General features: G+C 40.0%; 4 protein-coding genes across 4 annotated transcripts; 3 read left to right on the plus strand and 1 right to left on the minus strand.

Annotated features, from left to right (window-relative positions):
- Window positions 1–7141: 7141 nt before the first annotated feature.
- Window positions 7142–11579, plus strand: ciao2b (cytosolic iron-sulfur assembly component 2B). The gene is made up of 5 exons (XM_079249169.1): window positions 7142–7370; window positions 8043–8122; window positions 10857–10982; window positions 11067–11112; window positions 11191–11579. The coding sequence occupies exons 1-5, from the start codon at window positions 7232–7234 to the stop codon at window positions 11289–11291; spliced, it is 492 nt and encodes a 163-aa protein (XP_079105295.1). The 5' UTR covers window positions 7142–7231; the 3' UTR covers window positions 11292–11579.
- Window positions 11580–14154: 2575 nt separating this feature from the next.
- wipf1b (WAS/WASL interacting protein family, member 1b) lies at window positions 14155–38380 on the plus strand. The gene is made up of 9 exons (XM_079248553.1): window positions 14155–14238; window positions 30694–30796; window positions 31046–31175; window positions 33247–33414; window positions 33497–34217; window positions 34308–34408; window positions 34915–35136; window positions 35651–35764; window positions 37389–38380. Exons 2-9 carry the CDS (start codon window positions 30737–30739, stop codon window positions 37439–37441), a joined length of 1569 nt encoding a protein of 522 aa, XP_079104679.1. The 5' UTR covers window positions 14155–14238; window positions 30694–30736; the 3' UTR covers window positions 37442–38380.
- A 2051-nt stretch (window positions 38381–40431) lies between these two features.
- On the plus strand, window positions 40432–49767 carry gpr155b (G protein-coupled receptor 155b). The gene is made up of 20 exons (XM_079249082.1): window positions 40432–40520; window positions 40943–41145; window positions 41237–41384; window positions 41476–41605; window positions 41685–41863; window positions 41943–42095; window positions 42211–42278; window positions 42579–42750; window positions 43348–43503; window positions 43724–43807; window positions 43891–44014; window positions 44124–44208; window positions 44365–44452; window positions 45440–45647; window positions 45774–45851; window positions 46103–46260; window positions 46469–46564; window positions 47419–47483; window positions 47575–47712; window positions 48394–49767. Exons 2-20 carry the CDS (start codon window positions 40991–40993, stop codon window positions 48623–48625), a joined length of 2517 nt encoding a protein of 838 aa, XP_079105208.1. The 5' UTR covers window positions 40432–40520; window positions 40943–40990; the 3' UTR covers window positions 48626–49767.
- Window positions 49768–52853: 3086 nt separating this feature from the next.
- On the minus strand, window positions 52854–58292 carry LOC306762599 (transmembrane protein 41A-B-like). Its single transcript, XM_079249141.1, has 5 exons — window positions 58013–58292; window positions 54607–54757; window positions 54043–54204; window positions 53629–53767; window positions 52854–53541 (listed from the first exon to the last, which is right to left on the minus strand). The coding sequence occupies exons 1-5, from the start codon at window positions 58150–58152 to the stop codon at window positions 53306–53308; spliced, it is 828 nt and encodes a 275-aa protein (XP_079105267.1). The 5' UTR covers window positions 58153–58292; the 3' UTR covers window positions 52854–53305.
- Window positions 58293–71250: the final 12958 nt, after the last annotated feature.

Below are 71250 nucleotides of genomic sequence, written 5' to 3' on the forward strand. Positions count from 1 at the left end.
GAGCTCAGGAAATGGTTTAGGCTAAATCAAATCAGGTGTGTGTCTAATGGGGTATATAGGTAGTCAGTTTTGGGAGCTTGTGAGGAGAGAGGGTGAGGGAAAATTATGTGAAACTGGTGACTGATTGCCTGCTGATCTTTGAAACTGTACAATGGACAACTTCTGGAAAATGAAATGTTCATCTTTAAGGAAATCCCAGGACTGCTGATTCTGTCTATACCTAATATTCTTCAACCTTGGACACACTATCTCACACTGCCCATGAGCCATTTCTCCCAAATATCCTCCTACATGTACATGCTTGTTTTTAGATCTTAATGTCACAGTGAATTATGTTTTAAATAAACAGGGCGGACTACAAACTGGCAAACCAAGTAGAATAAACACTCGCATAACAACAACACACAGGTGGATTGGATGAACGAAATGAAACCAGGTGACCTGATGAACAGGAAAGGGAAGTTAAACCAAACACACAGAGGAGGAAAACTACAAAATAAACCAAGAAAGCAGGCAAAACACTGCATATCCCCCCAACAGAACTATAAAACCAGAGCAGTTAAGCCACAATGACCTTTGTATTGTTCTCTGCTTCCTGTTTGTGCTTCACTTGAAGTGAAATGAGAGCTGCGTTCGCAGACCAACCCGAATTTGCTGCTTTTATTTGCATAATTTTCTTTACACATCGCCGCCTCCCCAAACAAACCGAAGCTGAAGTGCTTTTACTCGTTAGCTTTAATGTAGATTTCACACTCAGCCATTGTGTCCGTTATGTCTGCACCACAAACTGTCTGGATTAGAAATGCATATTGATTAGAAATGGTCCATGTCCACGCTGCAACATATCTACATAACTGCTTGCTGTTCATCCGTTTGAATGTTTCCAGGGACATGGACAGTTTTCCACACCTGCGAGTATTACAGTGCAGCCTAGCAGCTTAAAAACTGAGAAATATTATTTAAAACCCATAAAGAAAACATTAAAAAGTCAGTAAATGAACTGCTTGCTCGTGTAGATTTTGACCTCTTTAAAGGGTTCCTATGATGGTATTTGGAGTTTTCTGAGCTTTCTACAGTGTTACAGTGTTGAATCCTCATCAGACATGTGAACGACACTGTTTTTTATCACCTAAACACATGTTTGAGTTTGAGTTTGAGTTCCAGCTCTCTCTCCATCCAGTTTCCATGGCGACGAAAAACGTGTCGTTTTAGAGAGTTTTTTCTACGTGGAAATCCTTGTGACGTCCCGGGGGATAAGGTTCAGTGATTGGTTACCTTCTACTGGTTAACAAGGGCATGTACAAATACATCAGGCGGGTGGAAAACGTGGGATAAAGTTATTTCCAACGATGGCTGGTGAGTTTACCAAAGAGAGACATCCTGCTGCATTCGTTGCTGTGGGTTGCTGTTTTCCACTTCGTTTTCAGGCTCTGATTCAGGTTCCAACATGTAGGGCTGGATGCTATGTGTTGACATTGTAGTTTGTTTTTTTATTGAGTTCATATTAGCCTAATCCTTCTGTTTATGAGATGTTACAATGACGGCGAAAGCAGGTGCGGTGCGCGCTCCCGATGTAGTGCAGTGGCGGGAGGCGGGGCTTAATGCGGAAGAGTCTCAATCCACTCGTTTTGGCAGCAGGCTGATCTGACAGCCTACGGAGAGGGTCTGTCTGAAGTAAAGAAAGCCATTTGTGACAATAACTCAATCAATCCCAGCCCTTCTGGGCTCAGAAATAAAAATAAATTAGCCTGAAATGCACATAATAGTTCCACTTTAAGATGTTGTTTGTGATGTTTGTCCATGTAGCCAAAAACAGTTCCAGTGGAAGCGAAGCGTCTACATAGCTGTTCTGTCCTCAACTTTTATTTGTGCTTTTAATGCATGCAATAATTCAAACTATTAAACCAGTACCACTGATGTAACAGTAAACATGCATATTATTAACCTCATCTCAGGTAGCAAATGTTGAGCTGACAGGTGTAAAAATGTATTTTAATCACGTAGTTTTTAAATGTATATTTGTAGTTTATTCTGTTTAAACATCAGAAGTGTTGTAGTACACAAGATTTCCACTAGGAGGCATCTGACTGTTTACAACAGTTTTTATCAAAGTTTTCACAATAAAATAATGTAAAAGTACGGAAGCCGAGAGCGGCCGCGGTCGTGTGTGTTTTTATTTTAAAACACCATTATCTAGTTATGACGGGATAACCAACTTTGTTTTGTCGTGATAACGAAATAATTATCTCATTATTTTGAGAAAACAAACTTGTGTTGTGATAACGAGATAATCATCCCATGATCAGGAGAAAACGCTCTTCGTCATCTCAAGGTGGCCACTGAAAAATTAAACAATAAGGGATATTTCAGATACATTCATGTTTGTTCAAGTTGGCGCTTTTTCTATTTTTATTGATTTTACTCTATCATTGTCATGTCTCCTTTTGTGTATTATTGTGTTAGTGCTGTGGTTCCCAGAGTTTTTCTGCAGGCCCCCCTTTTCATCAGCGACAATAATGTCGACCCCCCCCACCCGTCACATGGACCACAGAAACATACTTAGAAATGCGTCTTTAGTTTTAGTGGCTGTATTGTAGGTATCTATAATTAAAACCGTATCAGTACTTTTATCCATTCTTCTGCGGAAGTATAAAACATTTTAAACCAGGAAACTCTGCAAACAACTTTAGGTGAGTAAAGTTTACTGAGACAATGCTGCTTTAGTAAAACAACTTTTCTATATATGATAGTTTATTTCTAAAGTAACCTGCAGGCTTTTCTTTGTGTTCAGGATGAAATGTACTCAAGTGGTGTTGGAACTTGTTTGGCTTCATACTTCATTATATTAGATGATAATATTTTGGTAAAAGGAAAAGAATGGTCTCATTACCCACCACTGATTATTATTATTTGTCAAGCAGGGACAGATATGCTCCATCATAGTCTGTTCTGTTTTTTACTACTTGAAGTCTCTCTTGTTGATTTATCATAATTTCCTATGAGTACTTTTACAAATTCATCCAGTGTAAAAACTCCCAAGTTTTATTTAGCCTTGCCGCGCCCCCCCTGTGATAACTCTGGGACCTCCAGTTTGGGAACCTGTGTTAGTGTATGTTGGTCTGCAGCTTAACTTGCACTATGTGCCCATAACAAATTTCCCCTTGTGGGACAATAAAGTTTAATTCAAATTCATTTTTAGTGAACAGCCTCAATAAATGGCAAATGTTTCCTTTTTTTAAAAATTTTTCTTATTTTATACTTACACAACCTTCTAAATGTTCACCACAACCCCCTTTTTTAGGATTATTTTCAGAAACAATTTGGCACACTAACTTCCGAAATCTTCATTAGTCGATTTGCATCTTAAAACCTCTTTAAGAGAATAAACAACACATCTACAATGTCACCTTTTCCTTGCTGCTAATTTGCGTCGTATCTCTGTCGCTGTTAGTCTCGCTTTCATTGAGAAGAGGATGTGAGTGCATCTCTGATGAGGAAAACATTATCCCTGCACAATCTAATCTGCAGCATTTCATTAGCTGACTGTCATTCATCAGCTCTCCCCCCTTCTTCTTCTTCTTCTTTTCTTCTTTTCTGCTTTGGAGACTCTTGAGCCTCTGAAAAGACCTCCTCTTTACTCCAAACGGTTTCTCATAACAGGAAGTCTCTGGAGGGCTACAGTTTGTTAAACTTTCATCTTTACCAGGATCTATTCTTAACTTAAAAGAAAGCTTCTCAGAAAACTAAACAATCCCTGGAATTTTGTCAGATTTCCACTCAGGGAAGAAACTCTTTGTACTCAGATGCTTTTTATAGAAGGTTTGGGACACTTCTACTACTTAAATAACAAATGTACCTTAGTCAAACTTCAGAACCATAAAGCCTGAAACAAATGTCTAGTCGTAGAATAATGTAGACACAAACTGGGCGATGAGATGACTCTGCCAGATGCCACAAATATCATAACTCCCCGACTGTTAAAAGGTGCAGCATGAGCAGTTTTCTGATGCAGTGTAGTAAATAAACATAACTCCATGTCGCTTTCAAGTCGGGTGTTTGTGAATAGATGTAAAATGTCAAGCATTAGTTGGGAAAATAATATGCCCATAAGTCTGTATATTGCTGACCATTGCTGCTATTTATATTGCAGGTTGTCGGCTGGCTGTCAGCAGCTTTGCGGTCTTATTAAAAGCACATCAGGTGTGCTGTTCTGGACTCAGCATCGGCTTAAGCTGATGACAGGGATCAGGTTCCGTGTGAATATAGGACCCAGCATGCAGAAGAAAAGCAAACCAGAGTTAATCATCTAATATTCACATTGCAGAACAGCTGCAGGCCGCCGCACACACACACACACACACACACACACACACACACACACGAATCCCATTGAGTTGTCAGAACTATTTCAGAATAAATAAAGTGTTTGACAGCAGAAGCTGAAGGAACAGCTGTTGTTAAAGGGGGAAAAACTTGATACAAACATCACTTTTTTTCCCAAATGTTTTGAAGTCAAGCTGGATATTATGTCTTTATGAGATGCAGTGACCTTGTCAAGATATGTCATCCAGGTCATTCACGGCTTGAATGTGCAGAAAAATATTTGATCTAAAAATAGTCATTGGTGTAGAATAAATGTTTTCATGTTTTTATATATTATATCCAAAGATGTATCTGGTTTTCCAAGGAATTTTCCCCCTTTAACATCAGCGACATAAATTGCATCACTTGATGGAGGATAATCTATATAGAACAACATGAAGATATATATACATATTTCTGTTTTTTCATGTGGTAACTGGTGTTTCTATTGATGCTTATTGCGATCTAAGTGCAAATGTCTAGGTTGGATATTCACATTGTGATAATTAGCGAAATATTTCAAACTTCACCTCTGCTGCTGCCTTTATTCGTGACATTTTTATCACAAAGTGTCAGACTTGTGTTTGCAGCCTCATTACACACTCTTTTTCCAAAAGGTGAACATATCATGTTGAAGTGAAGCGTTTCATATCGACCCATCTCCCACATTTCCACTGACTTCAGCAGCTCATTAGGATTTCTGCCTGATGAAATCAGCAACCTTTCCAGATAAGAAACTAATTGGAGCCCAGATTTGGGCCAGTTCTGGTTAATTTCTTCCATTCCCTGTCGAAGATTGCACAAAGTTCACACAAATTCACTCAAGTGGAAGCCCTTCTGATTAAAGAAACATATTTCCATAAAGCAGAAATAGTGATTTTTAACTCATTTAAGTCAAAGCAAACTAGACTCATATGATTAAAAACATATTTCTTCATGTGAAACATAAAGAGAAATCACTAAGAATTGTTCCCGGAGCCAAAACCTTAAAAAAGCTGAGTTATTTTAAATAAAACCTAAATGAAAAATGACTTGCTGCATAGCATCTGATTATATTTTCTGTATTTTCATCTTCACGTTCATTCATGCCTGTTATCTGATGCATGTTCATACAGAAGTTCATACTTCTGTTGTGCCACTGAATAAACCAGTAGATCATTATTTCTGAGTGTACTTTTTCATCAATGTAAATCTGACGATATGAAGAAGAGATATTCGGAAGTGAAAAACATAAATATGCATAATAATTCTCCTCAAACACATTAACACTGTATTGTCAAACTGGTGCATCTGGGACATTCTTAACCAGCGGGGTTTGTTATGGAACCAAATCATCGCAACCCAAACGCCTTCATCTGTTTTGGGAAAGCTTTTCCTCGAGGTTTAGGTGGATGTTCACGGTTTGATCATCCTTCTGTCAGGTCAGGCAGTGATGTTGGATGAGAAGCAAAGTCTCTGCTCTGATACATCACAAAGGTTTTCTATTAAACTGAGGTCAGAGCTCTGTGCGGGTCACGTTCCTTCACACACGTGTCTTCATGGATCTGAGAACCTGAACTTAATTATCCACATTTTTATAATAGATTCATCTATTATGTATTTACGTGTACAGGCAAATATTTAGATTTAAAGTTTGCCATTACTGTTGATACTTGGTCTAAAATAAATTAGAAAAAATACAAAATTGAGCTTGGAATTTAATTTTTTAATTTATTTTTACATAATTGATTTATTTTCTTTGAGTTAACATGACATTCATGTTATCATATAGTGCCCAAGCTAAAGCTAAATGTTTACGAGCTTTGTGCAGCTGGGTGTAAACATACCTTCTTTACACAGCTATAGATTTTCTCATGCAGTTTTCTTTTGGCTTTCTTGCAGAAATAGTGTTCATTATTGCCATAAAAATATTTTGCACAACCTGCTGTTTATGCACTGATCCTGAGTGCAGATTTAGATTTAGTGTAGCAAGCTAGAAGGAAGTTAAACCTGTTTCTGGCAAACAGGAGCAGTGAGATCATTCCACATGACAAGTGGGCTGGATAAATGTGACAGGTGTGGGCCGAATAAACCACAATAGTTCACCCATCCAATAAGCATCTACCTGAAGGATGATTATGACACTACAGTGGTGCAAAAGTAAAATATAAATAGCATGTGATGTTTTTCTTGCCACAAAACTTTTTTTCACATCAGAAAAATGTAACTTTTGTAAGGTCTGCAAGAAATATATAGAATGCTTGTACATAATGGTAAAATGAACTAATAAAATGTGCAGATAACATCTTTAAAAGTAACTCAAAGGATGTAGTAACATGAGCTTCTGTGGAGCTTATTTACCATAACTAATCCCCACTGTGCTAATTAAATTATGAAGAACATTTATCTGTTTCTGCAAATAATTTATGGAGAAAACTCCCCAATAACGTGTTCAAAAGAGTTTAACTGAAGCTGATGTGCATAAAATAAAAGTAAGGAGAGTTTTTCTGGTGACTGTGGACGTTCATAACATTGACTGGTTTGTACAATGAGAAGAATCTGCCATCTAGTGGATAAATGAGGAGTTACAACCAGCCAGTAATTGACGTTTTTGCCTGAAGTCAAAGTAATTAGTTATATTTCAATAATACTAAACTGAAATAAAAAGTTGTATTTTTAAAATCTTAAATTGTTATGGACTGGGAGAGAAACGAGTTCATAAAAAAATATCTTGAGTGAGATAAGACTTTCCCTTTCGACTTTTGTCCTGTCTCGCTTTCCGTAAATCAGTTAGCATGCTGGATGCTAAGGTGTTAATTGTAGAGAAGCGCCTTTGCTAACCTTGTTAACCTGTCGTTAACCTGTTAACCGGTGTTTAACTGGGACTGAAATGTCATCGAAAATGTCTGCAGGCTCTCAGCTGGAGAACGCGAACCCAGTTATCTTCCAGCGGTCCGTGGAGAGGCTCCTCACGGCGTCCGAGGAGGACGAAGACGTGCACGACGCCATCGATGACAGAGAAATCTTCGATATCCTCTTTTAAATTCCAGATTTTCTCTGGTTTAGACTGGTTTTACAGTCTTCAACTGATGTTACATCTGATAATAGTTTGTCTTTTTTTTTTTTTTTTTTTTATAATGGGGGGTTCAGACTGGTTTTTACCTCCCAGATAGTTTGTTTTTTTATGATGGGGAAGTCTGACATTTAAAAAGAAAAATAAACCTATTTCTTTCTACCAGGATTTATTTAATCTTAGACGTTTAAATCTGTATTTTAACATAGATTTTGACCAACGACAGGTTTGAAAAGTTAAATTAGCTCATAATTAATCATTTAAAAGCGTAAAAAGCTCCAAATTTTTCATCTGGATCTGAACTGCAAGTTTTATTTGATGACTTTGACAGTTCAGATTATAGTTTTTAGTCATTTTACTGGATTATCATCAGATATTAATGAAAAGAAAAATAAAATAATTGAATTGAATTGGCAGTGGGACATTTTAATGTTTTAATGTCTGTTTGGTCACAATGTTGGTCAAATAGAAAGCAATCAAATATCTCTGGTTATTTCTCAGTAAATTGATGCATAAAGTCATGTTGTTTTTATTTGCAGTGGAGTTATTAAAGTAAATATTCTGTGTAAAAGATTAATCGATAATACTTCATTTCATTTGTTGTCTTACATTCTTTAACTGATGTTACATCTGATCAGATCCATCAATGACCCAGAACATCCTCTGTCTCTGGAGGAGCTCAACGTAGTGGAACAAGTTCGAGTCAAGGTAGGAAGGAAAATTCAGCCGGGCTTGAACTCGCTCTGTGATTCGTCACAGTGTTGAATTAAATCAAATTTTATTTCTTGAGCACTTTTCATGCCACGGGCAACACAAAGTGCTTTGCAAGATAAAAATCAAGTCATAAGGATTAAAACAAACAGTAGATAACAAGACATTTAAAAACAATAGACACAAGCTCTTTCCACACACTCATACACGCACAAGGACATAGAGCAAACACCCCCACATACCCCGAAATACATCATTCCCTGAATACTGTCTCTTTAACCGAATGCAGGTTAACAAAACAAATAAAACATTTATTAAGTGATAAAAATTCTGAGTTGGAGCAGAGGTGAGGAAACTATACCGAGGGATCCATCCACACCAGGAGCAAGTCCCCCACATGCTCGTAGGGGCCGATGCCAGAAGTTAAATAACCTTAAGAAACAGCAAGAAGAAATAAGAGCAACAATAATAAAAATACATAAAAGGACTTGACAATAATGTACTAAAAATAAGAAATCAAATTAAGTCATTTAGAAATAAATAAAATAATAAATGAAGTAAAATAAGATAAGTAAATAAAATAAAAGAAATCCACCTCAGCACACATGCAGAGGTCCGTTCAGATATTCTGTTCTTCAACTCTGCAACTTTTAAAATGACATTGATCATATTTCATGGTTAATATTTAGTTATTACTTTATATTCATTTGATTTGTGTAGATATGATGGCAGCAAGTGTAGGTGCAAAGGTTTCTGCCTGATCAAATATTTTTTAATTAGCTTTAATTTGCACTTTGACATGCTTTGATTGACACTTCAGAAAGCAGGACGTGATATATCTCCATGTGTTGGTCTCCTGAAGACGTGACCAGCCCAGCAGTATGACCCGTTTCCCCCCCCCCTCAAGGGGTCACCCGTCCTGCCACCCAGTTGTCTTTGCAGGAAACCATCTTGTGAGTCGTCCTGTTGTTTCCTTTTCATTTTCATTTTGTGTTTTTCTTCTGGGGAAAAAACAGAATGACAAGTTTACAAAAAGAAGCAGGACAGGTGAATCTACTATATCAGACCACCACAAAAGAAATATACAGATGGTGGATTGGGACGAGGCAAAGATCAAATGTTTAAAAAAGCAAAAAATTCATGGAAGCCATAAAAATCAGGTGGTGTGCCAAAATCGACTGTAATGAGCCCAGATGTGGCACTCTGTCCTGCAAAGACCGCCGATGGCGGGAGGCGTGACCAGCTAGAGAAAGAGCCGAGCTGGTCACGCTCAGGTCAGGATACAACCAGCCGATGAATACAATACAACTTTATTTATAAGGCACTTTAAAAACAACAATGTTGACCAAAGTGCCACATTGTGGGGGGTAAAAAAAAAAAAAAAACAGAATATCATACATCAGGTCAACTTAAAAAAAATTAAAACAATTGAAATAAAATCAGATGTAAAAAGTCAACTTATTGTGCAGAAAAAGCCAGCTTAAAGAAACGGGTCTTCAGTACAGATTTAAAAGCAGATACAGAGGAGGCCTGTCTAACGTATAAAGGAAGCTCATTCCACAGCTTGGGTGCTGAAACCACAGTCCCGGTCCGCTCTGAGCTTCCGTTTCGTCCTGTGTAGGGATGGAGGAGCTCAGAGAGGTACCGCGGGGCTCCACCATTCAGACATTTAAAAACCAATAAAAGCAGCTTAAAATGGATCCTGAAGTGCACAGGCAGCCAGTGGAGAGATGAAGACCTGACCCATGTCAGATGAAGGGTCAGTCGACGCATAAAAGCAAGTTTCTTTCACTTCTCTGCCTTTTTCTTTCCATTCATCTTAGATACGAATATTTAGGCTTTTATGAAACATTGTGATGCCGTTGAACATCTGTAGATTCAGTCCTGCAGATGTGGAAGTGTGGCCACGTCCTTCTCTTTTCCTTCTTACAGATTTCACCTCCTGTCTTTTCTTCACCTACAGAGAAAGACGAAGCGCTAAGATGACAGGAGCATATTTGTGCAAAACAGTGATTTTTTTTTTTTTTTTTTTATCCTGATTGAACAAAAATGCACATTTTAATCTAGTACAATTTTATCTAAATTTTTCCCACACGATAAATAAACATATTTGCATATTTATTTTGCTGACAGATCCGTCCTCATTAACCGTTTAGCTTCATGGAGCTCATCGATTCAGCTTTTTCTCACACATTTCTTCACCCCTTCAACTCTTAATGCACATTTTAACCAAGGATTCTTTATTGTCATATCAGCTCACATGTCGGAGATACGAAATTGGAACCAAGGTCTCGGTAGTGGCAGAGAGAAGGGAATACAAATATATACTAAAAGCTATACAGGAGTATAAATAGAAATAGGAGATAAGTAGAAATATAAGCTAAATTTAAAAATAATAAAAATAGAAATATAAGCTAAACACAATTTAAAAATATACACTGAATATAATGTAGGCTACATGTGCAAGGGGTAGATTACATGGGTTAAGAAGGTTATTGGATTTGATGAATTCCTCCTGAGAGTATCTGCTTTCCTTTCAAACACTTTCAGTAAAACATGAAGCTGTAAATCTGCTCATGTTAAGCGTGCCTTGCTTTCCACAGGCCACCAGATTGATCTGTTCATGTCGGAAATGTTTGGCTGCTCTGCATCGCGTGTTCAGGAAGCTCTCCTCATGCTGTCGCTCAGCTCTGACTCACGATGCAGGATGTTATTTTTACTCTGTCTTCAGGTTAATGATGCCGAGAGCACCGTGGGTGTTGAGTTCACACCGACAATCCCTCACTGCAGCATGGCCACGCTCATCGGCCTGTCAATCAAAGTCAAGCTCCTGCGCTCCCTGCCGGACAGATTCAAAGTAAGTGTGTGGATTTTCTCTCTGTTTTAACCTCCTGTTCTTGTAGACTGTTAGTTAATGAGATGGTTTTCTGTTCCTCCTCAGATTGATGTTCATATAACTCCTGGCACTCACGCCTCAGAGGAAGCAGGTAAAACACACCGTTAAAGGCGTCGGCTTTGTTTCTCAGTTGAGATTGCTTCATTTTTTTCCTGATGTTTTTGTGCAGTAAACAAGCAGCTTGCAGACAAAGAGAGGGTGGCTGCAGCTCTGGAGAACTCGTCTCTGCTGGAGGTGGTCAACCAGTGCCTTTCCACCAGGAGCATCTGAGCTTTTTTTGTTAACAGTGTATTTTTGCAGCAGAACTCTGAACAGCAAGACATTTTCTATTCATTTAACTCCGAGATGCTTCTTCTAAGCATCATATTCTTCCTTTTTTTGTGACTGAAGAGCTATAGCAGCTTTACAGTGAAGCGTAAGATGGTGAGGATTCTGCAAAGTCCTGAGAGAAAACCACAGCCTCATCAGCTCAGTGGAAAAATAGAGAAATCTGCAGCAACTTCTGTCTCTTGTACATAATAATGCTTTTGATATTTTAATAAAAATGTACAGATCAGATTTGATCTCCTCCGTTATTTTAACTGATGATAAAATATCATTTTATCCACCCAGCTAAAACAAAGCATGCCAGATATTTCACTTAAAAACTAAAATCTTCAGAGAAAATTGTTTGATGAGTTTAAAAGCAAGTTTCAATTCAGCAAATATCAAAGAGTAATTATTTAAATTTGGCAATTTTTTAAAACAAACAATTTTCAAATTTAAAATAAGAACTTGAGTTATTTTTAACTACAAGTCAGGTGGACAAATGAAAGCATTTATGTGTTTTGTCTGTTTTAGAAGCAATAAAAAACTAGAAGATTCCTGAAGAAGAGATGATGGGTGTTGATGCTGCTGCAGCCTTCCTAAATGCACATTTCTACTGGCTAAGATATGTAGGGGCTGTGATGGTGACAGAAAAGACCCAAATGAGAAAGAGGGGCTGCAGACCGACATAAACCTCATCACAAACTGCAGCGGCGTCATCGTGACGTTAGATAGGCTGCCATGACAGACAGAACATGCTGTTTTCACACTTTGCATGCTTTGTTTGCTTAAACTTCCAGAAGGAACAGCAAATGATATGTTTTATATCAGCAGAGTGGTGTCTCCACACTAAAAAAAAAGAACTATCGAATCTAATATTGTAACAAGCTGATATCAAATGACCTAATCAGGAGTATCGATGTATCCATCTTGATGCACCATGTGCTCAAAGCTTTGTCACACATAAAAATAATTTCCACTGGTGTCGTCTGTGCTGTAGCAGAAGCATTGAGACACTCATTATTTCTTAATATTTTTCTCTTAAGGAGCATTTCTAACAATCTTTCAGACTCTCTCTGAACTAATAAAATAATTCAGGAGAATCTGTTACTGAAAACTTGACACATCTTTGCATGTTTTGTCATTTTGTCCTTAACTGTTTAAAAGTTCACACAAAGAAAAAGGCCAAAGAATAATGTTTCTTTGCATTGTTCAATTTGTTTTGGACAAGAATAATCAGAATAAATGTTTGTTATAAAACTAATTTTCCATATTTTGACCGTTTTATCCTTGTTATGTTACTATTAACATTTATCTAAAAAAAAATTTGCTAAAAAAACCCCCACCTATTTTGGGTTTTACATACCCAAACTAACTGGTAGAAATGACTCATGCAGGGTTATTTTCACAAGTCATAGTCTACAAATTTACCTCTACCGAGACCTTAAAGGGTTAAGGAGAGGAAACAGGAGAGAAACCAGAGTTCCATCGATTGATAGAAGAACAGGACTAAAAATCAGAAGCAACAGATCTAATGGAGTTATGATTCATTCCCAAAGTCTGGAGCTCATCTTGACTGAAGCAGTGCAGAATCATCTTACAGGAAGCAAAAAGCAGCTATGTGGAAGCACTACTTGTGTCCACATTTCCCCACTAGGTGGCGCCATTCACCCATGTAACATGTAGAGCAACTGGAGGAAGGTTTGTGTCGATCAGATGAGGGGAGGCAGTCTGGCAGAACCAGAACACAGATGTCAAACATGTTGTCCACATGTTCACTGAAAAGTTTTCCATTGAAAATGACAAACTATAAATATAGGCCACAATATGACTCCAGCTCAGTAAGAGATCAAATTAATCATTGTTATTTGAAATAATTTGGCAGAAATGGAGGGTGTAATGCATGAGTACTTGCTTTTTATAAGTTCTCAGACTAAAATGCATTGGTATGCTGTCACATGCAAAAGTTGACACATAGTGTATTGCAGAATAACAAGATAACTGTTCGTCAGGCAAAGTTAACATGCCTTTTTCTTCTTCTCCTCTTCCACATCTGGAAACATTGCATCAGTGCTAAAAACCCCGGATAAAAGACACAGCGGCACAGCTGCATTGGGCGAAACCAGAGCGATATATAGTTACGGTTCAGTCAACGGAAATGGTCAAATAGATGCAAACTGGACAACTTTAAGATGGCATTTTGCCTGTTTGATTTCCTTTTTTTAACAGCACAAATATGTATTAAACAAAATAAATAAATAAATAAGAATAATATTCGCTTATTGTTATTAGAGAATTGATAGGTTAGCAATTGTTCTGCTTTCAAATTAGCCGTTAAGTAGCATCAGCATGCTGATGGTCTAAAGTGTTTTATTTAATATATATATATATATATATATATATATATATATATATATATATATATATATATATATATATATATATATATATATATATCCTTTATATTACTTGACCACACCTGCAAAACCTGGCTTTTTGACTAGCTAATCCATTTAAAGTTGGCTTAAGCTCATTAGCAGAGCATTATATTCTTATATAATAAAATAATGGGAAGCGACACTTAATATTGAATAAATTTCAGAGAACTTTCACTTTTGAAATCACAATCTGCAAATAAGCTGATTTAGTATAGTATAATTGCAATTATCGCCTCCGATAAGCTTTGTGGCGTCTAAAACATTTAGCTTCTCTGAAGGTTCTGAAGCGTTAACGCAACCCGGTGTATGCATGGCTCTGGGTTGAGCTAGTTAGCTGCCCAGTCTGCCTGCCTGCTGCCAGCCCTCCCCTTCGCACTTCAGGATTGGCTGTTCAGCTGTTCTCAACACAAGAACCGCAGTTTATTGACGGTCGATGGAAGATTAGCCGTGCAGAACATTTGACACTTCCAAAGGTAGGCTAAGCAAACATTACTTTGAATTTGGTCTAAGTCGTGTTTTTGTTTGCGGGAGTGGAAAATAACCTCTGAAGCAGAAACTGTGAGAGCCGAGTTGGGTTTACAAGCAAAAAGAAGTTGTCAACTTCCAGACAGGCAGCTGGGAATGATTCCAGCAGTGATGGTGAGAGAAGTGGATTGTTTATCTCACCGTCCACAGAGGAATTTAGTCTGTTACAGACGTTTTGCAGGCAAAGATGTGGCATGGAGTTTTTTTTTTTTTTGTTTGTTTTTTTTTGTTTTGTTTTTTTAAGCATCAGGCCTGTCTGTTCGCTGTCCCCCAGAAGTAACTTCCAATGTGAGGATTTTCTACTAAAACTTCTACTAACTCTGAGGATGTCATGTACGGCCAAGCGTGTGTTTTGAATTGCCAAGAGAGCTGCATGTTGGGGTTGCATGTTGCATGTTTTTCACATATTTGAGAGTCGGTGGGTGCACGCACACTTGCACGAACAACAAGAAATCCTTGGATTTGGCTGCACAGAATGCTTTGGAAATATTACAGACATAGATTCCAATGTTTGGAGAATGGAAAAGCATGTTTAATAGAATTCTATTTAGCTGTGAGGAGGCACTGCATGCACATAAGGAAGTTGCTTCTGCAAACATGCAGTTTTAGTCATGTATGCAGATATTTCTGAATGTTTTCTCTTATGTAAAACTGGTTTCTTTTAAATTGCATTTCTCTGTGAAGTTTCAGTCTCTGAAGCTGCAGTGGATTTTTCCGTCTTGTGCAACTTGTCATCTTATGCTTGTTGGGAATACTTCTCCTTTTGCTGAAGGGTCATGTGACACAGTGTGAATAAATATCCAGCATGTACCAAATATCAAACGTGTTTGTACTGATGTGTATTCATGTTTCCTAGTGATTATATATAGAAAGTATCTTTTTAGGTCTTTAACATTTAGTCATGTTTTTTTTTTAAAAAAAAAAAAGCTAGAATTGACTATATTTGGATAAAATGCCAGAATTTGTAAACATTTGGAAGGAAACTAACAGGACAAAATTAAAATGTCAATCCAGCTAGTGATGCCATAATTTATTGACTTGTTAGACAAGTTCCTCTTTTAGATCTGAGTATGTGTAAATCATAAACAACTAGTTCCCATTTCAGATAATTCTTTCCTACATGGCATCAACATATTTTGTCATAAGTTTGAACATATAAGACAGTGTTTTGTCTTATCAGCCTCTTGATAAGATGCATTGTGTTCGGCTTGCGTGTTTGGAAATACAATATTATGTAATATTACCTAAAATAATACACTGAATACATGTATATATTTATTTCTGTGTATGCAATTAATTATAAAATGAAAACCAGACTTAATTTACACTTGTAATATTTCACTACATTTACATTTACAGTTGGAAAAACTAATTGAATGAACAGTTACTGACGCCTAGTGGTCAAGTTGGAGAAGACAGCGCTGTCCACCCACAACTAGCAGTGAGTTCATCTGTTTCTGGGAGCAAATATGGCATAAATTTTAATTAATTTATAATTAATCAAATGTATTTCCACTTAGAAAAAGCCACAAATGAGTTTTAATAATTTTCTGCCAGCATTTACTCAAAATTCGTTCTCTTTTCATGCTTTAGCTCTTTCTTAAAAGGAAAAAAAAAAGTTTCATGTTTACAAGATTGCCAGTGAGCAAACATGTTTAACTCATTGACTGCCGCCGCTTTGGAGCATTTTGGCTCATCTTTCAGGACCTGCAGAATATTCAGTTCTAGAAATACAGATATGGAGGGTCAGTTAGGCTGGGTGTGTGCGTCGGGACGCCTCTGAGATCCACACTTAGTGTGTACACTGTGTTGGCATTTTGAGCACGTTTTGACGCATGTACCCGGCCTTTCATAAATTAAAACCACAAAAGACCACAAAAGACGACTTCTGCTGTCTTTTGGCAAGTATTAGGATAAATAAAAACATCTTTGGCAGCCCATGAGTTAAGATGAGTGTTATGTAGTGGTTAAGTTTCCCTTCATTTAAAAAATAAAAAACAAATTGAAGCTTCATCCATTAGATGCAATAACAATAAAACTATCTGCCTGTTGTGCATATTTAATTTCTGATTAATGTATTTTGGCTAACAGCTTCTACCCTAGCTTCTCTTGTGCCTGTCTGTTTATGATTTGGGCTTCATGAAAATATGTTCTGGTCATTACACAACAGAGAAGATCCTTGTGCACGTGCTCAGGCTGCCCCTGGTCATGTTCTCATTCATGTGCTTTGTCACTGAACTAGTTTTAGCGCATTGTAGCTCTGCGTTCTTGGCATTGTTCAGGAGCACAAGGGGGCAATCCCAGCGTGGCGCTGCAGGGCTTTCAGCTGCGTCCTCCCCGCTCTTCTTCTGATTGGAATGAATCTTCCTGATGAGATTTCAGAGACGGTCACAAACAGAATTCCAGCTCTGCTCCTGGTTTTGTGGTTGGAGAAGATGCTCACATTTGTTTATTGTGTGTGATTGTTACGTGGAATTCCGGCGCTCTTTTTGTGCTTCCTGTGTGGCTGTGTGTCCATCCAGCGCTGAAGCTCATAGCTGTGTGTCTGTAAGTGCAAACAGTTCAGTAATAATGACTGACACAGTGATTTGTATGGTCGGGAAGTGCCACAGTGTCGGACTGCTGCTTCTGATTAGTGTTCGTCTCGCAGCTCTGAGCCTTCTCTGTGTTCGCAGCACTATTAACGCTCTGTATTTCATGAGTCATATGTGGTCTGATGGCAGAGCATTCAAAGTGACCGAGTGGCCTGCAGGCAAGCTGAGCTAATGTTCATGTGACTGACATGTGCGCCGAGCCTTGGACTGTTCGGTCAGAGCACACTAAACTGCTGCAGTTCCTCCTGCTGTAAAAGCAATTTCATTCCCAATAAAAAGATAAAAGATAAACTTCACAGCGGAATCGAACTTTATTAAACCCTCACAGGAAAAATGAAAAGTTATTTTCCATCATGAGCTTGTGATTCAGTTGCTGTAAAGCCTGATGTTGTGCACGGCCGTTGCTTTGAGTCGAGGGATCTGTTAGTTGCTGCGATCCATCAGATTAATATTTTCTCACTTTTCCAGTCAGTCATAATTTGTATAACACCTCATGCTGCATAAAACCCCAGACGGAAACAACCAAAGGACGAGTTTTTGCTGCTTCTTGCTGCTGCTGCAGACTTTAAAGTGGAGACGAGAGTCAGAACGGCCGATGGTGGGTTTGCAAAGCAAATCACAAGCTTGAAACTTCAAACAGTCTGCAGAGAAGTGGCAACATTAACCTTTTAAATATCCAACACAATGCACAACTGGGCTTATGTTGCGTCGCGACTTTTTACTCATCTGAACCTGTCAATCAGGCCAGTTAAACTGATTAGACATGAAATGATCATTAAAGTAGCATTTCAGACCCTGCGATGGCGTGGCGAGCTGTCCAGGGTGTACCCTGCCTGTCGCCCGAAGCCAGCTGGGATAGGCTCCAGCTTCCCCGCGACCCTGAATTGGATTAAGCTGTTTGGAAAATGAATGAATGAATAGCATTTCATAACTTCCTGTGCCTCATGTCTTGTTTAACATCCATTTTTAGGCCTTCCTGGACTCTGATCTCTCTCCGGGGAGTAAAAGTCAGTCCAGTGTTGACTTTTGTCTCCTGTCTTTCTCTTCTCATCTCTTCCTCCAATGATGTTCTTCTTCAATAGATCAGCAACAATGCCGTTTGGAAACGCGGCTCTAAAGTGATGCTTCTTGCAGGAAAACAAGTTTTGAAGTGTGCTTTCTCAGCCTCGGGACGCCGCAGGGCAATGACAGCTCCAGGAATGTAAATAATAAATGTCAATGTGCCATCGAAGCAAGTCAGAAACATATATTAAGGTTAGAAAGTTGCGTAGAACTACTTTAACTAAAATATTCCAACTCTGGAATATAATGAGACTGATTTGAGTTTAATTCTCTGCCAGAATATGTAACTCTTCCCTTGAAATGTTTATAAAAGGGCTAAAAGATTGCTATTAACCTCAGCATATTCACATGATCTGGCTAAACAAGAGCTAGGGAACAACAAATTTAATTTCACGGTAGCTTTAGAGCTAACTTGTTGGTTGCTGTTCGGTTCAATATGGTTTAAAATAGATTTTTATTGCAGTTCAGTAGTTTAAGCCTGAATTCTGCTTTGGGACACACAGCATTTTGTAATGGGAAACATCAACCATCTTATTGGTTTAAAGTGGAAAGTGAAATAAATGGAAAACTGCATTTTAATAAAAGGGAAAAAGTGGTTTGAAAGCACCGAAAGACACTTGTCCTGACTGCAAGCTTTAACGTTAGGAACACTTTGACAACGTGCTAATATGTGTGTATTTCTAAGGACCCGACTTGCATTTTAACCTTCGTCGGGGGAATGGAAAGGGATGTTTGACTTTTTGACATTTGTGTAATCATCCCTCATTTCACATTAAGCAGGAACGACTGGAGGTTTCCATGGAGTCAGAAAGTTATTGTTGAACTTTGAGGCTGAGGTTCATTTTATTCTATGCTTGGTCTGTTACACTGGGCTTTTTATACAATTAGCCAAAGAAGCAGCTCATACGTTGTGTTTTTTCCCTCCTGCTGAAAGGAAAGTCTGGTAAGGAAAAACAGCTGAGCACACAGGAGCAAGTCAAGGTGGCTTTTTTTCCTGCTGAAGTTGGCTTTAAAGAGGAGACGAGGAGACTGAAGCGCAGCCGATGGTGGGCTGGCAAACTGCCTCTGACTGTGTTGTGAGGCAGGAAGTGTGACACAGAGTACAGGAAGCGACTGCTGCGGAGCGACGCTAGCCTTTTTGTCCCGCTGAGGAATAAATTGTATGAAAGTAATGTTCAGTCACACTGAAGCAGATTTTGGTTGCATGCTCTCTAGCTCCAGTTTGGCAGATTAGAGCTTTTATTTTTTTTGTGTTCATGTACAGTATCGGTCCTAATATCTGTTGTCCACATGCATAGCTTCCATGCCATGTGACCATTTTCCTTTCTGGCCCTCTTTCACTTGTTTTTGCACGATGAAGTTTGTTGGAGATAATGGCATCAGGTTCAGGTAAAACCTGCCCTGACTGGATTCACATGTTGCATATTAAAACATAGATGACTTCTGGATTTTTATATAAAAGCATCATGAAATTTTGCAGCCAGTTTCTGCTTTTTCTTTCATGCATCTATCAATTTAAAAGATCTTTCTTTAGTAGAACAATGTGAAATTAGCTAAACGTTCATCCTTTTAGCTACGTTTGAAGGTTGCAGGTCGTTGGATGTGCTCGATTGTTCCCTGCATGGCTGAAAGATATTTTGAATCCTTTTTAAAGTCCTTTTGCAGCCCTTTTTCTGAAAGTGTGGACTCCGCTACCCTCCCCCACCAGCAGGTGGGGAACTGAAAAAGAGGAAGTGTTGTATATTGTATATAAAGTGGTGTGTGTTGCAGCGGGACTTCTCTGAATGCATGTGCTGTGCATTTAGAGGAAGAGGAATCAAGAAGTTCTGGAGGCGCTCTGTGTTTTTTCGAGATCTTTAGATGCCGCTAACCTTCTGCTTTTTTCCATTTTCTGCTGCATGTGGCTCCTGTTCATGTTTTGCCTTTTTATGAGGAATGAACTAAGCTGCTTCTTCTGCTGTCTCTTAAACATATTGATAGTTCTTCTATGGACACAGATTGAGTGAGTATCCTCCTTTTGATTTACTTTCACCTAAAAATGTTCTCCACAGTTTGATCTTTAGTCTTGTAGGTTGCTGGTGCATAAGCATTGAGTCCAGTGCTACTTATCGATACGAGTTGCTTCCTGTGTGTTAGCTCTGACCTTATCAGAAAGCGCTGTAAGAAATAATTATCAGAATAAGATGTAATTGTGGATTAAGCAGAAATAGATTGTCTTTTACTTTGAGTGTACACTTCTAAGTTAATAGTCAGTTACACACAAATGTTTAGTAAAAATCATCAAATATTGAGGTTTGGATCTACAGGATGAGAGGAAACTGCCCTTTTAGCATTGTGCCAGAAGCATAGTGATGCTAAAGGAACTGAACAGGCAAAGTTTTCAGTGTTTGGTGGAGATATTTCCTGGACATACTCTCTCCACTCTTCAGCATGTCAGCACCTTTGCTTTTACTTATCGTGGGATCTGCTTGTCTTTACTCTGACCTTCCCAGCTCAGACTTACTGTAGATGCACAGCAGAATATGCCACATGTTTATTTCATAAGCTTTTCACTAGCTTTGGGTCGGGACTGGGTCAGGATTGTTGTCTTGTTAAACCCAGAGCTGTTATCTGGGGACTTTTGTACACCTGAGTGCACAAGAAGCTTGTGTTGCTTCTGTCAGCAGTGACAGAAAGTCGTGCCAAATTTTAGCGCTTTTGAACCTTAAGGACATTTTCATACTTCTCAGAACTGCTGGAGCCCCCCCCCACCACTGTTATGCATCCTCTCCACAGGAACTGCAGCTGAATGTAGTTCATGGAACTTGTTTTAACAGGGTCTTATGTGCTGAGAGAGCAGTAGTCTGTGCAAGTACCTGAAAGAAGATTTAAGCTGAACTTGTTGAACCAATACTACAACCATCAGTCAGAGAAAAATGAAAAAATCAGGCAAACATTGCAGATTGGATGCCAGTTTGAGAAACAGCTCTTCCCATATGTAGTCACGAGTTTAACCAGAGAAAAAGCTCCTTTGAGATGAGCCGTCTTTCAGGGACTGTAATCCTCTGAATGCCCCCGAACCTTGTGCTCCATGTCTGCGTTTCGGTACAAGCTCAGGCCATAAGAGAAACACCGCTGTGGTCTCCAAGATGTGTCTGAAGCTGTTTCCATTGTGTTTTTATCTCAAAATAAAAACGATATTTGTAAGTTTTGACAAACAATTGCGATTTGCGTGTGTTTCCACTGAACAGTGTTTAATGCGTTAGCCTCAAGTCTCGTAAAATCTCGTGAGAAGAACGATATTTTGCGTAAACTGCTGCTTATGCAAGGTAGCCATGTAGCGTTATTTTGGGGTTTTCTACTTGCGGTGGGGAATTTTCTACAGCTTTTCTAAGCTTTTCTCCCTCATTTTCTTTTCTAAAACCGAATTTTGCTGCACAGTGGCATAGTGGCTAGCACTGTGGCCTCACAGAAAGTCACTGGTTTGATGCTCGGCTGGGAGGAGGCTCGAACAGCGGTCTCTCTGTGTGGTGTTTGCATGTTCTCCCCATGTATGCGTGGATTCTCTCTGGATACTTTGGCTTCCTCCCACCATCCAAAGACATGCATGTTAGGTAATTGGTAACTCTAAATTGAGTGAGTGTGAGCATAAATGGTTTTTGTCCCTTTTTTGTTAGCCCTGTGATGGACTAGCGACCTGTCCAGGGTGTACCCTGACTCTCGCCCAAAGGCTGCTGGGATAGGCTCCAGCTCCACCACAACCCTTGATCAGATTAAGCGGTTTAGATAATGAATGAATGAAGTTTGCTGTTGTTTGTTCCACACTGCTCCATCTGTACCAGAAACGAACTGGTCAAATGACCCCTCACGTCACGTAAATGTGATAAAAAGTGTTTCCATTACACTTTTGCAATTTATTTCTCCATCAAAACGTCTGAAAAACTACGTCATTAGAGCATAAAAACTTTTTAGTGATCTTTTTAGAAACATTTTCAAACTGTAGGAGTTTCCATTTGTGGTTTTTTAATTGCGATATTTAGTTTTTGGGCAATTCTAGGTGTAATGGAAGCGCACCTTAAGAGATGTCTCCACTTCCTGTGCAGGAACAAAGTGCTTTTACCTCTTGATGCATATTAGACTATTTTCCTTGAGGAGGTTTTCCTCCTGTAGCGACTTCCACAGTTGCTACTGAGGCGACGACTGGGTTCGGTCTATTTGTTTGACACGCTGTTGGTCGTTCCCAAATGACGCACATGGGTCACAGACATGGAAGACTTGTTTATTGTAAACTGTTACATAAACTGCCTGATGATCGGATACGATTTATTTTCACCAGAACCATATCACAGTGTGCAACATCAAATGTGTATCTACTGGAGTGGTCAACAAAAATTACAGCTTCCCAGCCCTCCTCTCCAGCAAAACCCGAGTGACTGGCTGACAGTGCCCTTTTAACTCCTCAGCCCTACACCGATCCACATCCACGTGACCCCAATTCATATCACCATGACAACAATGTAACACCAACCATCCACCCAGCGATAATTCCCAACATAAACTACATTTATGGCTCCTACACCTTCATCTCCTCAGTTATCTGGTCCATACCTGCAGTCCCTTTTACAGTGTGATAGATTGGAATTTTTTTTCTCTTGTGGCTACCTAAGTTGAGCATGTCCACTCAGTCATCGCATTCTGCCTCATACTCAGAAAACTGTCAACCTTTTCATAACTCTGAGCTCTTTGCTGGATGAGCAACGTTTGTAACAACACATACTGGCTTTGGGGTCCTAAAAACTCTTGTTTTCACAGACAGTTTTGTTATTTTTGCCCAAACCTGTGTAGTTTCTGATCCTAAATCATTGTTTTTGACTTGGTTTGATGGTACAATGACATCTGTTATGCACATTACAGGTACTGTTGTTGCCATGTAGCATTCAGGGGTTGGAAAAAACACATTTGAGAGCTTTTCTTTTTCCAGCCCATGAAACAACTGTGTTTTGCTGTATGGCACAGTGTCACTCATGTCGACACACTGGCCTTTTTCAATGCACATCATGTCCGATTCAGCACTAATACACGAGAGCATTATCAGAGGGAGTGAAGAACATGAGGAAAAAAAGTGACAGAGGAAGAGATATGACAATATTAAACATCAGCCTGACTTGGATTAGCTGGAGAGGACATAGAGGAGACAGAGTGCAAGACATATACTGAATTAGCCTTCGTTATGTGTGTGGAACTGCTGGCCGTCGGAAAGTTGTTTCGCGTTGAGACAAACTGCAGGTGATGGTGATGTTCTGCTCTGTATATACCAGAAAGTGATAGAAAAGTTCTTTAAATGTGGCTGTGTTGCACTTTTCTTGGTACTTTAAAATACCAAGGCTTCCTGTCTTAAACTTTATGCTGAAACAGAGGATATTTGTAGGGATGTACATCACATTTCTCAAACTAAACAGACATTTATTCAGTTTCTTTTTAAAGGTGCAGCTGGCATGAAAATACCTGCTGAACGAAGGACTAATGGCAGAAATAGACCACATCTGTGAGCAAATACCACTGCTGTGTGTGTGTGTGTGTGTGTGTGTGCGCGTGCATGTGAGCAGACCTATGTGAATACACCACAGGATGTTAGCTTAGCCACTCAGCACTGTTTCTGCACAGCCTTAGACACATTCATTACTGCTCTATACTGTATTTAGTGGCTAAATTTACCTTTGCCACAAGCTCAAATTCGCCTTTTCTGTAAGAAATAATTCTGTACTTTTCTCTGATCTCCAGCAGAGACGTGAGTGTGTATAGGTACATATTAAAATGCTGATTGTCTTTTTAATTTGTCTCATGGTTTGTTACCTTTTAGAGTCCCTGTACAATGATGGAAGGTTTCCCTTCATGGTGTAGCCTGGTCAACCAAACATGGACCACATTTATTTCTAATCTTTTATTTATTGGTTAAATTAAAACGGTTTGACTTGGAGTCAGTGGTTTCCATATAAAACCATGTTTTTCAACCTGATAAAGGAAAGTCAACAGGGTGTAAAAAGTCTTTTAGCAGCTTTAGACATTTCTAAGCCAAGTTCAGACATTGGATTGTTGTATTTTTCACAGTCCACATGTGATCTTTGATGGCTTTTTGGCTTTCTTCCCTCTACTGATGCATCTACATCTGTTATGGAAAGAATTTCACGTAAACTACCAATGATTGGCATTACTGGTCTACACATGCTCAGTGTCCTCTGCAGGGTAAATTTTAAAGGCAGAGCCGAAGCACAGTAGAGAGGTAGCGATGAAATGCTCCAATGACCTTCTTCTGAGGGGTGTGAAGTTCAGCTTTAACAAGCCACCCAAAACGGATGCTCCTTCTTCAGATAATATGCACAGTGGTCTATAAAAACACACCAAAGCATCCTTCTATGTCAGCCTCAAAGCGTGGCAACATGGATGTATTTTTATATGCAGTAAAAATGAGAAAGAAAACCGCATCGTGCCATTTAGTGATTGTTATGAAAATCTGAGTCTTCTGCGTTTCAGAGAAAAGCATTTGAAAGTGTGTGCAGTTTTAGAGCAGAGGACGTTCATTGGCAGGATGAAGAAGACTTTTTTTATCGCCATGTGTAAACTGAAACATGTGGCAGCCACATTGAGTGTGTGTTTGTGTTTATCTCCTCATACCTCTTTTGCTTTTCTCTGTCAGAGGAACCATTGTGAATGCTTTACTAATAATAGATGGTGTGCAAGCAAGAGATAGAGAAGTTGTGTAGTCCATTTAAATTTCAACACAAGCCTGTTTCCTATGGCAGAAATAGCTGCTTAGTCATCTGTAAATATAACTCTTTATTTCTGAATCAGTTAGATTTTTTCAGTAGTGTGTTGTTAAACTCCTGAACCATGTCCCCCCCCTCCCTCACTTAAAGCCTTTAAGAAAATTGCTGGTCTTTTTATCTGCAGTTGTCGTGGTCTTATTTCATCGCTGCTACAGGAAATGAGTTGATGTGTTAGCCTGTGTGTCTTGTGCAAAACTGTGAAAGCAACTGAGTCATATTACAAGAAACTTGCCACAAATAAAAATAGGGCTCTGCAGACGTCAGTGTCAGCGTTCCCCTGGTGACCGTCCTTCTCTTTAAGGTCAGCATTATTTGCTAACATTTCATGCTTTCAGCTGATATCCTAAATATAGAGAGACATGAGCAGTTACAGAGCAGCAGAGGCCAGACGATGTTTGAAAAGTGGTTTTATATGCAAGATATGTCACGCTTCTTAATACAAAACCATATTTTCTGTCCTGTGAAGATTTCATGTTTGAGCTAAAGTCTGTTTCATTTAGCCAAAACCAACTGTTTATAAGCTAACTTAATCGAGTTTATTTAATCATATTAGGTCAAATAGCATTACCTTAATTAAGTAATTAGATATTAAATTGATTCAAACTTTAAATAGTTCCTCTCTTGTATCATTAGTAGGCAGCAGGAAGAGAAGGAGGTGAAATATGGTTTTCTCAGATAAATGTGATACAGAAAGCAGCGGTTTTCTGTCATTGAGCTAATTTACACTATTAAAACTCCCCAGTTGGCTTTACTACAAATTTTTTTTTTTTTAAAAAGTGAGATAATTTGTGCAGTTTCAGTTTGTAGAACTTAAATTAGGTCAGTGAATCTGGGAATGCTGTAAGTAATAAGGTTGCACAAGAAACTTGATCAAATTTGTGTAAATTAAGAATGATGCTTCACAAAAACTTTTTAAAATTCTAAATTCATGATGATTTTAAGTGAAAATTGTGTTTGACCCACTTTGGAGCAGGAACATGATGTAAATGTTGGTTTGTAAGTTAATTTGGCACTGCTGGCTTCTCTGGTTTGGTGCAGCAGCACTTTGAAGGTGGAGATTGACAGGGTTGAGATGCAGTTTTACATTTTATTCTTCATGCATAACTTCAGTGTTTCCCAATAAGTGTAAAACAATTAGAAGTGACGTCTATTTTGTATCATTAGAAAATGTGCACAACATTATAGCTCTTACTATTCTTTAGCTCTTACTGAACCTTTTAGTTATGTGAATTATTGATTAGTGAACATTACCTCAGATGCCAAGGAGAATGTGCTTTAAAGTGCAGGATCATTAACTATTGCTTATTGCTTGCTGCAAAGCTCCTTTAGATTCCCACTCAGGCATCTATATCTCTCAGTAACTTCCCACAACTCTTTATGGTAAGTTAAATTCACCTACCCATCACGGTGCTGGTGGTCCATTTTCTTTTAAGAATACACAAGGCCTCAAAAAGGCGAGTAGCATGTTACACTCTCTTGCGATAATATAGTCTCTGCTGGCTCCAGAAACACCAAAATACTGATGGTTAACGGCAAACTCAAGGCTCCAACAGGGCACTTTACAAACCAGTGAATCAAGATTGCTTTATCTGCTACCTCTTTTGTTATCCCGCCTGTCATTGGCTCAGAGGTTGGGTAGAAAAGAACAAAGGTCTGTGCTAACAGTCAAATCCTGCAACCAACAAATTACCAGACATGCATTTCTTTAAACTGTGGGAGGGAATTTGAGTGCTTGGGCAAAACCAGAGTAAAGGATCCAATTTTAATATCTTATTTTACTTTATAAATTTATTTGAGGAGATCTGTTTTTGACAAAGTAAGTGGTTTTATTTTAAAAGTAAAGTACCACCTGTGGTTGTTTCCTTATATCAGTATATTAATATCAGTAATATTAGTATCATATTTAGTATCTTCTGTTATTATTATGGCTGACAAATAATGAGTTTAACCACTTTATCATCATGTAGCCCTGAACGTGGCTTCAGGCTTTTACCATCAGACCTTCCTCCGGGTTTATATTAATGGTCAGAGATGTCTTTAATAAGCAGGTCAGCTACATTGTATGGGATTGTTAATATCTTGTGGCCGTTTGCTGTCTTAATGAGAGTGAATGGTGTAGAATTCCTAACTCAACATGTGAAGCTGAAGCCACCATGCACTGGCAGTAACTTTACTCTGATGTTGGATTTTATTGCGTTTGGGATTTGAAATCAGTCTTTTTATGCATGTTCCATGCAGTCAGAATGAAGCTACAGACATCAACCTGCTTCAGATCTGCTCTTCCTCTCTGCTTTGAATTCATCACTTATTTGAATTTGACCTCAGAATTTGTGAAGCAGGAATCACAACAATCCAGTTTCCATGTCCTCCAGTTTCCCCTTCCCAATGTCCGGGTTTTACTTTAGTGTTTACACTTTGAAATTCAGTCATTTCCATGACAATTATAACTCTGACACTGAGCATGTGCACTGTACATGACGTCCTGTTAAGCTTATATGCTGTAGTTCAGTGTTTTTCAACCACTGTGCCGTGGCACACTAGTGTGCCATGAGAGATTATCAGGTGTGCCCTAAGAAATTACCCAATTTCACCTAATCGGTCTAAAAAGCAGCTCTGTGTTCACCCAATCAGGTCCCAGTGAAGGACAATGAAATGCCTTCATGTGTTTATCTGACTTTATATTAATTCTATGGACTTTAAAAATCATTTTGGTTTGTGGTGTGCCTTGTGATTTTTCAGTGAAAAAAGTGTGCCTTAATGGTAATGTAGAATATGTAAGAAGCTTACGCTGAATATGGATGTTTCCCGGACGGGGGGGAAGTTGGCTTTATTGGAAGCTGGTGTGTTTAGATGTGAGTTATTAGAAAAAAGACCAGTTGTATGAAGACTTGTTGAAGCTTTAAAAGTGAAGATTAAGTTTGTGGAAAAAGATTAAAAGAACAAAATGAAGGTGGAATAAACTGGTGCAGCTGAGAGACAGAAAACAAGAATATGAAAATGATGTGTAGCTACATGCTGAGGTGTCATCATCATCATCATCATCATCATCATCATCATCTTCCTCCTGGCAAGCGGATAGCTGTGGCGCTGGAGGCGCGTGGTGACTTCCTGTTTGTTGCAGCATGCAGGAAATAAGAGGCCCCTCGAGGATGGTCTGAAGTGTGTGTGACTAAAAAAGAGGTGAGAAGCAGAGCAGAGTAAGTATTTTTCAAAGGCAGGTGAGTGGATTTCAGTAAGAACAGAAATACGTGATTGTGAGTGTGTAACATGTCGTTTTAAGTGACTTCCTGATTCGTGGCCGTTCACCCAACCTGGCGTCTGTAATCTTAGATCAGAGACCAGGAGATGTTAATGCTATTAAGCCAATATAATATGCACCGATACGTATTTATTCCCAATTATTGATTACATCCCCAGTAAGACATGGACTTTGCATGTTGGTGTCGTGTTTAAATGAGGACGTGGAGGATTTCCTGTAGCACTGTGAGCAGATCGTTGGACTGTCAACCTCATATGATGTGATATATCACCTTCAGCATGGCACAAATCTAAACTGGCTCCCTTACATTGACTGACAGATATGCTCTGCATCTATCCAGGTGACTGATGGATTGGAAAATAAATAATCCCACTCTCCAAATGATTCTTCTGTCAGGATTTTACTTTTTAATTCACTGTTTTTACAGATTCTGAGCCAAAAGAAAATAAGAAAAAAAAGCTTAAAAGCAGTTGTGGTGCAGCTTCTGCATCTAACATCCAAACATATTTCTATATAAATGAACTGAATGCTGATATACAGTAACTGTCGTGCAGTCAGATCATCTCAGATGGAGACGATTTGACTGCATACAGTTTATTCCACCTTCATTTTGTTCTTTTAATCTTTTTCCACAAACTTAATCTTCACTTTTAAAACTTCAACAAGTCTTCATACAGCTGGTCTTTTTTCTAATAACTCACATCTAAACACACCATCGTCTCCATTATCTCCATCGGTGATGATTTGACTGCATGACAGACAGGGAAGGGAGATTTTTGCTGCACAAATCAACCACATCACAAATATCACTCCATGGTTCTCGTTCTTTCGTTCATGTCAGAATTAAGCTGAGCAAAGTTGTGAAAACATGAGCAGTTTCTGAATCTCATCCTCTGATGGAGCGATAAAATCTCTCAGTTTGGCTTTCTAATGTCTGGAAAGGGGCTTTTGGTTGCTGAGAAGGCTTTGGCAGTAAATGTTCCCCCGTTCATTTCATTTGATTGGTTTTAATTTGATTCATAGAAGTTTGCAATCCAAAGACGTTTACTCAGATCTTGTGAACTGACGTGTGTGTGTGTGTGTGCGTGTGTGCGTGCGTGCGTGCGTGCGTGCGTGCGTGCGTGCGTGCGTGCGTGCGTGCGTGCGCGTATACCAGGCCTGATTGCTTATGAAAGGAAGTGCAGTGTGAGACTCTTAATCTCCAGCATGAACCTTAGAACATCTTCACTGTAAAATATCCATTGTTAGCGATGCCAGCCTGCGTGAAAGTGAAATACAGCTAGTTTTCTGAAGTTGCAGCCATAAAACTGACATCTATATTTAGGTTTTTCCAGTAAAGCAACAAAGAAGAGATGGCTTCCTCTAATTGCGTAGTTTGTTAAATATTCTGAGACGTCTCCAAGTTGCAGTGACAAGAGTAGATTCTCTCAAAATACACCCCATGTATGTTTTAGGGAACTGGACACTCAAGTTCCGTGTAGATGACACATTTATTGTAATCATGTCATTCTGTGTGAGTCTATTAAATGATTTGTGTTTATTACCTGCAGTTAATCCAGACATCAGCCATTTAATCTGAGCTTCAACAGCCTCCCTGATTTCATTTCCTCCATAGATGACCTGAATGTCGTAGGACAGAAGGTCATTTTTACAGTTCAGAATTACTTTCCAAAGTGTGCAAACATATGTGAAAACATGTAAACACAATATGTTTAAGGAAATGAAAGTAGCTGCTGTGACCACTTGAAAAGACAGATGGATTTTCTTACTGAACAGTTTTTTTTTATTTCAAGAGCCTGATGCAAACACTGTTATCATTAGATGCAACTGTATGTTTAGACTCTCAGTTCTGCTTTTTTCCCCTTCTTTCAATTAAAAGTTATTATTCACTGCTTTTAATAAACTCCAGTTGCGTGTTTAAACATGAGAGTCCCCGTCCTTCTGATTGGGAAAGATTTACTTTGCAACAGACCGAGTGAGAAAGAGATCGGTTGAAGTCACAGCCAGGTATGCATGCAGGCAGGTTGCGGAGCAGAATATAATTGTTTTATTGTGAAGCCTTGCAGAAGTATTTCCAAACCTTGTGCTTATTTGGAGCAATGTTCTCACCATCCCGCCGTCCAGCGCAGCCAATGAGGCAGATTTTTCCGCTGCTGGTTCTGCAGTTCAGACAGAAAACTCAGTAGAAAGGATGATGGATGATATCTCATTAATTCGGCAATTTCCTAATTAAATTTATAAAGCCCCCCAAGTGGTACAATGACTATAAGGATGTAGTCTAGTGGATCACTGCAGTATTATGAAAGTTAAAGCACTGTTTAGAGCAAGTTCTGCTCGAGGATAACCTATATATATAAATATATATATATATATATATTGTTGTCGTTTCCCTTTTTTTCATTTTAAATGAAAATGATGATAAAACAACAGCTTCACGTTGGCCATGAGAACTAATAAAGAAATGAAATGAGAATGACAATAGAAGGGAGAAGGGTGTATTTACAATGAATGTGTTCATGTGCGGGTCATAGGTCATTCATCAACAGGTTGGGTTTGGTTATCTGTACGGGTCCGGTAGCGGCAGCGCTTTGGTAAAATCGGACTTGAAACTTTCAGCTGGAAGCATCTTTTTTTTGTGTGTGTCGGACTTAAAATGTGAAGCTTCATTAACTGTGTGATTTCCAGGGTTCGGCATCCAGTGCAAACAGAGTAAAACCCGGAGCAGAAGATGCCGGCCCCACCTCCCCCGCCACCCCCAGGGCCTCCCCCTCCTCCCACCTTTGCTCTTGTAAGTAATTGTGTGAACCTGCTCAGCAGAGACACCTTGTGGATCATTCATGTCACAACACGTCCTCCTCTGTTGCAACTGTGGTGGAAAACAGATTTATGTTTTTTCCACCACTCACATTTTAATCTCCCTGTCTTCGTTCATGCCATTTCCATAAATAATAAAACTTTTGTCTCCTTTTTGTTTGTTCTCTGGAGCTTTGATCGTTGCTTTCACAGTGACATGTTGATTCCTTTGTTTGGGTTTCAGGCCAACACAGAGAAGCCATCTCTAAACCGTTCGGAGCAGCAGGGGAGGAGCGCTCTCCTGTCCGATATTTGTAAAGGCTCCAGACTAAAGAAAGCTGTGACAAATGACCGCAGCGTACCCATATTAGACAGTAAGTGAAAGCAGAGCCGGAATAATCTTTGCTATTGGCCGTATGTTGTGAGCGCTGAGAAAAACTTTGATTTGCACCAGATTTTGTTCAGTGTTTGACCTCATCGTGTACATGATGCCTGTACACAGTTTTATCTCTCAGTGCCTGTTTGTTGCAGCAATAACAGCCACGAAATGTTCACTGTGAACATAAATACTATGCAAGAAACGTTGCACTGACAGTGTTTACATCATTTTCTCACCCAATTAGCCACAACTGGAGGGCATCTTCTCGTCTTCCAAACAGAGTTTACAAAGAGTGGTTTGACATTTTGTCGCCGCATTTTGAATTACATGAGAAGAAGAAGCTATAAATTCCAACTCAGCTGATGTCTCACTTATATTTGTCCTCCTGCAGCAACAAACTTTGATGGTTTTTTTCCTTAATGTTCTTGTAATGAAATCACCCTCTAAGTTGCAGCTACACTCACATTTATCTCGTCCCATATATTTATTTTATTTAAATAAATTACAGCTGCGAAGAAGTTGCCAGTCATGGACTCAGTCATTATCTGTCAAAAGATATTCGTACACATCACGGACACTTGTATCCCTTGCAACTGCCAATTGCAAAGGACGTATTGTCAGTGTTCAAGTAGGCAGGAATGCTTCTATTACAGTAAATGACGTATTCAAATGTGTGCAATTTTGTCACTTTTATCCAAGTTAAATGCTGAGATGAAACACAAGAAAGGACATAAACAGCACATAAACGGCACCTTAAAATGTGATTTTAAGGTGCCGTTTGCTCTGCTTTAAACAAACCCTGGTCTGATTCCACTGATAGTATGGTTTGTGTAGAGTGGTGCGAACATGCATTTGCACGTGACCCCATTGCGGTTCGCTTGCACTGTGACAGTAAACGAACTAACCGGTAAACTAAAGAGAAGAAGTGACTTAGCGGTTGCATACCTCGTGCTGCTCGTACTGGACAGATTCAGGTGAAAATTGAATCAGGTTTGACTCAAAGTAAAAGCAGAAACCCCAAGACTGAATAGATGTATTGGTGCTTCATTGCTTATGTAGTGAACAAGCTGTTTTCAGCCGTTGGTCAGTTGATGAGCTGGATGTTTCTACTTTCTTCTTGATCAGTTGTCATTAAGAGGAATCTCAGCCTTAGTGAGCAGGTGTGGTAACTGAAGGATGATGTCCAGGTGGCTTTGGTTGGCTTCATTAAAGTGCATTGTGAAAGCAAAAAAAAGTGCAAAATATTTCAGAAGTCGCCTCTAAATGAAACTGTGTCCCACGGACCACCTTGTGAGAATGCACTGATACAAAGCAACAACGTCTTTCTAACAGTCCAGATCATAGATTGTATATAAAACATAGGCCTCCGTGACGTCACCCGTAGGTTTCTGAAGAGCTGAATTGAAGCTCGGTGGACGGTTCCTACCATCGCCATCTTGGCAGGGTCATGCGTGTCGTCTTGCCTGGAAAATACAAATATGGGCAAAGAGGTGGAGCTGAGAGGGGGGCTGTGAGCGTCATGACGGATGATTGACATCGAGTGAATGTCGAGCTTTCTGTAGCTAAGACCTAACCGAGCTAACCCGGAGATAACAGGAGCTAACCAGCTAACGAAGGTAAACGGGCTAAAGCTAAGTCACGTTGTTAACCGGCTAAAAACCGCGGTTGTTCTATGTTCTACTTATTTGAAGCGGGAGATCGGGTACCTGTCAATCAAAAGGACACGCCCCCTAAATATGCTGAATTTTGAGTTTAATTACTTTTAAACGGGCGAGTTAGAAAAAATTCACTCCCCCCACAGTTATGAAGGTAAACCTGACCTATAAACTGAAAATGGATTTTTGAACCAGGCTGTAAACATGTTTATTTCTGCTGTGAAGTTGCTCTTTTTAACATGGGAGTCTCTGGGGATTGGCTCTGTTTTGCAGCCCCTAGTGGATGAAGGGGGAACTGCAGCTTTATGCACTTCCACATGGGCTTCACTTTTAACCGCCGCAGGTTGCCTTTTGGTCCAGATCAACAGTAGATGTATAAGACTCAAGTTAGTGTCTTTTCTTTCTTTTCAGAACCCAAAGGAGGTGGAGGTGGTGGTGGAGGAGGTGGTGGTGGTGGAGGAGGAGGAGGAGGAGGTGGAGGTGGAGGAGGTTTTAGCGGGGGAGCTGCTGGTGGTTTAGGAGGCCTGTTTGCAGGGGGGATGCCAAAACTGAGGTCTGCAGGCAACAGAGACTCGAATGGTAAAAAGTCCCAAGAGAACAACCCAGAAACAGATTATCTGTCCGACCTGAGAATTTATTCTCCTTTCTTTCTCTGTTTTAGACTCGGGACCTGGTCGAGCACCCATTCTCCCACCGGGAGCCCGTTCAAGTGGGCCTATTCCTTTTGGAGGTGGTGGCAGCTCTCCTGGCCCACCTAAACTCCCAGGTGTTCCTGGTGGTCCCCGAAACAACGCCCCCAATCTTCCCAAGGGCCGCCCTAATTTCTCATCCAGACCAGACACTCCAGGAGGAACCCCTCCCCCTGTACCCAACACACCTAGACCACAGCAGAACTTCCAGTCACGCGGGGGTCCACCTCCACCATCGCTCCCTTCAGCGCCCAGACCGAGCCCTGCTTGTGTACCACCCCCTCCCAGTGTACCACCGGGGAGGCATGGTTCCTTCCCTCCTCCACCACCAGTAAACCCCTCACCGGGGCCTCGACCAGGTTTAAACGCACCTCCTCCTCCACCCCCCAACAGCAGCAGACCTTCTTTACCTCCAGCTCCAGGAGGAAGGCCTCCGCTTCCTGACGAACGACCGCCACCACCGCCTGCTCCCACTGGAGGCCGTCGGCCATCTATGCCCCACGACATGCCCCCTCCGCCCCCCTCTCTCAGCTCCAAGCCACCTCCCTCTTCCAACCGTTCCCCTTCCAGTGGGGGTGCGCCGCCTCTGCCGCCGGGACGACCGGGTCCTCCGCCCATCCCACCCAGCCCGGCAGCTGGGGGGGACGACCACAACACGCCTCGTCTACCCCAGAGGAACAGCTCCCTCAACAGGTACTGGCAAAAACACAGATCTGCTCCAAGGCTTGGGTTACTTTCATCTTATATTTGTAAAGCTGCTAAGTTAACGTTTCTCCTCGTCAGCCATGGTCCGGCACCGCCACATGGCCGAACAGGACCTCTCCCTCCTCCACCAAATGAGAGACCGCCATCTCTGGGACGGAACCAGTCATCGGCGCGCACAGGTGAACAATCCTCAGTGAATTACTGCAGCACATTAAACAGCAGATGAGAAACCTCGAGGATACGTCCTCATCCTTCAGGTTAGGGGTGGGAAAATCGAAAATCTGGATTTTTTTTGCTTCACAATTTTAAAATTGATTTTTTTGTTTAAAAATTTTTTTTTTTTTCAAATAAATAAAAATAATCAATTATAATTTTTTTGGTCATTTTTATTGTTTTTATTGATCTTTACTTGTCTTCTTGGGTATTTTAGCAGCAAATTGATGGTCTGGCTCCTGTGTTGTTTTCTCCTAATTGAAATCATGGAAAATGACGTGCAAAAACAAAGTTTTATACATTTATTTTGTTTTTAATCTACAAAAATCAGCAATATTGTAGAATTGTGAGAATCACTATTTAAATCAAATCGGCACCCAAAAAATTGCAACCAAATCGAATCGGGACGATAGCAAAGTCGAGGTCGAATGTCCACTTTTATTAAATAATCTTTTTATTTCTACCCCCAAAGGCCCTCTTCCTCCCCCGCCTCCTTCAGGTCGCATGGGGGGCAGCAATGCGAAGTCTTCCCCAGCTGCTTCTCCTATTGGCTGGCCAGGTCCAGAGCCACCACGCGGTGGACCAGGAGGTCGACCTCCCCTTCCCCCAGATAGGCCGGGGACAGGAGGAGGCTTTCCTCCTCCTCCACCGATGGGGAATGGTTTCCAGAACTCTCACCACAACCAGATACAAGGTGTGTAAATGCTTCCTGGTGAAGTTTGAGGTTAAACTGGATCTGAATCGGTAAAACTAGTTTTACTGCTGGATGGAAAAGAAGCAAACTGAGCTGGAACAGATTATTTTAGAGGAAATATTAGAGATATTCACGTGTGCCATGGGAGGATTTGCTGGCATAACAGCAACTCCTTGTAGAGAGTTGGCCATTAGGCCGTCCTCTGGCAGTCTCACCAAGAGGAACCCACTGCCCTCAGTGTTGTTTTTACCACATGGTTCAGCTAAAGCAGAGAAACCCACTGACCTCCATTTCTGCTGTTTTACCCCCTCCGCCAAGCAGACAAGTTTGTTTTGGAAGGCAGAAAGGACAAGAAGTCACAGGGGGCTTAAAAGTCATGCCTGACAAAAGCAGACAGTCGTTTCTGATCACATTTCCTGCAGAAATCTATCCTCTCCATTCATCTTCTGTCAGGCATGTTCTGTTACTGGATACAAAAAAAAACACTCAACCCCTAATTTCTGCCCTTGAACAGATGAGTGGGAGTGTCGGTTCAATTTTCACCCAGTGTCGGACTTTCCTCCACCTGAGCCCTTCGTGCCCTTTCAAAAGACCTATCCCAGCATGCTCACGAAGACGGACGGCAGAGGTGAGTCACAAAGCGCAAGGTTTTTACGCTACGGCTTTAAAACAGCGTGTCAGGAACGGCAGAAAGTGAATAGAGCTGTCAGTTCCCAGTTTACCCAGTTCCTCTGTCATAACCTAAACCCAATTCCAGATTATTTTTCACTATGATCGAGAGAAAACATCTCTCCATCCTTGTGGTCTGAGTCCAAACTCCTGGAAACCAGCTATATTTCTTTGTCACCCAAAGTGTTTTCTTCATCACTTTGGTTTGAGCAGATCTTAACGTGCCGCAGCCTGACAGGAAGTGAGTTTGGGCCTTAAGGGAAGTGTGAAGGAAAAGGCTGCTTTGAATTAATAACACAAGACCAAACTAAATATGACCATGAGTTAGGGCGACTATAGCAGAGCAGGTTGGAACATATTCACGTGGACCATACGATGGCGCTGGATATGTAAATATGAGGATATATTTAATATTTAACAACGGAGTCGCTTTAAACCACTGCTGTCCAAGCTGGAGATCACTTCTCAGTGAAGCCAAGACATTTAGTCATTTTATTCCATGACTGATTTGTCTTTTTAATTGACTCAGGCATACTTAAACCTTTAAGTCCTTTATAAAGACTAAAAAGTAGGGGACATCCTTATCATCATCTACGTTGGAAAAAAACAATGAATGAGAAAAATAGTGTTTGTTTTTTTTTTCCAAGTGTTGCTGGAAAAAAAAACAGTCGATAGTTTAGGCCCTAAAGTTTACAAAACACAGAAAATGGGTTTTAGTGCAAATATTAATGTTAAGTAATGATTTTGTGGCTGAAGGTGTTGCATATATTATTTATTTCTCTTTTATGACTATTTACTCTGCATACTAACAAACACAGCTTTTCACACTTTAAGACATTGTCTGAGATCCCTAGATGTGTCTAGACACACAAAACATGCATGTTATTTTGAAGAAATTTACTTCAGTCAGGTTTCTTTTGAGTATTTTAATTTATTTATTTATTTTAGAAACTATGACAAAAAGGCTTAAACCTGCAGTGATGAATTTTGACAGATTTTTGTGCTTTTTTTATCCAAAAAAACAAACGTAAAAGTTGTGAAAAATGGTTTCTCAGCCTTGGGATGCTGCAGGGAAATAATAGCTTCAGGAATGTACAAAATAAATATCGACCTACTATTGATATGAAGGTCAGAAAGTTTTGTTGTGTTGCTTTACAGTTTAGCACAACGTTGGCCTGGAAGTGTACGGACTCTAGTGTAGGACTCCAACCTTTTTTGTCTTAATTTTCCAATCTGATCAAATATTTCTTGACAGTTTAAGATATTTTAATGGATCTTTCGACATCTGAGGGATTACTTTTTAATTTCTCAGATCTATAAGTATTTGTTGACAATCTGTCATCATCTCAGCTCTGAATAACTTTGAGGAAGCCAGAGTTTATCTGTATCATCTCAAATGTGTCATGAAATTTAATTTAAATTTAAACATGAAGTTCATGGAATCAAAACATCTAATCTGACTTGATTTTAAGCGTTCAAGGTCAAATGTCCATCTGTGGTGTGACACAGTGCCACCTAGTGGAAGAAAATATCTTCTTTAACAATAATAAAAGCACTAATACTGTTCCTTTGCTTCATTTCAGGTCCTGGTAAAAAGGAAAGAGGCGCTCCGCCTCTTCCTCCTATACCCAGGTGAAGAAAAGACAACAGCCATCCTGCAACTCCTCCTCTGTTTATGTGCCTTTTTTCCCTCTTTCCTCCTGTGTTATGCTCATTGTGCTTTGACCTGCAGCACGTCCTTCACATAAAGGAAAAATGGACCTGAAATGCAGTCGACCCAAATGAGATGAACAAATCCACACTGTTGAGTTTACATCGAGTGCCTCTGTGGCAGCAGAATGTCCACATTAAATGGCCAAAGCTTGTTTATTTTGTGCTACAGGTATTTTTCAGGTTTACATCCACGCTGCTTTTTGAGGCTTTCTGAGCTGTTTTTGTTACACACGTTGCTCTGAATCAGATCTTTGATTACTTCTTTTGTCTTGATGTGATTAGCTTCATGTCATCAACGCTTTAAAATTACACTGATAAACTGCATTAAAAAGTTGCAGAATATAATTTGGTCACAGTTCATTAAAGAACAATATAAAGCTGTCATGTGACAAACATGGCAAGCAGAACAGAAGCTCCTTTGTGCCTTTTTTCCTTTCTGATTGCAGCTTGACATTCCTAACAGCGGAGGGGAGGGAAGCTTTTTATGCATTTTTATGTTTTAAGATGATGTGTTTGTGCTGCTCCTTGTTGTGGAGCACCTCTGTTCAGCGTGTAACGATGAAGAAAGTAGCAACAGTACTTTTTACCAAACTATAAACAGCCCAAACTTCCAACCTCCGCTGCATGAAACATCAGGGAAATGTGGGTGTTTAATTAGCCAAAGCCACATGTGCCTTAACAGCCTGAATGTAGATTCATCTGTGTGCTTCTGTTGGAACCACTGATCGGTACGTTTTTATTACACCAGAACATGGGATATCAGCATGCATGTAATGTTTATTAGGAAATTGTTGGGCTTATGACGGCGTCAGTGAACCACTGAGTAGATTTCTGTCTCGCTGTTGAAGCTTTTCAACATGCAATGAAGGACAAGCTTTTGCATGTGTAAGATTTGATTGACATTGATGGATGATATTGTTTTAAGTTATGTTTGTGTTCTGGTTTTGCTTTACACGGCACTGCTTTGAATGTTTTGTATACGAGATGTGTTATTATCATTTGTAAGTGTCAAAACAATGTTTTTCTTAAGACAATCATACAGAAATAAAACTATTAAGATAAAGAAAATTGCTTCCAGATGCTTTACTGAAGCAGTAAATATGGGATGTTTTTATATCAGTAGTACTTCATGATGTTCATTTGATCTCAAACGACGACACACTGAATGAAAGTGTCAACGGGAAGATGAAGCAATTTTTTTGTACTATCAGATAAAGCATATGAATCATTTACATATTTGTGCAATAAAATTGGTAATAAATTCAGATAAGCACGTGTGATTCTTTTCAAACTTTTTATTTATACTGATGTTAAACTTCACACCATAAAAATCAGATAGCAGCTCAGCATGGCACCCAGAGCTTGGTGCAGGTCCTTGATGCATGGTCATGCATGATGAATCTCTTACAGAGAGTCCAGTATTCAGAAGCACATCTGTGTTTGATTAAAACAAAAAAGAAAAAATATGTTACTTATGTATTGCAATCTCTGTGCACAAGGCAGTCTCGGTCCTGATGGTGAGCTTCCAAATGCTGTCAGAAATGTCACCTTAAGACATTTAGGTCTATCTTCAAGCGTTTCTTTTGAGCCAACTTTCATCCTAACACCTGTACCATACCTGACCTGCATTCATACTTCTGTGTGAACCATTTATGCACTTGCACTACATCGGTAAAAGGCACAAATTGCATGTGAAACGTTCTTGTGATCCTCCCTCGTGACGTGACTGTGATGGGTGAGTGGTTAAGGCGTTGGAATCGAAATATAATGGGGTTTCCCCATGCAGGGAAACCCCATTAGATTCCTCCTCACAGCTTTGAACGTATCAGTCACACAATCATACTTAATCCAAACACCTATTAACGGTTTATATGAGCCTTAGACACTCCTATAGAGGTAGTCTATATAAAAAGACACTGTTCTGTCTATGATGCAACTACATAGTGTGAGGAGTATATAAAACAATGTCACCATCATATTTGGTTTAACTTGTACATTTAAAGATATGTTATGGTCCATCCTATTTATTCTTTTTTTTATTTAACAAAACTTTACTGAAACAACAAAGAAAAATACAAATTATATATGGAGTATTCATCAAAATACAATAAGTCAATACAGATAAGACAAACAAGGTTACATACAAATTAATTAGAATTCAGCTTGAAGTAAGAACAAAAACATGAAAGGGTACAATTTTATGTGAGAATGAAATATAAAGTATAAATTATGAAGATGAGGGATCTACACAAAAATGTTTTCATGAAAAATGAGAAGCCTCATATTCTTATTGTTTTTAAGGAGTTTCAGAGATTTAAAAAGGGAGTTAATTTCTATTTGGAATAAGGGAGACAGCAGTTGTTGTTTGAGGAATCGTTGTTCGTGAATAAAAAAAATTGGCTTGTAACATGAAATAGTTTACTTGTTCAAAAGGTTTATTGTTGAGGTTTTCATAATAAAAAAAATTATATTGATTAGTTTAAAGGAGTACACAAGGTTCAGTGATCAAATCGGTGACTTTTGAGAACAGTTAAACATTTTGTTTTCTCACAATCAAAAAATAAATGTGTTACAGTTTCATCTTCTGCCTCGCAAAAGGAGCATTTATTGGTTATATTCAAATATTTGGAAATCACAGCGTTAATTATGAAGGATCTTAAAAGGAATTTCTCTAGTTTTGTTGGAAATGCAGTATTTATCAGGAAGAAGCCAGACTTTATCCCAAATAACATCTTGAATGCGAGATCCCCATGCTCCACCCTACTTTATATGCTCATTGACGCTGCCCTGACATCCTCCAATCACAATTTGCGCCAGACCATAACTCTGCAATGATTGGTCGACTAGCCTGTCAGTCTCATTTCAGGGCGTTCCTATTTTCTGCTGCTGCCTGTCAGAGCAACACCAGCCTGTAACCCAAACGGCAAAAACAAGAGCTTGTTAAACAAGCAACACCAGAAATTATACTCTTTCTGCTGACAATGAGCGTCTGATATTTTAAGGTGAGGAATAAAACCGTTAAAAGCAAACCTTTTTTTCCAGATACGTGCGAAGTAGAGGTTAGCATGTCGCGTCCTCTCCAATTTGTTTTTAGCATGCAGCGCTAATGGTAGTTAGCTTCAGCGGTCAGCTGGCAATGACAATGGATCCATCATAGGAAGCAGGCTGATCTGCAGGCGGTTTGGTGTTACATTGCAGCGGCTTTAGTTTTGTTGTGTCTTACACTGTCTAAATCGGTCGTAACTGGATAAAATTACTTTGTCCTGGTCGTGTTAAAATAGCTAATACTAATAAAAGGCAGTCAACTGCAGTCCTTTCCATGTACTGTTGAAAGGTTATCTCCAGAGAATAATAGATAAAAATTTAATGTTTAATATTTAATGTCTCACTCTTGTTTTTTCGCCTATACTTTGAATGGCTGCAGTGTTGGTAGGAATCACCTGACCCCTTTCAGTCCCACACCATCATCACCATGGAGACTGGGAACTATGTGTTGATCCATGGGAAGAACATCTCCCACAACACCCCTGCAGGTGCAGCAGCAGGAGCACACATGTCCATTGATAAGCTGTTCCCAGCTCTCCTTGAATGCTTCGGCATCATACTGTGTGGTTATATAGCTGGCAGGTAGGTTTACTTAAAAAAAACCCTTCATATTTAATAAATGAACTTCATATTTAAACGTCAACATTTCTTTTATTTTATATTTTTTCTGCAGGGCTGACATCATCACACAGAGCCAGGCGAAGGGGTTGGGGAACTTTGTTTCTAAGTTTGCTCTTCCAGCTTTACTCTTTAAAAACATGGTGCTGTTGGACTTTAGAGACGTCATATGGGCATTTCTGTGGAGTGTCCTGGTTGCAAAGGTTTGTACTTGTCACTCTTTTACAAAACATATCCAAACTGAATCAATCCTTGTGAGTTAACTTGAAGCTGATGGCTTTGCTCTTTGTTTAGGTCACTGTGTTTGTGCTGGTATGTGTGCTGACACTGATGGTGACCAGTCCAGACTGCAGATACAGTAAAGCTGGTCTTTATGCCATATTTGCCACCCAGAGTAATGACTTTGCCTTGGGATACCCTATAGGTGAGACAGACAAAACTCTAGAAGAAACTCTGGATTTCTTCACATTTAGCTTCATGGCTCTCTGTCTCCCTTCTTCCAGTTGATGCTTTGTATCGAAGCACATATCCAGAATATCTCCAGTATATATACCTAGTTGCCCCGGTTTCCCTCATGCTTCTCAACCCAATCGGCTTCGCTCTTTGTGAGGTTCAGAGATGGAGGCAGACCAGCCATCCACAGTGCAGTAGTCTGGCCATCGTGGGAGTTGTAGTCTTACAGGTATTTATGACTCATATATTTATTTGTGTTATTTTTAGGTGTTTATAATTTTTCTTGACTGTCATGTTTATGTACTAAGGTTTTAAAGAACCCAATCGTGTTCATGGTGTTAGTGGGAATCATCTCCCACTTTGCACTTGGCCAGCGGATTCCTGCCGTGCTGTCGGAGTTCATAGATGGACTGGCTAACTCTTTTGGAGGCGCAGCGTTGTTCTATCTTGGCCTCACTATGGTAAGCTGTAACCCCTTACTTGACTAAAAAACCTAAAATAAGCAAGTTACCACTGAAAAGACATCTGTGTCTTTTTAATCTTATTTTTTTTTATTAATGAATTTGTTTGTGGCAGGTGGGCCAGCTTAGAAAACTAACCAGAGACACTGGAGTTGCCTTGATACTTCTGATCACAGCTAAACTGTGAGTAGACCTGGATGCTGTGTGAACTAGTTTTTTGTTTGTTTTTAACGAGGACAAGTTGTTATGATGTGCTGAATTGCTGTGTGTGGACAGAAAACAGAAGGGATGCAACCTTCTCTGACATAACTGTTTTCTGAAATAATTACATAAAAAATCACTGAGTGATAAATTCTGTAATGAATGTGAAATGGGTCATCTTTCAGCACACGTTAAATGGAAGAAATTACTTTTCTTTTTTAGTAATTACACATTTAATTGTTTGTTTTCTTTTATTTGTATGTCTTAATGCCATCTTTCTAGCCTGGTGATGCCACTGGTCTGCAAAGACATGGTTGACATTCTGGATGTTGGCGTGAACAGCACAAGCGCCAACCACACGAGTTTGTCCAACTTTGCCTTCCTGTATGGAGTCTTCCCAACGGCCCCCAGTGTGGCCATCTATGCTGGACATTACAACATGGAACTAGAGGTGGTAAGGGCTGCAAAGGATGTGATTGTACTTAAAACAACAGCTTACAAGAAATTAGTTTAAAATATAATTAGTCATTTTCTAAAACACTTGGTCCAATTCAGGGTCGCAAGAAGCTGGAGCCTATCCCAGCAACCACTGAGCCAGAGGCTTAAATACAATGATGAATTAAATATAGATTTCTCAGATTTTAAAATTTGAAAAGCAAAAATCAGGACCAAGAAAGACCCCATTGTTATTTCTGTTTTTAGTTTTATTTAGTTGTTTTTAGAGTTGTTCTCTGAAGCATGGACATTGTCTGTCTCATGACTGCATCACATGTCAGCAGCCTTAATGCATAAAAGGGATCAAACCCACACATGGAAAGCATAGAAGATTGAAATTTTCCAGCAGTCATCTGCCATTCAGCTTTAATACACAACATTCATTGCCTTCTCAGAATCTTCCATAGCATCGTTTGACACTTCAGTGTCACCTTTTTGTTTATTTCATGAAGAAACAGAACATGTTGGGTTAAACCTGACTGTATAGTTACATTACATTAGTGGTTTTACTCAGTAACAGTAGTCATCATGAAATGTTTGATTCTTTGTTCTCTAGGTGACTTCAGGGATGGTGATCAGTACGTTTTTGTCTGCACCGATCATGTACGTGTCAGCCTGGTTATTGACGATCCCTTTAATGGACCCAACCCCCCTCGTGACAGAGCTGGAAAACGTTAGCTTCAACATCAGCATCGTCAGCCTCATAGCTCTGGTAAGTCATCTGTCACATATTTGTCCTGGAAGAAACTCTGTGTTTGTCTGTAGAGACCCCCAGTCTGTCCCCTGTAATCACAAGTTATATGTAAAATTGACAGCAGCAGCATAGTTACAGCAGCAGCATGTTGCATGAACAGGATGCTGCTGAAATGCGTGTAAAAGATTTGCAGACATAAAGTCTCAGTTTGCAGCGCTGCTCCTGTCTCCTCTCTCAGGTGTGGACCATTGCTGTGATGCTGTTGAGCAGAAAGTTTAACAGACTTCCGCATCTCTTTGTGTTGAATCTTTTCCTGGCTCAGGTGAGAGTGATACTTGGAGGTATTTCTGGTTTTATGTCTCGGTTTAGGAAGTTTTGGGTTCATCTCTGTAATTTGCTCCACAGTTCCTGGTGTGTGTCAGTATGATCTTATGGAACTTCCTGGTGAAACAAGATGATAATCTTGTTGGGAAAATTCTCACCTTTACCATGCTGTACGGGTCTCTGTATAGCACCTACATTTGGACAGGCAAGTTTTTATGTTTATGAAGCATTAACTGTAGTCATATTTTTCAATGAATTACTAAGTTTGCAGACATGTTAGTTGTGTGTTTTCTTTGGTTGTTTCTCTTTTCCAGGTTTGATCCCTCTCTGCCTGGCTTTGACAAACAGAGATGATCTGCTCCGACTTCGACCAGGAGTTTTCATGGTTTTGGGTTGGGGGTAAGTCAAGACCTGACAGGTTTTACAATTTAAAACAACATAACCAGACTTCAGATGTCAGCAGTTTTCATTCTGTTATTATTTCCAAAGATGATTGAAGTTTTGTGCTTTTGCCAAAATATCAGACTAGTTGTATGAATTTAAATGTACTTGCAGAGTTCCCTTCCTTATGGTTGGATGTCTGCTGATATCGGGGGAGAGGACCGACACCATAGACTCTGCTTTCTTCTACGGCAGAGCTCAGGTTGGACCTGCTTCACATTACTCTGTTTTTTTTTTTTTTACTTTTCACTGGTTAGGTATCGGTGGAGAGAGTTATGATCTAATTATAAGATGAATGTCGATAGTAGGAGTGGGAAAATGTAATCAAAAAATCGAAAATTGGGATTTTTTTACTTCACAATTTTATTATTGGTTTTTTTGTTGTTGAAAAAATAGATTTTTTTTTCAAATAAATAAAAATAAATCCATCATAGAAATATTGTCATTTTTATTTTTATTGATCTTTTTACTTGTCTTCTTGGGCATTATAGCAGCAGAATGATGGTCTGGCTACTGTGTTGTTTACTCCTATTTGAAATAAAAAAAAAACAAAACATGGTTTTTAATCTACAAAAATCAGCAATAATAAAGAATTGTCAGAATCGCAATTTAAATCGAATCGGCACCCAAAACATGTGAATCGAATCGGGAAAAAAGCATATCGTCACAGCCCTAATTATAAGTATTATTTATCCAGCAGCCAGCTGGATATTTATATATTTCCCAGTACTGAAAACAAACAGACAAACAAAAGTGTGCATCTAGTTGTTCATCATGAAGATAATTGATTTTTGACCTTTCACATCCAAGTTTATAGTTATTTGGATAAGAACTGCAGTTAAAAATGTGTACTAGATTAAAGTGAATTTAATGTTATGCAGCAGGATTCTCAAACTCGGATTCCTGCAGGTTTTTAGGTGCTTACCTGCTCCAACGCATGATTCTACCCTCCACACCTGAATGCAGTGACTATAACGGCTTGTTGTCAAGTTCAAGGCAGTTTGAGCCAGATGGACTGAAGCAGGGAAACCTCTAAAACCTGCAGGACAGTTTATCCATGAGCTTGAGATTTATCCATTAGTAACCTGTCATTTCATTTCTTTATAATTTGCATTTTTTCTCTAAATGCTCAGAAAGCATCCTGTTTAAGCTACGGAGAGTTTAATTCATAAATTTTCTGCTACTTCAGATCATCAGTTCTGCGGTGGTTCTTGCTGTGAGCCTGGCTCTCGGTGCGGTGTCTCTGATGGGTCTCAGCCAGGGAGACAAGGAGCAGAGCGGCTACCAGGCCCTGAGCAGAGCTACAGTCACAGATGAGCTGAGGGTCCCTGGTGATCTGGAGGATCAACAACAGCAAACACAGATGGCGAATTCTCCCGTCTGCAGCGGGAACTCCGGTACCTCTGTCCTGCATATCGCTCTTTAGTCTGATCAGAAAGATCATCGAGTCTGTCAGTGATGAATCATTCTGAAACGTTGACCATGTAATGTCAACTTATTTACCTTTTTGTCTCGTGCTGCAGACCTCCACCTTTTCTCCTCTGTGCAGCCTATGCCAGATATGATAGCCAGCACTCAGAGGGAGCACACAAACAGCACAGGTGACAAACTCACGTTGACTTTAGAAATGTATAAACCAGAATATTCAGAATCCCTTCAGATATGAAACGAGAGGATCATTTATTCTATAACGAGAAATAAAACAGCTGCAGTATATTTTCCCTGTGTTGTAGAAATAAATAATCTGTATAATAAGATGTGAACGGACATTCATGCTACATGTAAAGACGTCGAGTCAACCATTTCTCCCGTCATACTGGAATATGATTTGGGATTGTTTGTTCCGTCTCAGGCCACAGTGGGGCGCTGTGTGACGGGCAGCAGCAGCAAAGTAGTTCCACCTCCGAGCAGCCGCTGAATCTGCCTCCACCAGGGCTTCAGACTGCAGACGACACACAGACTGTGAGGCACGTTGTGCTCTGTCTGCTGCTCATCGTCAGCCTGCTTGCGGTAAGCAGTGTGAATAAAACGTGACTTTCCTGAGATTGCTTCCAGGACCAGAGGATTGTTCCATCCATAAAATGTTCAGTGAGGTGGAAACGAGCTGAAATGCTGACATTGTTGCACCACATGCCACCATCCAGGCTGAGTTATGATGGCTGTAACGTTGCCAAAACGCCACATGAAGATGTGATGCTGTCTGTCTGTCTGTCTGTAGAACCTGTCCAGCTGTCTGTGGTGGCTGTTCAACAAGGACCCAGGAAGACTTTACCTGGAGCTGCAATTCTTCTGTGCTGTGGCAAACTACGGACAGGTACCACTATGTGTTGAGTGTCTCGATGTAAATGTGAACACGTGAGTCTGTGAGGAATGCTTGCCTCTGAGCGGCTGGAATCAGTGACATCCACTCAAAAGACTCCAATTCAAAAGTCTTTATTTGTTTGGAGGGGTAAGTATTAGACCGGGGAACTCACCCAAATTTTGCGGAGCAGCCTCACCTCCACCAGCAGCCCTCACCAATGGGCCAAATGGCCCCATTTATACCTTCTGCTGCTGATTGGGCTAACCCACCTTCCACCCAACCCAGATAAACCACATTCAAATACATTTTAAAAACAACTCCCTAAATGAATTTTATAATTATATTTAAAAAAAAAACCTCCCCACAGTTGTATAAATTTAAATAACTAAACCTAAAACCATTTCCCAAACCTAAAACCCATGTGCCCTTGGCCTAAGCCCCACCCATCTGCTTCATGGCCTCTCCTGGAACCTTTAAAAAGTCCTCGGGCCCTTAGGGACACATTTGCCTGATAACCCAGGAAGAGGACACCGCCAGGTGAGCTAACGGCCATTACCATCTCCCATTTCTGCACATTTAATCATCATTTCTTTTCCTCCACAGCTGTCTGCAAAACAAATGACATCAGTAAATATTAACATTTGCATGATTCCATGAATATTTATTGTAGTAAAAAAAAAAAAAAAAAAAAAAAAAAAAAAAAGGTGAATAAAGTGCAAATGTGCAACCATTATTTACTTTATATTTTCATTATTTTTCTTTTATTACTGGAAACCCTTTAGGTAACGGGCAACTGTTTTGTTACAGAGTCGTAACCTGAATGTTCCAACTCCGTCTCCTGCTGTAAATCTCTCTTTTTGCTGCAGGGTTTCCTGTCCTTCGGAATCTTTGGTCTGGACAGACACCTCATCATCCTGCCGTTCAAGAAGAGGTGAGCTGATGCTTCAGCAGCTCATCCCGCTCGGCTTCCGGACTAATCTGGAGTCATACTCATCCTACACTTGTCCTTCTATGTTTTTAAGGTTGCTCAGCCTGTGGCAGGGCAGGGACAGCGAGGAGCTGAGTCCATCAGGCGTTCCCGAGGAGGTCAGGCTCACTTGTACCCAGTTTGTCCGCTACCATAAAGATCAGTGTGTACAAGACATAGTACACACACGCAGGTATGAAGACCATCTATGGAGCCTTCACTTTACCTTCTTTGAAGCTGTACTTTTTATTCTGCATCCCTGCATGTAAAATATTCATCCTGCTATTTTCCACGTTGCTGTTGTCATGTTTTTCTTTAAAAACAGACATTTAGATTTGTGGACATGCAGATGTAGAATATGAAATTTATCCACACGACTAAAAGAAGCTCTTGTGCTAAAGTTTAGTCTTGGGTGCTTTTCTTTTCTATATTCTAACACAATTCCTTTCAGTTTTCTTTGATTAATCAATCCTTTCTTTGCTGTTTCTTTCCTTTATGTTCACCTGCTTCTCTTTCCTTGGCCGTCTCACCCTTCCTCTCCTCGCCATCACCCCCTAGTGGCTCAGGGGAGAGTGTGAACACTTCCACTGGTGAATCCTTCCTCTGATTTACACAGGCTTAGAGGAGGACTGAAGGAGGAGAATGGAGTTGGGCATTTTTCTTCCCTTCATCCCCAGTGCGTGCACTCAGATCAGGATCCTCGGGAGCAGCTGCAGCTCGAGTCGCGCCAAAATCCCAATCCAGCCCAATCCGGCAGCCAGAGTTTCCAGTCCCCTTACAGCCCAGAGGGAGAGGATGATCACCCAGCATATATGTCTACACTTACTGCACATGAAGAGCAGATCTCTCAGCTGCAGTACAATCCTGCCAATCATCCCCCGCGCTCACACCCGTCCCATCTGGAAAGTTTCTTTCGAGGCAGTGACTTCGTAGCCTGGCTGGTGGAACGAGGCCTGTGCACGGGACGAACCGAGGCCCAGTTCTACGGGGTTCGCCTTCAGCAGGGAGGAGTTCTCCATCATCTGACAGGCCAGCATGGCTTCAGGGATGAGCCCGGCCTGCTGTACCGCTTCACACAGGAGGAGAGGTGGTTGCAGAACAGCTGAGAGGAAGCGAGGAGGCGGGAGAGCGGGTAGGCGGTACGGCTGCCGTGGCTGCGTGCCAAAGCAGAAGTGCCTTATGGTGCACGTTTTCCAGCAGCCACAAACGACTGGATTATACAAGAAACCTGCAAATTCTCCACAGAAACACACTGTTACAGTAAAAAAACATGTTTTGGGTGGGAAATTGTGACACATCTTTACCAAAAAGAAGATATTAGGGGAACATTTCATGGCCTGGTTTGATGAGTTGCATTTTCTCAGGCGACTCGCCACATTTTCTCATCGCTCACTCAAACTTTGACCTTTAGCTTTGCTCACTGAGAGGCTGGCAGGGGAAGAACCAAAAGGGACGGTAAAGCTTGGTGTTGTGGTGGAAGGGGATAGAAATGCAGCCTTCTGGTTTCATTCTTTTACTTTGACTCCTGTTTTTCATTCCTGTCAGCTGTGAATGAAACAAACACTGTTCAAGATGTGACAAAAATGTTGATTTTTGCCAAGTTTCTGGACTCACCATAACAATCTACGTTGTACATATTTTGAAGGAAAGGCTGCCGTTCATCAGCCTCGTCCTGGTGTTATTTATCTTGCATATCTGTGCCGGTGGTCGGAAGACGAATGAGCAGAACGATGCAGTGACGACGAGTCGACTCAAGTTTCTGTCGTTCTTGTTTTCCTTCAGGTGACATTTCAAACCCCTGAATCTGCCTGTTTCTACTGATGATTTTTGTTTTTGCACGTTGTGTCCTTGAAACACTCCCTGTCTGTGCTGACTACTTGCATGACTCAGCAGTATGGACGACTGCTCAGCACTGAACCGTTTGCACTAACTGAGTAACAACGTTCATGTTTAAGTTATGCAACTCGCTGGATGTTTCCGGAACGGTGATGTAGTGGAAGATGTTTACTTTTGCAGCTTGTAATCGTGTCTCTCCTGTCAGTTTCATGCTGTTCTTCAGGACTGATTTTTTCTTTACTTGGTGGATTATTTTGATGTCTCTCAGAACTGGATCTGACTCTAATTCCTTTTAGCCAGACATAAATTTAGGTGATTTTTTTTTTTCTGTTCCTGCTGAGTTTAACCTGCATTTTAGGAGCCAAAAGCATGTAACTGTGACACATATGTTCTTTCTACACATTTGTAAAGGCGCTTAAAGCTCTGACATATTTTTGTTTTGCAGTCTATTTACTCTAAACCACATGTTTACAGCTGTTATTTGCCTGTTGGTTTGCTGCATTTGCAATATGTTTACAGTATGTTGGCAAGATTATAGATGATTGAGGGTGATATATGCACGTATAAACGACCAGAGAAGAGACGGGGACCTCACTTATGTCATATTCTGGCTTGAATGTGTGTGTTTTTTATTTTCTCTAGTGAGTCTGGTTTACAACCTGCCACCCAGATTATCATTATTTATTTGTTCACGTGTTGACATCTGACCTTTCTCTTGTCTGAATAGAGCAGGGATACTCAGTTCTGTCCCACGCAGGCTGCCATCCAGCAGGTTTTCCATGCATCCTTGCTCCAACGCAGCTGACTGAGTCTTTCTGCAGGACCTGCTGGCCGCGGCTGTTAAATCCCTTTTAATTTGATTCCAGTGTTGGAGTGGGAATACATGGAAAACCTGCCCCTGGAATAGAGGATAAACTCTTGAGGTAAGACCTCCAACAAACTCACAGGTGCATTTATTCCATGTTTTAGTCCCACTGCGGAGACGCATCGCACCGGGTCAAACCGTTAACATTTATTCAGTTGACACAAATGTGACTTTTATATTTTACTTTGTGTAAAGAGTGCCTCCCCTCAAGCTAATGTGAAGGTGTGTGTGTGTGTTTGTTTGCATGAACATAATGGTCTGTTTCTGTGTTTAAGTATAAAACAAAGAAGAAAGTTCTCGATGTGGGGTGTGTGAATGTGTGTGTGGTATTGATGGACATAGATGATGTGGATGTTTTTGTGTTGCTGTAACTTATTGAAGGCTGATGACTGATGATGACAAAGTCAGAAATAAAACACTATTTGCATCCAGAATCCCACATTTCACTTTCTCTCAACGTAATTCTGATTCACATAAAACTAACTCTTTAATATGTATATATATATGTGTATATATCTATATATATATAGATATATATAGAAAAAATAAATGTTAAGAGCAATGTGATCTGCTGTTTTGCAGATTTTAGAAGTTATCCTGCTGCAACACACCTGATTCAGACTCCAAGAAGTTCTGTACAAGTATGCTAATGACCCATTCATATGACTCTGGTGTGTTTTCCAAACACAGCTGCACACCTGCCCTCCAGTACCAGAGGATCCAGAGGATCCCTGATTAAGAACATGGCAGATTATAGATTCCACGTGTTTCCTTTGGTCACAAACAAGAATTTAATCCTCAGGTGCTGTAAAACGGGAAGCAACATGGCGTGCGTGGAGAAACTGACACTGTTTAGAAGGCTAATAGTTAAACTCTCCTTTTTATTTTCATTCTACTTATATGACAGTAAACTGCAGATAATTACAGAAATTTGGCACTTTGGGTGTTTTCACATTAAAAAACAAAAAGTTTGTCTTGTGCAGATGGACTGAATGTGGGACTGCACTTATTACATTACATTACCTGCTGAAGATGACAAGTTTACAATATGAGACTTGATAGAAAAAGAAAGGGCAGACAAGTTTATAAAAAGCCTTTTTCTTCTTGTCATGAAGCTGTGGCTCCGCTTCATCGACATTCACAGCATGTAGCTCCTCCACAGGCTCGTGTTTTGGATAAAAAGCTGCTAAATTAAGACTCTTCTCTGCTGACTTTGAAGGTAAACAGAAGTCCAAACACAGTGGAACATCACTTGGTTAAAAGCTTCACATTAACAGAAGCATGATGTGATCTTCTCATGAACGTCTGCAGCTTAACAGCATTCATTAATGCAGGTTTTGCAGACATGTTGCAGGGACTTCATTCCTGCTGGTCATTTTATGGCATGTTTACCTTTTATTCTGCACAAATTAGACTAAAAGCCTCTCAGTGAACATGCATTTGTGTTTTACATTTCATTCATGTCCAAACCAGCAGATAAAGGAGCTCAGAAAAGCATTCATTTATGCAGCTTCTGCTGGCATGAGGAGATCACATCTGTAACAACAGCCGAAGCCACGTTAAGACATGTGCAAGTGCTAAAAGAAAAAACAAAAACACTCAACATCTGAAAGTCTTAAACATTTGGGAAATGCATGAACTGCAGCTACAGTAAACATGGGCGTAAAGTTATTGATCTCCACAGTGTAGCTGTGTTCTGTACGCAGTAATGAATGTAAAACGAACACCTGGGGCCAGAAGCATAAACACACATTACCAACAACACGCCCATCCCACACACTAAATGGTCTTTCCAAAGGCAGAACTAGCTCTCCTTATTGAAAATTATTTTACTTCTTAATAGGATGGATTTTTTTTTTTACTTTAAGAAAACAAGTATTTAGATATTGTTTTAATTTTCCCTGTCAAATCTACTATGGATCACGTGCTACTTTAAGTGTTCTTAAACTGCTTTAGAAACACCGTCGGCATGTCTGAATTCAGGAGGTCTGTGCATGTGCATCCTCTCCAAATACAAATATATCTGCTACTGAGCACATTAAGTTTGTGTACATATACAGTATGTTTATGCACCTGGCCTTAAAAAAATTACAACTTTCTTCTACAAAAATGAGTTTTAACTCATTAAGACCTGATGTGATGCAGCAGTTCTCATATTCAGAAGGAACTTCGGGCCTGAAGGGGATAAAAATCTGTGCTTGGCACATTGTTGGCCTCCTGAACACATCAGGAATCTGAAACAAAAAAAACCTTGACAAGCAGCAAGTCACAACAAGGGAAATATTTTGCAATGACAATATTAACATGGAGAAATTGAGGAAAATGAGGCTGAATGATGCATTTTGTTTTTGGTTTTTTTTGCATCATAGGAAATGAAAATCAACCATGTCAGTGAAAAGCACCAACGCTGGGAATTTAGAGGAATTTAAACCTAAATCTTCATGTTTAATGCATCATTTCTCTGAAGCAAATACTGAAACTGATAAACAAGTTGATGATCTTTGTTCTGTTGTTCATGTTGAAGTTCTGCTCAGAGTCAGAATATCAATGACACGTTAACATTTTCTGACATTTTTCACACAAAACTGCTTCCGTTAAATATTAAAACACCTATTTTAATGGAACACAGTATGTTTTGTCTTTTTTTTTTTTTTTTGTCAGTATAAAAAAAAAAAAAAAATCCAATGACAGCATTTGTGCGGCATGTGAGCTTCTCAGCCCTTCAGAAACAACCTCCCAGCCTCGGCAGCTTTCACAGCCTCTTCTTCTGAGGAACTGCTGGGAATTTCATCCCCTGCCTCAGAAAAGTCCCCTAAAACTCTATCTGTGTGTATTTATATCAGTATTGTGAGATCTTCAGGAAACTGTAGGACTAAACTGTTGCAACATGATCACAGGACAAGTTCAGAACGGATCATACCCTGAGTATAATGAGCCCCGAGTGTGACCTTACAGAAATCACACGGCTGGCCCACATAAAAGGTCGCATGCCTGCGAGCAGAGGGGCTTTTTCAACCCCCCTTCCTCCCCCCACCTCATTTCTTCTGACATGAACTTCCATGAAAAGTCCCCGCTGACCCGACTGTCATCGTCTCTTCCTGTCCTGGCCGATGTCGGCCTGGCTGGTACCGTTGCTGTCCAGGCCTTCCATCTTGAGGTGAGCCTTGCTGTAGCGTTTGATCAGCGCTCCGGGAAGGAGAGCCATGAGGGCGATGGCCAAGAGCTGAGCCAGCGTCCCCCAGGAGAAGATGTCATCCAGGGAGGAGATCTGGGAGAGGATGGACCCCGTGCGAACGCAGATGAAGTTGTAGGGGATCAAACCTGCCGGAGAGAGCAGCAGCTGGGTGAACGCTGTTTGTGGGGTTTCTCTTTATTTCTGTGCTCTGCTGTAAAAATGCGGGAGCTCACCGATTAACACAGAGAAGAAGAAAATGGATATGGGGATGTTGAGGACAGGACAGGTGATGTTAAGGAACCAGTTAGGAGTCATAGGGAAGAAACGAAGGAAAAGGAGGAAGAAGAACAAACTGCTACGATTTTCCTTCACCTGACAGGGTGGAAAACAAAAGATGGAGGGAAGGAGGGAAACGAGGAGGGGATGGATTACGTGCAGTTAAAAATCACCAGATTTCAGCAGCATTAAGCTTCACTTTACCCTCTTTATTCAGCATTTCTAAGCTCTACTTATATGACATTCAATAAAGTAAACCTGCCACGAACGAACGCAGTTCTACGTCTAACTAAAACAACCTCCTCAGTTCAAGCAGAACCCACTTAGAGAGACGTCGCTTCCAGGTCGAGGTCTACGCCACACACACCTACCTTCCTCTGCAGCAGCGCCACCTTCTCAGGGAAGAAGTGGACCACATACTGCTTCCCAAACGCCGAGGACAGCAGGAAGCAGAAAGTGGAGCCTGACGTGCTGAGCAGGCAGGCCAACGCCAGACCCTCCCAAGGCCCAAATATCGCACCAGCGAGCATGTTCTGAAACAAGGGAAGGTAATAATCACCCAGAAAGCTTGTTAAATGCTGCTTCAGGTTTAGAGTTTTCAGACAAAGTGTGTGTAAAGCAGTGTTTTTCAACCTTTTTTGACCCATGTCACTTTTTCTCACTGACAAATCACAAGGCACACCACAAACCTAAATGTTTTTCTCTTTAGAGTCCATATTATTAATATAAAGTCCATCTTGTCAAAGCCTCACGATAGAAATCAGATAAACACAAGAAGATGGAATTTTATTATCTTTCACTGGAGCCTGATTGGATGAACACAGAGCTGCTTTTTAGTCCAATCAGGTGAAATTAGATAATTTCTCAGGGCACACCTGATGATCTGCCACGGCACACAGGTGGAAAAACACTGGCGTAAAGAAAGCGTGTCTCACCAGGAAGGAGGAACCAGGTATGGCGAAAGACTGCTTGTACAGGTAGGCGCTGCAGAACAGCAGCAGAACGTAGCCGTGATTTTCTCTTTTATAAAACTTGAGCATGTCTGCGAGCTCCTGTAGAGACTCCAGGTCCGACGGGAACTTCAGACTGGATGGAAACACACACAGGATCACGGCTTACGGCTGCGTAAACAAACAAATCATCTTTCAGCAAAAAAAAATAACTAAGCACTGAATTTTATTCTTATAAAACAAACCCCTGCTGTGATGATTCCCACTGTTCCTCCAGCCAGAACGTGCACTGAGATGAGTTTTACTGTTTTTACTTGTTTTGTAAAGAAGATTTTTTTTTAAAAAGAAGAATCTAAATGAATCCAAACATCTGCTGTAATAAATGTGTAATAAAGTCAATATCATTTCAGATAAAATAGGCTTCGTGCAACAAGATGTGAAAAGCTTTTACAATGGGAACAAACAGGAGGAAAGATGATCGGGTGTGTGTGTGCAAAGCTGAGTGGAAGAGTAACTGGACACATTTGATTGAAGGACAGAAATAGCATCGTTGCCTGCAGACCTGAGCAGAGGGTAGAAAGACGCTTCTCAAGACTCTCACACAGGCTAAAATCCCCCCCTCTGAAACTCAAGATGCTTCCTCGGCCATCTGCTTTGGCATCCAGAGTTCCTTGTTGGTATTGGTCAGCAGACAAACATTCTGCTGTGCCATTGGTCAGCAGGTTGGTGATGTGTGAGCGCACGGACACATGAAACTGCACAGATGTATGTATGTACAGTATTCCAGGAGAGTTGTGTCATCGTAGGCACTTTTAATTTTACGTACATGTAACCCCATGAGAAACATTCCGTCTCTTTATATAACACACACACACACACACACACACTCGCTGAAGTATGACAAGATTAAGAAATGAAGATTCTTCATGAGGGGGAGTGAAGTCGTTACGTATCAGTCAACATTTTCCAGCCAGACATGATTAAAAACCAAAGATTCCTGGAAGATGATTATTTGTTTTCTGTCATAATGACTGCAACATGCGGCGTGTGCACACATCCAGTCTAACACGAGTACTATCCATTTACTGTGTGTAAACACATACATGCACAGATGCTAGGCTTGGCATCAAACTGGCTGGATCAGTGTTATTCTATCGACTGCGGCAACCTCACACTTCCAAGACTCACAGAAACACACACACACACACACACACACACACACTTTTACATGGAGACATCTGAACACACCCGCATGCACACACAACCAGGAAGGTTACATAATCAATGTGGTACGAGATGGAAAGAAGACGTTTTAGTTTTAATATTTTATCTGATAACAGGTATTAATTGCTATGATTAGGGCTGTGATGATATGCTTTTGTCCCGTTTTGTAGAGGTGGGAAAATCGAATCAAAAAATCAAAAGTTGGGATTTTTTGTTTCACAATTTTTAATTTTTTTTTTTTTCCCCCAATAAAATTAATTCACTATAAATCTTTTGTCATTTTTATTGTTTTTATTGATCTTTTTACTTGTCTTCTTGGGCATTGTAGCAGCAGAATGATGGTCTGGTGACTGTGTTGTTTTTATCTAGTTAAAATCATGAAAAATTATGCGCAAAAAAAAGTTTTAAACATTTTTTTTTCTTTTTAATCTACAAAAATCAGCATATCCAATCATAATTTAAATCAAATCCCAAAAAATAGAAATCGAATTGAATCAGGACAAAAGCATATCGTCACAGCTTCACTGTTTTGATTCCTGTTTTTTAGGTGCCAATTCGATTTAAATTGCAATTCTAAGGATTCTTTGATATTGCTGATTTTTGTTGACTAAAAACAAAGATAATTTACACTTTTTGCTCGTTATTTTTGGGCATCATTCTGCTACTATGATGCCCAAGAAGACAATTAAAAAACAATAAAGATAACAAAAAAGTTTGATTATATAAAATTTAGGGATTATTGCCGATATTGGAATTTTTTCAATTTGATTTTCCATCCCGAGTTATGTCCTAGCTATATGTCCTTACTATGTATAGAAATATCTAATATTAATGTCTGACTATATGGATGAGAAGCTGGACTGAGACAGAGCATGCAGAACAGCTGGTGAAGATTGTTTGTATGATTTATATGATAAAAGGTGAACAGTTTAAAGCTGGTTGGGGTGGGGTGGGGGGGGGGGGGGGTTCTGGACTTTAGGGAATCCCCTGGGGATTTCTTCAGCTAGATAAGTGTCAGGAAATAATCTGCTGCATGAAATGATGCTGACTTCGCCGACTGTCCTCCTATATTTACCTTTTTCCTTTCACCACGCCAGAACTGAGATGAGTGAGACGGTAAAGTTATACTCTGACCAGTCGTTACAAATATCATCACTTGCCCCAAACACTGAGTTGGTCTCGGACCAGTTCCGGCATGGACAAAGAGCATCTGAGTTTCCAGATACCAGGATGTTAGCAGTAAACCCTTCGGGGCCCTGCAGATCTGGCTCGCTTCCCTCAGATCTGCCATCAGATCCAGGCGGATGTTTAGAGGACTCATGAACATGTACTGCTGTGGTTTTTTACTCCTTCCCTAAAGTCCTGCTGGGGAAAGCTGCTATTATAGAGATGTGCTGGTAAAACTCCAGCATTCAACTGGTTAATTAATGGCTTTTCCACTGGTTTACTCCACAATATGAGGAATATTTAAAACCCTCCTTTCTCATGTGAAATAAAGGAATTTATGTGCTTTTTAATACCAACAACAGGATATATTTTTAAAATCTGTGAACAGTTTTTTAGTGTGACGTCAGAAATGGCTTGAAGCTGTTTTAATCTCTGAATTTTAAACTTCTGCAACTTGATTTTAACTCAACTAGAAAATGATCCTGCTGTTGATGAAATCTATTGATTGGCCACCCCATGAGAAATTTCCTGGCTATGCACCCCTGCTTGTACAGGAAATGTGCTTTACCAGTACACTTACTTTATCTAACCAGCATTTTAACCCTTTGGCTGATCAGCATAAGAGGATTCATATCTCACATAGCTCCAAAATATACTGTTAATGTTAAAAGTACCATCTGTGATGGCAGCTGAGAATAAGTTTTACATGAGTCACAGCTGTTCTAATAACCAGTTGGATCCTTTCAGGGCTTAGTTTACACAACTTTTGCAGTTTAAATGTGAGGATTTGCTTTGGAATAGTAAGAGATTATTACATATCCTGGTCGATGATAAGGCGTTATCCATATCTGATATGAAACACTAATAACAATATATTTTTTAATAAAGACTCATTTTAACCCTATCAGAGTACATTATTCATGGTGGCGCTATACAATGTATAACTAGAACTTATAATGGGAAGTCATGTTTCAGTAGATAAAAGCTTGAGAGTATTTACCTGTACTCCACCACTTCCTCAGCTCCCCCCTCAGAGGCCGGCTGGAGCTGCTTGGGTCCCGGGGGAAGGTGCGTGGACAGCAGATAAAGGTAGACACTGGCCGCCGCCACGATGGCAGCGAGTCCCGCTACGGAGCGCATGTTGCTTCGCGGAGACACCGCCGGTTCGCGGGTTGCTTCGGTGGAAAACTCGGGTTAAATGGAAACGGAGGGGAAAACCGGAGGCAAGATAAAGTTGACGTGTTGTAGTTCAGTTGGACCACAACACGTCACCGGGGTGAGGGGTGTCGCTTACCCAGAGGCAGGCTACAGGTCTGGCCGGGGTTCGGCGGAAGGATCATATGGCAGACTGGTGACAACTTTCTGCAGACTGGTAACACTGGTGACAACTTTCTGCAGACTGGTGACAACTTTCTGCAGACTGGTAACACTGGTGACAACTTTCTGCAGACTGGTAACAACTTTCTGCAGACTGGTAACAACTTTCTGCAGACTGGTAACACTGGTGACAACTTTCTGCAGACTGGTAACAACTTTCTGCAGACTGGTAACACTGGTGACAACTTTCTGCAGACTGGTAACACTGGTGACAACTTTCTGCAGACTGGTAACAACTTTCTGCAGACTGGTGACAACTTTCTGCAGACTGGTAACACTGGTGACAACTTTTTGCAGATTGGTAACAACTTTCTGCAGACTGGTAACACTGGTGACAACTTTCTGCAGACTGGTAACAACTTTCTGCAGACTGGTAGCACTGGTGACAACTTTCTGCAGACTGGTAACAACTTTCTGCAGACTGGTAACAACTTTCTGCAGACTGGTAACACTGGTGACAACTTTCTGCAGACTGGTAACAACTTTCTGCAGACTGGTAACACTGGTGACAACTTTCTGCAGACTGGTAACACTGGTGACAACTTTCTGCAGACTGGTAACACTGGTGACAACTTTCTGCAGACTGGTAACACTGGTGACAACTTTCTGCAGACTGGTAACAACTTTCTGCAGACTGGTGACAACTTTCTGCAGACTGGTAACACTGGTGACAACTTTTTGCAGATTGGTAACAACTTTCTGCAGACTGGTAACACTGGTGACAACTTTCTGCAGACTGGTAACAACTTTCTGCAGACTGGTAACACTGGTGACAACTTTCTGCAGACTGGTAACAACTTTCTGCAGACTGGTAACACTGGTGACAACTTTCTGCAGACTGGTAACACTGGTGACAACTTTCTGCAGACTGGTAACACTGGTGACATCTTTCTGCAGACTGGTAACACTGGTGACAACTTTCTGCAGACTGGTAACAACTTTCTGCAGACTGGTAACACTGGTGACAACTTTCTGCAGACTGGTAACACTGGTGACAACTTTCTGCAGACTGGTAACAACTTTCTGCAGACTGGTAACACTGGTGACAACTTTCTGCAGACTGGTAACACTGGTGACAACTTTCTGCAGACTGGTAACAACTTTCTGCAGACTGGTAACACTGGTGACAACTTTCTGCAGACTGGTAACAACTTTCTGCAGACTGGTAACACTGGTGACAACTTTCTGCAGACTGGTGACAACTTTCTGCAGACTGGTAACACTGGTGACAACTTTCTGCAGACTGGTAACAACTTTCTGCAGACTGGTAACAACTTTCTGCAGACTGGTAACACTGGTGACAACTTTTTGCAGATTGGTAACACTGGTGACAACTTTCTGCACACTGGTAACATCTTTCAGCAGACTGGTGTCTGCAGAAAGATGTCACCTTGTCTCTGTGAACTCAGATAAATGCAGCAAATCCAGCTGTTTTAGTTCGTTTCAGTTTGTGGTTGGCTTAACTTCTGAAGAAATGTCACACTTACCCCCCACCCAACACACTGAGGAGCCCCGGTGTGTTTATGTACAGTAGGGACGCGCAGTAACGCGCTCAGGCCGCTAGAGGGCGGTATGCGAAAGCTCATGGGCTTCAGATGATAGAAATGATCTAGTTATAGATCTAAATCAGTCTTATTTTAGTATGACAGTCAGCAGAAAAGCAGAAAATATTTAATTATGATTAATCAGATTGTTAAAGTATATTTCGTGGGGCTACACTGTCAAATCTAGACATTTTTTTATTTAGATTTGCGCACATATGGGGTTACATAAATTTATCAATGCGATGTTATTGAATGAAATAAATGAGACGTCTTTTCTTATTTTTTTCCATGATACCATATTCATTGAGAGATTTTTGTATACAACAGATCCTGGGCCAGTGCTGGTGTTCTCTGCTGGTGTGAAGTGCTGGCAACTGGTTTCAGCTGAGTCTAATTAAGTCATCAGTCTTGGTGTCTTTATGTTTAAATTGGCACAAAAAAAAGTTGGTTTAAAACAAAAAAATCTGTTCTTTATGAAATTTGTTTGCATTTCTTCCGAATAACGATGAGGAGTAAAAGACAAAAACATTTTAATTTAAATTTCATTTTGATTCTGTTTTTATATTCGGTGCAACTTTCTTTTTATGTCATTCTGTTGTTTTATCTCATCACACACATCTAACAGAAAAATCACTCGACCCCTGTTTGATTACAGTCTTGCTTTATTTGACATGCTTTGTCTGACATTTAAGATCTCTTTAAATCTCTTTCTTCTCATTTTTCTCTCCTCTATCTGCAATGATAAAAAAAAGAAAAATTAGATTTTAACATTATGTAATTACATCATTGCCCAAAGATTTAATCTACACCTGATTAAAACACAAAGGCTTTTTCCTGCTTCTTCTCTCTTTAAACTCCTCATCCTTCATTTTTTTACTCATGTACAAAAAAACAGATCTTCCATAAATTTCTAGATCTTGAAACTTTATTCCAAAATGCTTTTTAGTTACTTGAAATTACTGTTGGATCCTCTGCAGTAAAGAAGTGAAGCAGAAAAATGCTTTATGCTGTGAAATTAGTCTTCAAATGGTTACAAATATATAAAATATTATTTTAAAAGATGTAAAACGATTAGGTGCAGCTCAGGGTCCTCATTCAAACAATGTGAACATGTGAAATAACTTTATACGTGCACATATCACAACCTGCACAAACATCCATATTCTGTTTTCAGATCTTTAGCTTCAACCTTTGGTGTTTAAAAAGCTCCCTCCACCGATCTGATGACGTCAAATGAAAATACCTTTCACTGGGAACTGGGTTCATCATCGTCATGCCTTACTCAGACTCACGGTTTTTATTTCAAACTTTGCATCTTTTGCTTCCAAAATAAATGTGTCTCATTAATCATGACACTGTGGTTAATAACAAGAGGTCCAAGGTCATCATGATCCATCTTAAGATTAAAATAATTAAAAATGATTTTAGTTAAATGCAACAGGCATGAAGGAGCGTGCACATCATCACCTTGTGGCCGTTTCACTATCACTTCTCACGCACCCAACTAACACGTTGCCACAGATTGGTTTCCTTGATCGCATGAATATGTTTTCCATACTTTATTTTGTTTATATCACCAGATGGGCACTTTACCTCACCAGGCAAACAAATAGTTAGCTATTTACCTTTTAGACTCAGGGATTGTTACCACGGTTACCGGGTTCCCATTGTTCACATCACCTTTATGTATTTCTGCTATGGCTTCATAATCTGGGATAACTACCAAATTAAAGCACACACATTATTAAAACCAAATCTTCAAAAGTTGACTTAAGTTTAATCGAATATTCTTTCAGGTTTAAAAAACACACCTTTGTGGTCCTCATTGTGAGTAAGAGGCATCGCTTGAACTCCGACCACAAGAACAAGGAGCAGGAGCAGAATCTGAGCTCTCATTGTCTGCTTCAGAACAAAGAGGATTGAAGGAATTTTCTGCCTTTCATCAATAAAACCCCCCGGAAAACGAAATAATAACTCACCTCTGGAATGAAACTTTTAGGCTGCAGCTGGTTTTTAAGACCAAACTTACTGTGCCTGGAGTTTTAATTTGCATTCATCACACTTGTCAAACAGGTCTTACTGCTGGGTGTGTTCATGACTGAAGCATCTTAACAATCTGCCCACGTCAGCTAGAAGATGAATAAATTCTATAAATAAATCTTCTATTTGTTTTTAGAGTTGAAACTATCTCTAAACTCCTCAGAGGGATGCGTAGGTGAACTGTATGAACTGGGCTTGCAGCAGAGTCGCTGGAAAACTTTGTATTCTGCAGCATGATTAGAAGAAAGCAAAACAGCATTTATGAGCTGTGGTGAAAGTGGTTGTGGTGGAAATTATGCATAGTGTATTATTAATATGTTACTCCTTTATTTAGCTTCTTTTATGTAGTACAAAATATAGAATCTGCATAGTTTAGAGTAGTTCAGAGAGCTTGCTTTAGTAGGTTCATGCATAAAACTGAATGTTCTGTTCAAAGCCTGTTTCAGCTTTGACTATTATCATGTTCTGCTAGCAGTTGTTTTGACTAGCGCTGCCAGGCAAAGGTTATTTGTGTATGTCTAAAGATTGCTGTAACACCCTGAGCGGGGGCAGAGCTCTCGAGACCTTTCGCTTGCAACAACTGGGCATTGTCAATAAACTGGACAGAGCACAGCTGATTTCTAGATTTATTTCTCATCAGATAAATTCTACAACAGTTTGGTGTCAGAAGTGGGATCTCACGTGTTTCCCGCGGGACCGGACTGAGGGGCAGGCTGCCTAAATCCAAACAGATTCATCTTCAAACCTCGAATAGGCCTTAAGAGTGACGAGGGCCACCGTCAACGGTTTCCGTCGATCACGGCGGGCTCTCAACCCACTTGCTGATTTATCTGGTGAGAAGTATATCTTTCCAAATTAGAATCTGGTAATTTGTAGAGGAATTATTTTTGGATTTAATTACTGCATAGTTGTACGGATCAAATTGCTAATCAGGCTGTAACACCCTGAGCGGGGGCAGAGCTCTCGAGACCTCTCGCTTGCAACAACTGGGCATTGTCAATAAACTGGACAGAGCACGGCTGATTTCTAGATTTATTTCTCATCAGATAAATTCCACAACAGTGGTGACATAAAGATTTGGTTTATGAAAAATAAAGAACTGTAAGGCTTCAAGTCATTCATAATAAACACTCAACGCAACTCAGAGCACCGAGATGCGAATGTCCTTACTGTTCCATTTATTTCTACATTTTCTGTGCATTTACATGTCTCATGCTGTTGTTTCTGGATGTAGGCATCACTGGAACCATCAGGATACCTCAGTAACAATCACACCTCCAGTGTGTGGAGTCCAAGTCTTCAAAATCAAGTCAGGAAAGAAGAAACGTGCAAACAGTCAAACTGTTGGTTAGATGTCGTCAGGATGATGCTGTGACCAGAGTTGGTCTGTGTGTTGGAGCAGGGAAACATTGAAATTCCTGCAGGATTATGGCTCTCAGAGACTGAAGCTAGACACCCCGTCTGTAGGCGACTTCACATTCGTTCAGGTCTATACGGTTTTCAAAAGACTTTGCTTTTGCTAAAATCTGAGTGTCGAGATTTGAGGAAAAAACTGTTTAAATGAGTAAATTTATGATTTTCTGAAAAAAATTCTACTTTTCCTAAAGAGAAAATTTTTCTGATTGTATTTTCTGATTGTAATGGAAATGGAAAACACACATATTCGCACCAAAGGGAAGTTTTCTGTGCAGCACACACAAAAAGAGCACGGGTCGCCACCGTGGCGTCATTATGTTAAAGTACAATGACTCTTAAAGTTTTTGCGCTCACTGGAAGTCACTTTTGCACCCAGTCTTTTCTCCTCTCCCTGCTTCCATCTCTGATTGCAGAAGTAGTTCCTGGTGTGCAGGGTTGAGCTCCAGCTGTCAACCATCTCCAATCAAGCTAAAAGCTGGTCTTCCCCTCCGGTTCTTCACATGATCCTCCACTAAGGTACAAATCGGCCACATTTCAGGTCTTACAGATGTCGCTGCCACCATTTCTGTTAAACAAAGCTCAAGAGCTCGTCCCATGCTGCCATTCTGTTCAGAAAGCCCCCTCTTGGGCAAGCTATTCTCCCATTAAAGGTCTAAATGCACCAACTTGTCAGGAATTTTCTACCTTTTCCCTTCAGAAACAGTCCAACTTGCTGCTGAGACAGCAGCTTGTTTCTGAGTTTAGTTGAACAGCACTCTGGGGGGACCTCTGAAAGTGATTTAAATTCGTAAATATTCAATGAACATGAGCCTATAATTAAACAAAAGTGTGTTTTTAAATGTTTGTACAAATTTACAATATTTGTGATGATTCTTCCAGTTTAAAGTAAGACACCTGAACACATACATCTCTGCAGTTACAGGAGTAAATGAAATCATGTCATTCTTTCAGGGATGAGAACATTTGCCTCGACATTGGCTGAAGTTCGATGTGACATTGGTTTATTTATTCTTTTAATATCCTGTCTCTCGGTGTAAAATAAGGCTTGTAATAACCTGCAATTTATACAATTTGTGTTCAAACTTTGAGAGGCAATGTCCCTGCTGTCGCTTCAGCTTCCTCTTAAAACTACAATATAGTATTAAATGTATATGTTGAAAAGATAAAATATTAAAACTTTACATGAACAGGATAAAATGCATCTGGGGTAAAGATGTTGCTTCATATACCAAGCACAGCTGTGAGTGGAAGGTGGTCATCAGTGTCTGGAAGTGGTGGCTTCACACGCAGTGACGTAACTGTGTCTCAGTCCAGATCAGGGGTGCCCAAATCCAGTCCTTAAGATCTTTAAGATCTGCTTTTCTGAAAATACTCAGAAAAGATTTTTAAAAAAAAAGTCATTATTTAAAAATGTAAACTTTTCAGGAAACCGTCCTTTAAAAACGACATTAAAGGAGCGAAGTGTCTCAGTGAAAGGAGTCAGGCTGGGTGAAAAGGAGGCAGATAATACAACACTTCTGCTGCTCCTTCTCTCAAGTTTAAATTTACAATATGTATGGATCTTAAAGTATGTTTTGATTTATCCACTTGGCTTTGTCACATCTATGTTGAATTAAACAAAATGAAACTACAATTACTTACCATGTTGGATGAAGTGAATCGTGGGGAAAACAAGCCTGCAGAGGATCCACCACCACCCGCCTCATGCAGGCCAAATCTCAGAGGCTTCTCGCTTCATGGAATGGACTTGTTTGTCCATTCAGAGACACCGTCGTAGAAACGTATGGCAGCTGCCGTGTCTGTTGACCCACAATAGATAAATTGTTCATTCTAAGGAAATACTTTTGTAAAGTGACTAAACAGAAACAGAGTTTTTACTGATACATTCATTTTTTCACTCCTTTACCTTTCAGATCCTGTAACACGCTGCATCTTTAGGTTTAGTGTGTTGGAGAAAAGCAATGTGAAAGGTCCTTTATGCCAATATGTCAAAGCAAAATATAGCATCTTTCTGTGGAAAAAAACCACTGGTATAAAAACCAGAGAATTCTTATTTTAAAGCGACTTTACAGCTGAAGTGGGTAAAGAGAATTTCTATGAACCAGAAAAGCTGCAGTCAGCGGCAAAACGATCAATATGAACCAGAATTATCCTTTAAATATAAATAAGCCGTTTATCTGCAGAGCACTTGTTTACCCGTGTCTATACAGGGTGGGGAAAATTGCTTTTCAGTACTTTTGTCACTCCACAGAACACCTGAGAACTACAAGACCTCGTTGCTTTAAATGATTTTAAAGCTGCAGAAAGATGTGAAAACACAATTGTTTACCTGTCACTGTTTGCTTTTAATGGAGGCGTTTTGTTGCTATGAAAATGCAGGGAACTTCAGGTGTTGGGGTGGGGGTTACAGGAGGATCAGGGGGATCCAGATTCACAAAGCAGATCCACCACAGAGTGGTCTCTGAGGTGGAAGACTCCTCCAGAACCGCCTCAGCTACACAACGTCGTGGTGGAAGATGGTCCTGAACCGTATCGGTGTGATCGCTGGTCTTGGCAGGTTCTGGCTCCCGGCTGGCATCTGGTGTTATTTTGACACCCATCAGAAGCAAAAACCCGCCCCATTACAGCCATATTATCTCACAAGATCTCCAAAAGTCTGAATAGGTTCCCATTCGCTGCAAGGTGAGGACCAGCAGGGCTCTGAGTTCTTTCCAGTGACCCCATGAAGCAGAGCACCAAGTTTACCTTTTGCATCATGAAAAACTAAACCTGGTTTTACTCTGTAGGTTCCGTAATACTCCCTTTTAATTCAGATTAAAAATGAATATCAAGAGATTTAAAAATGACCTTAAATACCTAATTCTGGATTAAAATGACGATTCCAAAAGAGCTCTAAATCACTTTCTTCAGATTTTCAGTCCACATTGAATTTCCTTCATCATGTCTACGTTCATTCGTCGTTTCCTCGTCCGGTCGCGATGTTGGTCCCTTCTCCGGTTCTCCATCCCCGTCTCCTCCTCAGCAGTCTGCTCATGTCCAGCTGCTGCATCACAGCTGAACTGAGAATCAGAGCGAAAATGGTTTTTATGTCCTCATGTATCTTGTAGCTAAGAAGCAGGAACAGGAGTGTGTTTTCTAAATACTGTTCCGGAGGTCTAACAGTACATTGATCTACACTAATATATTGCTCATACGGTCAATGAACCAAAGACATTGATCCAAAATGACTTCTTTCAACTTCTCTCAAAAGTTGTTACCATAAGCATTTATTAACTGCAATTATTTATCATGAAAATGGTTGTTTTTATAGTTCTGCTGGCTTGTTTTTGCTATAAGAACAGATTTTAATTTAAAAAAAAAAAAAAAAAAAAAGTGAATATCTGAGGTCAAGAATAAAAACATAAAATAATCTTGTTACTTTTTGTCAAATGACTGTTTTAATGACCTGTAATAGTTTCAGATCAATCAGTGGCTCTTTAATCGAATCCAATCAAACTGGGATCATGACTGATCCCAGTATCAACACATTTCTATCTAATAAATCGATATAATACTGCATCATGATCAAACTTACGTCCCTAATAAATACATCTGCAGCCTGTCCAATCAGAACCCTTTCCCAGACCTAACGTGGAATTCAATAAAGGCGACTAAACATGTTTAAGCCTCCGTTTGGAATGACTATTTCTATGTAAATGCAGAGAAGAATACTTTAATTCTGAATGATTTAATTCAGAATAATTATTGTGAATGAGAAAACATTGTGAATTCCTCTCCGTTGTGTCTTTCTTTGTCCTTCTAAAAGCAGCCACACAGATCAGATGAGAACAAATTTATTCTACAGGAAGGAAAAAACCCACTTTAATAAAACTTTTCAGTGTACAAAGTAATGAAACTTTATTTAAGAAGGTTATTTTTAGGACATGAAGGAAGAAAAGTAGAGGAAGATTAATGGGGAATGATACACATGAAGCACTTACATACCATTTACTTATAGAGACTGTGCCTACAAATAAGTGAAAGCTGCTGAAAACAAGAGCAAGACTGATGCATTGAGACATTTTTCTAGGCTGACACAGACGGTAGTTTGTTGTAAGCGAGCATTTAACGTCGACGAAAACTGTAATTCTGGCTACCTTTTTACATTTTGGCTTCTGCTCTAATCTAATAAAGCATCGTCTCGCTCCTCGTTCTACACAACACAGACAAAAGTGGCTCTTCTACATCTAATTAAGTGTCAAGGATCAAACCATCTTCTAAGACTGTTTGTTTACAAGAAGTGGATTCAAATCAAGCTGAATTTTATATTACAGCTCTGCAGTATCTTCTAGTGGATCATATGACTGGTTTGCAAAGCTCTGTGTGTGACTGACTGGCAGGCTCTCCTTTCACACAAATTTTCACTGTAAATATCCAACGCTGTGTGCAATGTGCAACAAAAAAGACCCCCATCAATTCTTAATTTTAGAATGAATTCTGTTGTGAATTAATGAGGGATAGAATTTGGATTTGGGGAACATCAGTTTGAATTATTCTTTTTAATTAATTTAAATGATTACCAATAAAATGCATGATGAATGGTGAAAGTACATAAAGTTAATAGTTTCAGGACATTTAAATCAGTTCTGCAAGAAAATATGTGAGGGATGTGGGGGTTGAAATAGACTGTGGATACTGGAGTATAACTGACAGCTAATACCAAACTGATCTGTTTTTATATTTTCGCCATTTGAAAAATGAATGAAATCCTCTGATTCTGATCCACCAATTCAAAGTTCGATCAGTTCAAATTCAGGTGAAATATTTATACCACGTCATTATTTCCTGAACAACAAAACCAAAATTCAGAAGCAGCATGTGAAAAAGTAAATCCAACAAATGACTGAATAACCTGTCGAACGTCTTTTAGCAGAAATCTGTGTGACGTCATCCGTATCAGATTGTGGATGATCTCCGTTTCAGCATAGCTCTTCATCTCATCTGTGTTTGCAGCGTTGATTCAGATTCAGTCTGGGATTTCATACGGCCATTTAAACATTTTTAAAAATTAGTTAATTTATTGCTGTGTTTGGGATCATTGTCCCACTATAAGCCAGTTTGAGCCAAGCTTTAGCAGTCAGACACTGCTGACTGAAGTCCACTTATTCAAATCGACGCACTGACTGCAAAACAAGCTCAAGTCTTCGTCCTTCCACCTTTATAGTGTGAAGTGTTTCCACCTTTTTTCTTCTTTGCACTGATACATTACTTTAGTTTTCTCCAAACATGGCGTTGGACATCACGACCAAACATCTTCCCCTTGTCTGTGTCCCACAAGTCGTCTGGTTTGTTCAGATCTTACGTTTTCAGCCTAACCTGTGCTGCCATGTTCAAAAAGACAAGACTCTCATGACAAAACATCCAAATGAGCCAGAATCAGTTTTTCTGTGACTAAGATTTAAAATCTGAAGCAGTCCTGTGACGGACCGGTGACCTGTCCAGGTGGACCGGCCTCTCGCCTGCTAACTGCTGGGATGGACTCCAGCTTCCCCGTGACCCTGAACTGGACTGATTGCTTTAGAAAATGAATGAATGAAATCTGAAGCATGTTGAGTCTGAAATGTTGCTCTGGGTTATTTTATTTTTTTGCAGCTTCTCAGTCCACTGCCGAGGAAATTGGAAGCTGTCTTGAAAGCTTTTCCACGTGCAAATGTTCTCTCCCACTGATGCAACGACTGACGGCAAACATTACAGATGTAGCCTGATGGGTAACAGCGATCGCTTGGCTAAAATCATCAGCTGTCTGTTATTACGCTGACACACACCTGAATGGTTCCGAACAACAAAATAACAACATTTCTGTTTTTGTAGAGGTGATCACACTTCCTGATTATCAATCAAGTCTGTTTAATGATCACCTGACTGATATTTACACTCCTAATTGCCATGGAGACAATGAGGTTGGACCTTATTCACACTGCTTCTGCATTTTGACACATTTATTTTTAAATAAGAGACATGAAGCCTGGAATTTCTGCTATTTTAGGATTGTTATGGACCTTTTTTTGTAACATACACATATAATGTTAATTGAGAGGTGTGCTGAGCTTTTCACATGACTAATAATTAAGAGACTGAATGGTCAGTGTTTGTAAAGTTCTGATAACTGTTCATATTATACTGCTGCACAAACTGAACTACTAGAAGATGTGATCTTTTAAAGCTTGAAACAGTCAGAATGATGCCAGCAGAAAGCACAGGATGGGTTACGTTTAGATAATTACAGCTACAATATTCAGGCTAACAGTCGGGGGAGCTTCTAGGCACATTGTTGAACAGAAAACAATCAATCACACATCGAGCATTTTCCAGATCAAGATGGAAAAGTTGCAAACTCACAATCTGGACGAATAAAGAAGGAATTACAAAAACAACATTTATATTGTTACCGAAGCTCAGTCTCGAAGACTTCCTGCTTTGATAACTGGTGACTGATGGTGTCTACAGGTCTTAGTGTCTCCAGGATAACCAAGGTTTATCTTTCACACACTCCTCACACACACAAACACTGCTCCTTTGCGTCTGATCATGTAAAAATGTGGTGAATGGCATAAATAAATATATGAACTGATGCATCATGCTGGTACTCTTATTCCAACAAAACCTTTTTTCTATACTGATGTAATTAATCTACTTTTTCTGTAGCCTCTGATCCTGCTGCAGCAGAACATGTTGGGTCAAATACCAATGCATTTTACAATAATTTATGTAAAATATTCGGTATGATTGGAAATGTTGACTTTGATATGAGACTGTTATGATCCAATAATCAGAATTGCCATGGTTACCAAAACTAGCTCTGAACTAAAATCTACCATTTTCCTCCTCGATGCGCGTCGCTGCTCCTCATATTTACACCAAATATTTCATTTTTAATCACAATGTTTCCCATGATTTTCCTCTTCCTTCTCACTGTTGCATTTCTCAGCTCTCTTAGGAAAAAGATGACATTCTAAAAACATTTTCTGCATTTCTGATTTTTAAAAAAAAAAAAAAGATCCATCAAACGCAATGCATGCAAAGTATCTTCATGATGGCAAGAATAAAGCAGAAGTGGTTTGTAATGACTGTGAGCTGAAATCTTGGGGTCTGGACCGAAACCAGAAATGTCTCTCCATCCTGATGCTTCTTTTTGTCCTCATCAGGTCCTTGAGGACTGATTTATTTCTAAAGCTTTTTTAATAACCTGTCTTTCAGTCTTGTCTGAGAACTACAGCTCATATTACCCTACGCTGCTAACAGATAGTACACAAAGGAAAACGCCTCCCAGACAGAGGAAGAGATGTTGATCATGGTCCATTTAAATTCTTCCCCGCGCCAGAAGCATCCACCTCTGAGGGAATGCTTTGATAAAGTCTACAGTTTTCTGTGTAACGTCTCTGTTGCATGAAGCAGACCTCATGAGGAGGAAGGCTCTGAGCTACATGTTTGCTGCTGGTGTCTACTTTCAGCATCGTTATTAAAACCACAGTTCTTTATGATGAACACTGAATATGTTAAGACCCCTGTTCTCTGGTGACAGATGCACACTGTAAGAATTTAGCGTTATCTTTCAGAATGACGCACAATGCTAAAAAGTCCTTTGTTGCTTATTTTGGTTGCTGTGAACATAACTGTCATCACAATCTTTCTTTCTAATAACTAGGATCTATTATCTCACGGGAAGCTAGCAAACAGCACGCTGCTCTAATGTTAACACCCTACAGAGACTTTAGATGTGTGTGTGTCTGTGTGTGTAAGGTCACAAAAATAAATGACTGAGGGATGATACTCGGTGTGCTTGTGGATAATCTACACAGTTGAAAATCAGTTTTTCTTCATT

The sequence above is a fragment of the Telmatherina bonti genome (genome assembly GCF_933228915.1).
Source record: "Telmatherina bonti genome assembly, chromosome: 11".
Classification (NCBI taxonomy): Eukaryota; Metazoa; Chordata; class Actinopteri; order Atheriniformes; family Telmatherinidae; genus Telmatherina; species Telmatherina bonti.

Coding starts and splice junctions, on each gene's coding strand:
- ciao2b (XM_079249169.1), top strand. CDS start 7,232: ATGTCATCGAAAATGTCTGCAGGCTCTCAGCTGGAGAACGCGAACCCA. Junction 7,371..8,042: donor CGATGACAGAGAAATCTTCG/ATATCCTCTTTT, acceptor AACTGATGTTAC/ATCTGATCAGATCCATCAAT. Junction 8,123..10,856: donor TGGAACAAGTTCGAGTCAAG/GTAGGAAGGAAA, acceptor CTCTGTCTTCAG/GTTAATGATGCCGAGAGCAC.
- wipf1b (XM_079248553.1), top strand. CDS start 30,737: ATGCCGGCCCCACCTCCCCCGCCACCCCCAGGGCCTCCCCCTCCTCCC. Junction 30,797..31,045: donor CTCCTCCCACCTTTGCTCTT/GTAAGTAATTGT, acceptor TTTGGGTTTCAG/GCCAACACAGAGAAGCCATC. Junction 35,137..35,650: donor TCACCACAACCAGATACAAG/GTGTGTAAATGC, acceptor GCCCTTGAACAG/ATGAGTGGGAGTGTCGGTTC.
- gpr155b (XM_079249082.1), top strand. CDS start 40,991: ATGGAGACTGGGAACTATGTGTTGATCCATGGGAAGAACATCTCCCAC. Junction 45,852..46,102: donor GGAGCACACAAACAGCACAG/GTGACAAACTCA, acceptor GTTCCGTCTCAG/GCCACAGTGGGGCGCTGTGT. Junction 46,261..46,468: donor TCATCGTCAGCCTGCTTGCG/GTAAGCAGTGTG, acceptor GTCTGTCTGTAG/AACCTGTCCAGCTGTCTGTG.
- LOC306762599 (XM_079249141.1), bottom strand. CDS start 58,152: ATGCGCTCCGTAGCGGGACTCGCTGCCATCGTGGCGGCGGCCAGTGTC. Junction 54,205..54,606: donor TACCTGGTTCCTCCTTCCTG/GTGAGACACGCT, acceptor CCCTTGTTTCAG/AACATGCTCGCTGGTGCGAT. Junction 53,542..53,628: donor CTTCTTCTCTGTGTTAATCG/GTGAGCTCCCGC, acceptor TCTCTCCGGCAG/GTTTGATCCCCTACAACTTC.